The following is a 72,089-nucleotide window of genomic DNA, read 5'->3' on the forward strand; positions in this document are numbered from 1 at the left end:
TGTTTCTTAAATTGATATGAACGGAAAAACATCACTTCATACAGTTTACTTACTTAAGAGATATTCTAATATTAGGAAGGTGTTCTAGTGTTATATTTCAAAAAAATCTTCAGTCTATTTATCTGAAATCATCTGATGTTGTGTGAGTCTCTTACATTGACATTTTACATACTTACATTGACATTTTACAGTTTAGCAGGTGATCTTATCCAGAGTGATAATCATTTAAATGGTTTTAATACTGAGGGCCTCTTCTGAACACATTAGTCCAATTCTGTAACGGCTGTCTTCTGTTGAAATGGACCAAGGCGCAGCAGGTATGTGAATACTCATCTTTAATAAAATAAAGGAGTAGAGCATCCACTTAACAATTCAAACAATATATAAGACAGGAACAGTTTTGCAGGCACACAACACGCAGTGCAAAAACAACTACCCACAAAACCAAGTGACAAACATACTCCTACATATATGACTCCCAATCAGGAACAACGATCCCCAGCTGTTCCTGATCAGGAGTCACAAGACCAACACAGAACAATCACACACACAAGACTGCCACGTCCTGACCCCAAAACTACAACAACAGCTCCATCTGCTGGTCAGGACGTGACAGTACCCCCCCCTCAAGGTGCAGACCCCGGAATGCACCTAACAACGAAAAAACACCAACAAACAAAATCCCCAACAAAACCCATAAACAATAACCCCTAAACAATAAGGGAGGGAAGGGAGGGTGGCTGCCGTCAACGACGGCACTGTGCTACACCCTCCCTCCCCAACCCACCTATCCTGGAGGTGGCTCCGGTGCAGGACGTGGACCCTGCTCCACCCTCGGCGTCGCCCACTTCGGTGGAGCCGATAGCTGCGCCAGGCAGACGGACCCCTCGGGCTGGGCCGGGGGACAGGAGGGCCCCTCGGGCTGGGCCGGGGGACAGGAGGGCCCCTCGGGCTGGGCCGGGGGACAGGAGGGCCCCTCGGGCTGGGCCGGGGGACAGGAGGGCCCCTCGGGCTGGGCCGGGGGACAGGAGGGCCCCTCGGGCTGGGCCGGGGAGCAGGAGGGCCCCTCGGGCTGGACCGGAGGGCAGGAGGACCACTCGGGCTGGACCGGAGGGCAGGAGGACCACTCGGGCTGGACCGGAGGGCAGGAGGACCACTCGGGCTGGACCGGAGGGCAGGAGGACCACTCGGGCTGATCCTGACAGGCCGGGCACCCTGGCAGATCAGGGCAGGCGGGCACCTCTGGCAGAACCGGGCAGTCTGGCCACTCTGGCAGAACAGGGCAGTCCGGCCACTCTGGCAGAACAGGGCAGTCCGGCCACTCCGGCAGAACAGGGCAGTCCGGCCACTCCGGCAGAACAGGGCAGTCCGGCCACTCCGGCAGTTCAGGGCAGTCCGGCCACTCCGGCAGTTCAGGGCAGTCCGGCCACTCCGGCAGTTCAGGGCAGTCCGGCCACTCCGGCAGTTCAGGGCAGTCCGGCCACTCCGGCAGTTCAGCGCAGTCCGGCCACTCCGGCAGTTCAGCGCAGTCCGGCCACTCCGGCAGTTCAGGGCAGTCCGGCCACTCCGGCAGTTCAGCGCAGTCCGGCCACTCCGGCAGTTCAGCGCAGTCCGGCCACTCCGGCAGTTCAGCGCAGTCCGGCCACTCCGGCAGTTCAGCGCAGTCCGGCCACTCCGGCAGTTCAGCGCAGTCCGACCACTCCGGCAGTTCAGCGCAGTCCGGCCACTCCGGCGACTGTTGACTGGCGGACAGCTCCGACGACTGTTGACTGGCGGGCAGCTCCGACGACTGTTGACTGGCGGGCAGCTCCGACGACTGTTGACTGGCGGGCAGCTCCGACGACTGTTGACTGGCGGGCAGCTCCGACGACTGTTGACTGGCGGGCAGCTCCGACGACTGTTGACTGGCGGGCAACTCTGGTGACTGTTGACTGGCGGGCAGCTCTGGTGACTGTTGACTGGCGGGCAGCTCTGATGACGACTGTTGACTCCTGATGCGTGGGGCAGGTATTGGACGTACCAGCCTGGAGACACGCACCTCCATGCTAGTGTGTCTAGCGGGAAACACCGGACCGAAAGGGCGCACTGGCGGTCTTGAGTGCAGGGTTGGCATCACCCCTTCCGGCTCGATGCTCCCCTTGCCCTGGCACCTGCGGGGCGCTGGTACTGGGCGAAGTGGGCTGTGCGTCCGTATAGGCGAGATGGTGCGCACCTCAGCGTAACATGACGCCCTCCACCTCGTACGCACCTCCCTGTAGTCACGGGTAGCTGGCTTACGGCTCTTCCCTGGCCTGGCCAAACTACCCGTGTGCCCCCCCCAAAAAAAATCTTGGGGCTGCCTCTCGGGTTCCCTTAGCTCCCTTAACTTGTCCGCCCAGAATTTTCTTTCGTCCTGCCAGGTCCATTCTTCCATTTTCTTCTCCTGTGGCTTCCTCCTCTTCTGCTGCTTGGTCCTTTGGTGGTGGGTAGTTCTGTAACGGCTGTCTTCTGTTGAAATGGACCAAGGCGCAGCAGGTATGTGAATACTCATCTTTAATAAAATAAAGGAGTAGAGCATCCACTTAACAATTCAAACAATATATAAGACAGGAACAGTTTTGCAGGCACACAACACGCAGTGCAAAAACAACTACCCACAAAACCAAGTGACAAACATACTCCTACATATATGACTCCCAATCAGGAACAACGATCCCCAGCTGTTCCTGATCAGGAGTCACAAGACCAACACAGAACAATCACACACACAAGACTGCCACGTCCTGACCCCAAAACTACAACAACAGCTCCATCTGCTGGTCAGGACGTGACAAATTCAATAGGAAATACACCAGGCTGATAAGGTTCTCTGTCATCTCATATCATCTATTCAACCAATGAAAATTATGATAAATATAACAAAAAAGTGCACTGATTCATTAAACAAAAATGTAAAAACATTGGCATGTTCTTTCACAAATGTAATTTAAGTGTAAACAGAACATTGTTACAGGCCTACTACATTGGACACAAGATTGTCCAATGCAGGGCACTCCAGAGGGTGGTGCGGTCTGCCCAACGCATCACCGGGGGCACACTGCCTGCCCTCCAGTACAGCTACAGCACCTGGTGTCACAGGAAGGCCTAGAAGATCATCAAGGACAACAACCACCCGAGCCACTGCCTGTTCACCCCCTATCATCCAGAAGGCAAGGTCGGCACAGGTGCATCAAAGCTGGGACCGAGAGACTGAAAAACAGCTTCATTCTCAAGGTCATCAGACTGTTAAATAGCCATCAATATTCAGCCTCCACCTAGTACCCTACCCTGAATTTAGTCACTGTCACTAGCCTGCTACCACCCGGTTACTCAACCCTGCACCTTAGAAGCTCCTTCCCTATGTACATAGACATGAAACAGTGGTCACCTTAATAATGGAACACTGGTCACTTTAATAATGTTTACATACTGTTTTACCCATTTCATATGTACAGTTGAATTCGGAAGTTTACATACACCTTAGCCAAATACATTTAAACTCAGTTTTTCACAATTCCTGACATTTAATCATAGTAAAAATTCCCTGTCTTAGGTCAGTTAGGATCACCACTTTGTTTTAAGAATGTGAAATGTCAGAATAATAGTAGAGAGAATGATTTATTTCAGCTTTTATTTCTTTCATCACATTCCCAGTGGGTCAGAAGTTTACATACACTCAATTAGTATTTGGTAGCATTGCCTCTAAATTGTTGAACTTGGGTCAAACGTTTCGGGTAGCCTTCCACAAGCTTCCCACAATAAGTTGGGTGAATTGTGGCCCATTCCTCCTGACAGGGCTGGTGTAACTGAGTCAGGTTTGTAGGCCTCCTTGCTCGCACACACTTTTTCAGTTCTGCCCACAACTTTTCTATAGGATTGAGGTCAGGGCTTTGTGATTGTCACTCCAATACCTTGACTTTGTTGTCCTTAATTTTGCCACAACTTGGGAAGTATGCTTGTAGTTATTGTCCATTTGGAAGACCCATTTGCGACCAAGCATCAACTTCCTGACTGATGTCTTGAGATGCTGCTTCAATATATCCACATCATTTTCCATCCTCATGATGCCATCTATTTTGTGAAGTGCACCAGTCCCTCCTGCAGCAAAGCACCCCCACAACATGATGCTGCCACCCCTGTGCTTCACGGTTGGGATGGTGTTCTTCGGCTTGCAAGCCCCCCCCCCCCCCTCTTTCCTCCAAACATAATGATGGTCATTATGGCCAAACAGTTCTATTTTTGTTTCATCAGGCCAGAGGACATTTCTCCAAAAAGTACGATCTTTGTCCCCATGTGCAGTTGCAAACCGTAGTCTGCCTTTTTTTATGGCGGTTTTGGAGCAGTGGCTTCCTCTTCGACTGTTGCTGTATACAGTGCATTTGGAACGTATACAGACCCATTGACTTTTTCTACATTTTGTTACGTTACAGCCTTATTCTAAAATGTATTAAATTGTTGTCCTTCTGGAAGATTCTCCCATCTCCACAGAAACACTCTGGAGCTCTGTCAGAGTGACAATCGGGTTCTTGGTCAAGGCCAAGGCCCTTCTCCCCCGATTGCTCAGTTTGGCCAGGCAGCCAGTTCTAGTAAGAGTCTTGGTGGATCCAAACTTATTCTAATTAAGAATGATAGAGGCCACTGTGTTCTTGGGACCTTCAATGCTGCAGACATTTGTTGGTCCCCTTCCCTAGATCTGTGCCTCGACACAATCCTGTCTCGGAGCTCTACGGACAATCCTTTCGACCTCTTGGCTTGGTCTTTGTTCTGACATGCACTGTCAACTGTGGGACCTTATATAGACAGGTGTTTGCCTTTCCAAATGTCCAATCAATTGAATTTACCACAGGTGGACTCCAATAAAGTTGTAGAAACATCTCAAGGATGATCAATGGAAACAGGATGCACCTGAGCTCAATTTTGAATCTCATAGCAAAGGGTCTGAATACTTATGTAAATAACATAAAAACCTGTTTTCGCTTTGTCATTGTGTGTGTGTAGATTGATGAGGAAAAACATTTATTTAATCAATTTTAGAATAAGGCTGTAACGTAACAAAATGTGGAAAAAGTCAAGGGGTCAGTTAAGAACAAATTCTAATTTTCAATGACGGCCTAGGAACAGTGGGTTAACTGCCTTTTTCAGGGGCAGAATGAGCGATTTTTACCTTGTCAGCTCGGGGATTTGATCTTGCAAACTTTCAGTTACTAGCCCAACATTCTAACCACTAGGCTACCTGCTGCCCCACTATAGCAAGATACACAGGTCCTCTCTCATGTTTGTTTTGATAGAGGCCTCATGGCCAAAGTGCACATATCATTAATTTATTGCCACCGGGCCCCACCGGTGTAACTGCTAAACTGCTTTCTGACTGTACACTGTACTGCATGATTGTAGCATACTAGAACGTGTTAGTTCTAGTATGTTGACTATGACATGACAACGATGTAGGCTGTGTGTAGCGGTTAGCAGTCATGCTATGAAGGTTTGGCTTGGAAAGGTTTTTTCGCCTGTTCACTGACAGCTGATGTGTTGTGCACTGAAGTCCACAAGTGAAGGGAAAAGATGAGAGGAGGAGAGCGCATCAATAGTTGCAAGAATAAATTATATATACAATGAGCAAAGTCATCATGCTGTTTTTAAGTGGATGTTATGAAAGTGAACCGTGTTTGTTTGTCAGGGGTGTATTAAACATTTTAAAACATTTCTTAAAAGGAAGCAAACGGAACAAAATGGGGATAAACATACCTGAATTTGTCCAGTAGAAACTCTCATTTTCAACTGTTGGACTAATGACTACACCCTAGATCAGCTAGATGCAGGAAAGATTGTGCAAGGCAGTATTGAATGTGTCACTGTCTGTCACCTCAATTGATTAGTCATAATTATCTTGACCTGTGCACCTACATTGTAAACTAGGCTAGGTTGTAACATCCTCATGATGGCTACAGGGAAAATTTGAGTATCATGTAGCAACCTAAACCTATCGATGTTACATTGAGCTGGGTGAAATGATTGAATGATTGAATCCAATATGCTGTAATAGAAATAAGGCCATGATCATTAAAAATAATAATCATCCTCCCTCATCTTAAACAGGACCGACCACCACTGATGCGCACACACACACACCACACACACACACACACACACACACACAGAGTGAGAGAGAGAGAGAGAGACAGAGAGCATCCCTGTAGTTCTTAATGGACCAGGTTCCCTAGGATCTACAAGAAGCTGCACCTGTTATGTGTCTTTAGGATGAGACACTTCCACCCCATTGCTCTTTGTGATGTGCATGACAAATGCTGAACAGAGGAGATCACAAAACAAAAGCATATCAAATGCACCATATAACACCGACAACATTAGCAAACCTCCAAGGCATGTCTGATTGGTTCACATCTCGTTTCGTCGTCCCTTTTCCTCTGATTTCACGCTTCGTCGTACTTACGACAAATTATCGTAACAGCAAAGGCAATTTTCTTTTGTCAGGGTCAAAAGAGCAGGAAGAGAACAGTGTGTCTTAACAAAGTGCAGCATAAGAAAAAATGACTTTCATTCCCTGTCATATCAAGCGTTATTTTTTTTTGCTTCTTAAGTCATGGAGTCAATCCTGGAGTGAGTTGGAGAGGAAGATGAACCGGTTGCTATATAGATGCTTTCCAATATGCTTTCAGATAAAAACAACTATCTTATTCTTCACTTGTCTAAATTTATGCTAACGCTAAACCAAAATTTGCATGAATTAACCTGTTAAACTAGCCTCTCTGGTGAAATTTTCTAAACAATGCATTATATTGTATACTAATGTTATGCATGAAGTAAATTTCATTAAGTACATTTCCATTTCAAAACTATAAGTCTTACAAACACATGCTTAGTACCGTTAGAAAGGTAAGAACAGTGGGATTCAGATAAAGGTATCAGAAGCAATGTGACGACCACAGAGTCCGAGATGCAGCAGACCTATAAAAACTGAAAGGTACCCTTTTTTCTTTGGGGGGTGCAGGTGCCCCCAATTGTCCCCATGTTGGGGAGTGAGAGATTTGGAAGTCTAGGTTTGAGATAAAATATGCCACCAATTACTGTTCCAAAAGGAACTTTATAAAATGATCAGATCTTTTACCTAATGGTGGCACTGTAAACATGCGCAAATTTCCATTGGAACATGCCCATTTTAAAAGTGTAGGGCTTGAGCAACGTGTCATACCTTCATTTGATATACTGTACATATGAGGAGAAAGCTGAAGTCTCTATCTATCCATTGATGTAAATATATTCTCTGTCTGATTCCCAGTTCGTCCACTAGACAGCAGTAGGAGATCACATGATAAGCTTGAAACCAGTTGTGTCAAAATGGATGAACAGATTTTCAAGCCAGACATGTTAAAATGACCTTAGTAATCAGGGCTTTCAAGTTATGGAGTTAGCTTTTTGAAGATAAGACAGACAGGTGAAGAAACTTCAAACCTCTTTTCCTATTCACTTTTCCTATTGTAAAAGATAAGGTAGCTAAACAGCGCAAATGGAGGATGCATACAAGGTAATGTGGATGGAGAAGGAAATGCATTGCTTTACAATGACCATCAGGGTGTACCCTTTCAATGCATACTAAATGTTGGCACTTTTGGTGACTTGACCTACATTGCATACTCTACGATTATGTCCACAGCGCATGATTTATGGCTTTTATGGGGGGGAGAGATACTTATGACATTGCCAGCAATAAGATTTGTGTTCGAATTCCAGAAATGCAAATCCAGTAGCTTTCAAATGATCAAATCAAATCAACAAAAGAACATTTGTAAAATGCGCCAAATGCTTCAGTGAAATGCATACTTACAAGCCCTTAACTAACAGTGCTTTAAATATTTAAGTAAAAATAGATAGGTAAAAAATAGAAAATTAAAAGTAGCAAATAAATCAACAGCAGCAGTAAAATAACAATAGCGAGGCTATATACAGTACAGGGGGTACCGGTACAGAGTCAATATGCGGGGGCACTGGTTAGTCGAGGTAATTGAGGTAGGTAGAGTTAAAGTGACTATGCATAGATAATTAACAGAGAGTAGCAGCAGCGCAAAAGAGGGGTCTGGGTAACCCTTTGATTAGCTGTTCAGGAGTCTTATGGCTTGGGGGTAGAAGCTGTTAAGAAGCCTTTTGGAACTAGACTTGGCTCTCCGGTACCACTTGCCGTTCGGTAGCAAAGAGAACAGTCTATGACTACGGTGGCTGGAGTCTGACAATTTTTAGGGCCTTCCTCTGACACCGCCTGGTATAGAAGTCCTGGACGGTAGGAAGCTTGGCCCCAGTGATGTACTGGGCCGTACACACTACCCTCTGTAGTGCCTTGCGGTCAGAGGCCGAGCAGTTGCCATACCAGGCAGTGATGCAACAAGTCAGGATGCTCTTGATGGTGCAGCTGTAGAACATTTTGAGGCTCTGATGACCCATGCCAAATCTTTTCAGTCTCCTGAGGGGGAATAGGTTTTGTCGTGCCCTCTTCACAGCTGTCTTAGTGTGTTTGGATCATGATAGTTTGTTGGTGACGTGGACATCAAGGAACTTGAAATTCTCAACCTGCTCCACTGCAGCCGCCTCGAATGAGAATGGGGGCGTGCTCGGTCCTCCTTTTCCTGTAGTCCACAATCATCTCCTTTGTCTTGATCACGTTGTGGGAGAGGTTGTTGTCCTGGCACCACACGGCCAGGTCTCTGACCTCCTCATTGGGAAACTTGATGATGGTGTTGGAGTCGTGTCTGTAAGTCATGCAGTCATGAGTGAACAAGGAGTACAGGAGGGGACTGTGCACGCACCCCTGAGGGGCCCCCGTGTTGAGGATCAGCGTGGCGGATGTGTTGTTACCTACCTTTACCACCTGGGGGCGGCCCGTCAGGATCCAGTTGCAGAGGGTGGTGTTTAGTCCCAGGGTCCTTAGCTTAGTGATGAGCTTTGAGGGCACTATGGAGTTGAATGCTGAGCTGTAGTCAATGAATAGCATTCTCACATAGGTGTTCCTTTTGTCCAGGTGTGAAAGGGCAGTGTGGAGTACAATAGAGATTGCATTATCTGTGGATCTGTTGGGGCGGTATGCAAATTGGAGTGGGTCTATGGTTTCTGGGATAATGATATTGATGTGAGCCATGACCATCCTTTCAAAGCACTTCATGGCTACAGACGTGCGTGATACGGGTCGGTAGTCATTTAGGCAGGTTACCTTAGTGTTCTTTGGAACAGGGACTATGGTGGTCTGCTTGAAACATGTTGGTATTATAGACTCAGTCAGGGACAGGTTGAAAATGCCATTGAAGACACCAGTTGGCCAGCGCATGCTTGGCGTACACGTCCTGGTAATCTGTCTGGCCCTGCGGCCTTGTGAATGTTGACCTGTTCAAAGGTCTTACTCACATCGGCTACGGAGAGCGTGATCACACAGTCATCCGGAACAGCTGATGCTCTCATGCATGCGTCAGTGTTACTTGCCTCGAAGCGAGCATAGAAGTCATTTTGGCTCGTGTCACTGGGCAGCTCGCGGCTGTGCTTCCCTTTGAAGTCTGTAATAGTTTGCAAGCCCTGCCACATCCGACGAGCGTCGGAGCCGATGAAGTACGATTCAATCTTAGTCCTGTATTGATACTTTGCCTGTTTGATGGTTCGTCTGAGGGTATAGCGGGATTTCTTATAAGCTTCCGGGTTAGTGTCCCGCTCCTTGAAAGCAGCAGCGCTACACTTTAGCTCAGTGCGGGTGTTGCCTGTAATCCATGGCATCTGGTTGGGGTATGTCCGTACGGTCACTATGGGAATGATGTCATCAATGCACTTGTTGATGAAGCCAGTGACTGATGTGGTGTACTCCTTCCTCAATGCCATCGGAAGAATCCCGGAACATATTCCAGTCTGTGCTAGCAAAACAGTCCTGTAGCTTCTGCTTCATCTGACCACTTTCTTATTGACTGAGTCACTGGTGCTTCCTACTTTAGTTTTTGCTTTGAAGCAGGAACCAGGATAGATTGATGGTCAGATTTGCCAAATGGAGGGTGAGGGAGAGCTTTGTATGCGTCTCAGTGTGTGGACTAAAGGTGGTCTAGAGTTTTTTTTCCTCTGGTTGCACATTTAAAATGCTGGTAGAAATGAGGTAAAACGGATTTCAGTTTCCCTGCATTAAAGTTCCCGGCCACTATGAGCACCGCCTCCTGATGAGCGTTTTCCTGTTTGCTTATGGCCGTATACAGCTCATTGAGAGCGGTTTTAGTGCCAGCATCGGTTTGTGGTAGTATATAGACAGATGAAAACTCTCTTGGTAAATAGTGTGGTCTATAGCTTATGATGAGATACTCTACCTCAGGCGAGCAAAACCTCGAGACTTCCTTAGATTTTGTGCACCAGCTGTTGTTTACAGATATACATAGACCACCACCCTTCGTCTTACCAGAGGTCGCTGTTCTATCCTGCCGAAAAAGCTTAAAACCCGCCAGCTGTATGTTACCCATGTCGTCATTCAGCCACAACTCGGTGAAACATAAGATATTACAGTTTTTAATTTCCTGTTGGTAGGATATACGTGATCGTAGCTTGTCTATTTTATTATTGATTGATTGTACGTTGGCTAATAGGACCGATGGTAAAGGTAGATTACCCTCTCGGCAACAGATCCTTACAAGGCACCCGGACCTTCGTCCACGATACCTCCGTCTGTTTCTCCTGCGAATGACGGGATGAGGGCCTTGTAAATCCTTTCCTCCAGTATTCCTCCAGTACGGGGTGAGTAATCGCTGTCCTGATATCTAGAAGATCTTTTCGGTTATAAGACACGGTGGCAGAGACATTATGTACAAAATAAGTTACAAATAACGCAAAAAAACATACATAATAGCACAATTGGTTACAGGATCGTAAAATGGCAGCCATCTCCTTCTGTGCCATTCTCTTATGACATGTCACTTTCAGTTTTCTGAAGAATATTTTTTTGGGGGGTACCCCCCAAACTCACTGGGCCCAAAACTACCGCTCAGAGTTTAACTGGTATTAATGCATAACTTAATTCCTCAGTACTACCAAGAGGTTTTCCTGACCTCGGGACTTAACCTAGCCCTAGTTGTAGGAAAATATCTGAAAACCTGTCATCTGATATTTCACACAATGAGAATATGTTGTATGGATATCTAACATAACAGTATATGGTTGAATAATTTACGTATTTCCAACACGTGACAATCTTATACTGATTTGATGTATTACCAGTGGGGTGATGGCGTGCAGACATGGATACTGTTAAAGGAATTCGACACTCTAAACTATCTTTTAGTATTTTCTCAATTAGTAAATATAAACCCCCAAAAGTGTGCATCTCAGCAGTCAACTTTTTAAGATAAAACACTTTCAGGAGAGCAGAAACTTGCCCTGACGCATCATTTGATGCAAAAAGCATCACCTTGCAGTATTCAAAAAAGGGGAAAAGACTATTATGGTTCAATAAAGTACCTACCAAAAGGGACACTGCAATACAGTAATTATACAAAAAAATGTACAGATCTTCCAACCATTTCTAAACTTACAGCAATATGAAACATTAGCAATGCTCTTGCACCATCCAAAGGCTCAGATTGGAACTATCCTTGAGAAAAAAATACCCTACTCTTGTGACAAATACAAAATATGTGGCCATATTGTTTCAGTAGATAGGCCTATACATTTCTGACTACTGGGTATTCTGAGGGGAATGAACCAGCTACAGTGAGGGAAAAAAGTATTTGATCCCCTGCTGATTTTGTACGTTTGCCCACTTACAAAGAAATGATCAGTCTATAATTTTAATGGTAGGTTTATTTGAACAGTGAGAGACAGAATAACAACAAAAAAAATCCAGAAAAACGCATGTCAAAAATGTTATAAATTGATTTGCATTTTAACCGCTGTGCGGCCTCCGTCCCGTATGCAGGACGGACATCCAGCGAAAAATCATATCGCCACTAGCATAACAAAATGTAATAATTAAAAAAATAAAAAAAAAATCTTTTTTTAAATTATATCGTTTTATAGATACACCTCTCCTGAATCGAACCACGTTGTCCGATTTCAAAAAGGCTTTACAGCAAAAGCAAAACATTAGATTATGTTGGAGGAGTATATCGTAAAAGTAGCCACAGCCATTTTCCGACCAACCACATGCATCACAAATAACCAAAAAACAGCTAAATGCAGCACTAACCTTTGACAATCTTCATCAGATGACACACCTAGGACATCATGTTACACAATACATGCATTCTTTTGTTCGATAAAGTTCATATTTATATATAAAAACAGCATTTTACATCGGTGCGTAACGTTGACTAACTATTTTCCCTCAAATGCATCCGATGAAACAGAGCTACAATTTACTAAATTACTATTCGAAAACATTTTTAAAATGTAATAGTCATTCTAAGATTTATAGATGAATATCTCTTGAAAGCACCTGTAATGCCAGATTTAAAATTAACTTTACTGGGTAATCATACTTTGCGATGAAAGGGGATGCGATACTCTGAAAAATAGGCTAACGTTACAGGTCAGCGCCATCTTGGAACAATCGCATATCACATCTAGTATTGTATACTATTGTCAATAATCCCTTACCTTTGGTTGTCTTCATCAGAAAGCACTTCCAGGATTCCCAGGTCCACAACAAATGTATTTTCGTTCGAAAAAAATACTCCTTTATGTTCCAAGAGCTTGTTCTTGTTAGCGCGTCTGAAGGCTGCTCCAAAACTTCCGTCGGCCACGGGACAGCCATTTCGAGAAAATGCATTTTTTCCCCATTTAGGTTCGTTCAAACATGTCAAACGTTGTATAACATAAATCTTCAGGGCGTTTTTCAACAAGAGAGCCAATAAGATTCGAGGGGGACGATTGCATTGTGTTTCAAAACGTTTCGAAAGGGGAGGGTAACCAGGGGCGTTGGCGTCATAATGGTGATGGCCCTCTCCGTGTGACCACGTTCCACTGCGTCTCATTCATTCAGTTTTCACAGTAGGAGTCTCAAATCACTTTGTAAAGACTGGGGACATCTAGTGGAAGCAATAGGAAGTGCTCAATGAACCATAGCTCACGGTGTGATTAATAGGCAACGTGATGAAGTTGAGTTCGCAATTCAGAATTCCACTTCCTGTTTCGATCTGTCTCGGGGTTTTGACTGCCATATGAGTTCTGCTATACTCACAGACACCATTCAAACAGTTTTAGAAACTTTAGGGTGTTTTCTATCCACAAGTATTAATTATATGCATATCCTAGCTTCTGAGTTTGAGTAGGAGGCCGTTTAAAATGGGCACGAATTTTTTTCAAAAATCGCTTTAGCGCCCCCTATCCTAGGGGAACGCCAAGAGGTTAATGAGGGAAATAAGTATTTGACCCCTCTGCAAAACATGACTTAGTACTTGGTGGCAAAACCCTTGTTGGCAATCACAGAGGTCAGACGTTTCTTGTAGTTGGCCACCAGGTTTGCACACATCTCAGGAGGGATTTTGTCCCGCTCCTCTTTGCAGATCTTCTCCAAGTCATTAAGGTTTCGAGGCTGACGTTTGGCAACTCGAACCTTCAGCTCCCTCCACAGATTTTCTATGGGATTAAGGTCTGGAGACTAGCTAGGCCACTCCAGGACCTTAATGTGCTTCTTCTTGAGCCACTCCTTTGTTGCCTTGGCCGTGTGTTTTGGGTCATTGTCATGCTGGAATACCCATCCACGACCCATTTTCAATGCCCTGGCTGAGGGAAGGAGGTTCTCAGCCAAGATTTGACGGTACATGGCCCCGTCCATCGTCCCTTTGATACAGTGAAGTTGTCCTGTCCCCTTAGCAGAAAAACACCCTCAAAGCATAATGTTTCCACCTTGATGTTTGACGGTGGGGATGGTGTTCTTGGGGTCATAGGCAGCATTCCTCCTCCTCCAAACACGGCGAGCTGAGTTGATGCCAAAGAGCTCCATTTTGGTCTCATCTGACCACAACACTTTCACCCAGTTGTCCTCTGAATCATTCAGATGTTCATTGGCAAACTTCAGACGGGCATGTATATGTGCTTTCTTGAGCAGGGGGACCTTGCAGGCGCTGCAGGATTTCAGTCCTTCACGGCGTAGTGTGTTACCAATTGTTTACTTGGTGATAATGGTCCCAGCTGCCTTGAGATCATTGACAAGATCCTCCTGTGTAGTTCTGGGCTGATTCCTCACCGTTTTCATGATCATTGCAACTCCACGAGATGAGATCTTGCATGGAGCCCCAGGCCGAGGGATATTGACCGTTTTTTTGTGTTTCTTCCATTTGCGAATAATCGCACCAAATGTTGTCACCTTCTCACCAAGCTGCTTGGCGATGGTCTTGTAGCCCATTCCAGCCTTGTGTAGGTCTACAATCTTGTCCCTGACATCCTTGGAGAGCTCTTTGGTCTTGGCCATGCTGGAGAGTTTGGAATCTGATTGATTGATTGCTTCTGTGGACAGGTGTCTTTTATACAGGTAACAAGCTGAGATTAGGAGCACTCCCTTTAAGAGTGGGCTCCTAATCTCAGCTCGTTACCTGTATAAAAGACACCTGGGAGCCAGAAATCTTTCTGATTGAGAGGGGGTCAAATACTTATTTCCCTCATTAAAATGGAAATCAATTTATAACATTTTTGACATGCATTTTTCTGGATTTTTTTGTTGTTATTCTGTCTCTCACTGTTCAAATAAACCTACCATTAAAATTATAGACTGATCATTTCTTTGTTGGTGGGCATACGTACAAAATCAGCAGGGGATAAAATACTTTTTTCCCTCACTGTAGTGTGTTCATACCTCAGACAAAATCTCCAGCCGAATCAAAATTAACTATGTAAAGCAGAAAAACAGATCATGAGTCGGGCCTTTAATAAGTGCCTTGCAGGTGTACGGTGTCCATATTAGGACATCCTCAGCAGGTCACCAGACAACTGTGTAGTCACTGAAGCAGCCTTCATGGCACCTGTACATTAAATGACCATTAAGTGAAGGCACTAATAACACTGTTTTTACTAATTCAGATGCCAGTTGATCTTTCTTGTCAAATTATTTAACTTTATTCCCCAAGCATCCGTGTGAAATAAACCGACAACAAAAGGTAGCGGAGAAGAAGAAAATGTCCTAACGCAACACACAGCAGTGAGATAACACCTACATCTTCTAATTCCCACAGCTGTTCTCATCATTATTATCCATAGTAAATGTAATGCTATTATTAAATACATTAAATATCTTATGTTATATTATAAGTATGTCAACATGCATTAACATGGATATGAACGTGGCCGCTCTAATTCTAGTCTTGGCAACGGACGCACATGGCAACCTCAAATAATGTCAATACTAATATCCACAAGGTTTAGAGACTATTTTCCCCATTAAGTGCTTATTTGTTTAATATTTTTTAGTCATTATGCCTGCTAGAATTCCACCAAAAGAACAGAAAGAGAGAGAGAATGTGTGCATGTGTGCATGCATGTATGTATGTAAAAGAGGGACAGAGAGAGTGAGACAGAGGGAGGGATAGACAGAGTGGGGTTGAAGGGAAGAGAGAAGAGAGAGCGAGATATAGAATGGCATAGAGAGACAGAGAAAGAGAGTGCGTGTGAGAGAGAGAGAGAGAGAGAGAGAGAGGGAGGGAGAGAGGGAGGGTGCGATAGATCTCAAAACAGAGAGAGACGAGAGACAGAGAGTGCTCAGAACACACAAAGGCATTGTGTGTTCCCCATGATGAGTTAAAGGAGTGAGCAACTGCCCCCTGGTGGTCCTAGACAGTAATGCGAGAACAGGGCTCATTCATGAAGCATCTCATATGAGTGCTGATTTAGGAACAGTTTTGCCTTTTACATCACAATGAATAAGGTTACATCAGTTATTCTATTCTGATACGCTTGATACATACGACCCCAGGTATAATCTACGGTAGTAGCAGTGGCGGGATACAGAAGAGGAGAGGTATCAAATGGATAGCCATGCTGCTTCTTCTGCCGCTGGTGTTGCTAATTAGAGTTCTCTCCATGCTTTATTAGACAGCAGCTGTGGCAACCAATCATTCGGTGGAAGGTGCCCCACATGTTGCCTGTTGTCTTTTTTGCATGTTATTTTGGCATTAATACGTGTCACATATCAGTTTACAAACAATGTAAAAAATAAATAAATATTGAATAAATATATTAAATAATATTAAATATTTAATATTAAATAAAGCCGCGTCTCTTTTTTGCTCTCTTGAGTAAGGCAGCTCCAAAATGACGGTGTGTCATCATCAAATACTGTAAGAGCTTCATTGTCTGCTTATATGCACCCTTATCCTACGGTTCTGACTTTCAAAAGTGCTGAACAAATAGTTAAATTGACCAGGTCCGTCTTAGCTCGCTCATTAATGTCTTAATCAAAATTACGGATTGCGTCTTATCCGCTCATCGTTCCCTCAAGCCATAGTTTGTAGACCTCAATTTTCAGTAGAAACCACATGAACTCTTTTTTAAAGCAATAAATGAGGCTGAATGAACAGACAATGACGCTTACAATTGGCTCATTCATCCCCCTCCTCTCCCCTGAAACTATTCCCCAGGTCATTGCTGTAAATGAGAATGTGTTCTCAGTCAACTTACCTGGTAAAATTAAGGTAAAATAAAAAATTAAAAAATAAATAAATAAATGTGCGTCCAGACAAGGCTCCACTGATAGCCAGGTGTAGCAGTGGTAAGGAATCTCTCCATGGTGCTGAAAAGAAAGCTCTGCTGTTTATTTCACTTCGCAAGTCAGTTAAGAACAAATTCTTATTTACAATGACGGCCTACCCAGTCGACGCTGGGCCAATTTTGCGCAGCCCTACGGGACTCCCAATCATGGCCTGTTGTGATGCAGCCTGGAATCGAACCAGGGTCTGTAGTGACACCTCTAGCACTGAGATGCAGTGCTTTAGACCACTGTGCCACTCGGGGACAGCTTTATGTAGGCCCTAACAGTTTGTGGGCACCGTTTCGCACCATTATAGTGCAATTAATGTATTGTTTAGTGTTGTGTTGTGTAGTGGCTTTGCTGGCATGCATTAAAAAAAAGTTTGTTTCCCCACCAAGATTTACATGCAAAAATTGCCAACACTTATCAAAAGTAAGGGAAAGAGAATGTACACTTGGCTCCTTATTGAGTGGGCCACCCAAGGGGCCTAGTTACCCTCTCTGCCTTACATTGGAGTGCAGGATTGGCTTCTAATCTTTGAAATGTGTGTACCGGTAAGAGGTGACTCGTTTCTGTTAAATCCCCTATCTATCCTACAACTCTGCCTGGACTGTAAAAAAACAGACTGGTTTATGCTCTGAAATGCTTGTTTTAAAGCTGGAGAGAGATGCTATTAACATCTGATTAAGAGCACCAAGTCCATTGCTATTTTCTTGTGCGTTTGCCAAGGCAGAGCTGTGTTGCAATAGATTTCCACTAATATACTGCAGCACTGGCGTAACGCAGTTTCTCTGGGCCCTCGTAAGGTCGGCGTTTGCCTAACATTTCACAAAGCTATACAGTGCCGCAATGCTGCCATTTTTAGACTGCTGACTGGTGGCAATAATGTAATTACTTTTTGAGTAATTAAAGTTGGAAATTCAAACATTGCAGATTGTCAGATCAATTTTCGTTCCAACAGAATACTAATCAGCTATCAATTGATTTTTTTTATATACAGCTGTCCTGTATAGGCTACCTGAACCTGCATGACATGAGCTGTCCTCGCGCTCTCTCCCAGCTTGGATAGAAAGTTGTTGTGAGTAAAACCTATTAATGCCACAGTCAATCCAAACCAGCTTACTACAGATTGTTTCATTATGTAGTATACTATGTACACCTACAGTATATACTGTCTTTAGCTAAGATTTAGGTGCTAAAAATTACACAGCAAATAGCCTAACAATGAGGGAAAAATGAATCGGCTTGAGGATAAATTCAGCCACTATTTCTTGTTGAACTCAGCGGGTTTTTGTCACATCTGCTCCTGCCACACCCCCTAGTGGTCATCCAGTGTCTGCTTGACCTGAAGCCATTCCCCCAGTACACTCTCTCTCTCCCCCCCCCCTTTCTGTTTGTGTGGTTGGAGACAGGTGTGCTGGAGTCAGAGCAGATCCCTACCAGCTGCAACTCGTTCCATTATCAACACCTCTACAAATCCTCAGTTCTGCCACTTTCACTCAGCCAGATCGTAATCTCTGGTCAGTCAGTTTATGATTCTAGCCATTATTATTCAAGATCCTGTTACCCTGCTGTACCTGTTTCCCTGCTTGATGCTGTTTATCCTCTCACTGCAGTTTTGCCGCCCTGAATCTGTCTCCTGTTCCACATCTCACCACCCTGCTACCCTGTTCCGGACTCACCACACCACCAATCCCTTGGATTCCCCTCCGGACCTGTTTACCCTGTCCCAATCCAGCACACTCCAACCTCAGCCTCCACATCTGGTTTCCTACAACTCATCCAAGCTTCCCCGGATCTGCACTCCATATCTCCCTGTGTTACAATAAATACCTTGGTTCATTCATCTGTTTCCTCGTCTGAGTCTGCTCTTGGGTTCCCCTGTGCTGCTCCGCGTAACAGTTTTATCTGGCTAATAGCCTACACAAACGGGCTGCAATATTCAAGGTAAATCAAATTAAATCCAATTTGAGAGACTCTCCTGAAGTCCTCATTTTGTGTGTGCAAACTTTTTCACCAGTGCCTGTAGGTCCAGGTTGCTCGCCCAACTGTTTTCTATACTAAGTATTGCCAACCCAGACAGTCTTTCCTGAGACATTCATTGTGCATTATATATCCATTGTGCTGCACACAATTGAAACTTAGTCTTGAATGATGCATGCCAAGATGCAGTGCCGATGTGCCTTATTGTAAAAAGTATTAAATGTTTGATTAAATCTACACACAATAGCCCATAATGACAAAGCAAAAACAGATATTTTTTTAACATTTTTGCAAATTCATAAAGTATTCAGACCCTTTACTCAGTAAAGTTGAAGCACCTTTGGCAGTGATTACAGCATCGAGTCTTCTTGGGTATGACACAAGCTTGGCACACCTGTACTTGGGGAATTTCTCACATTCTCTGCAGATCCTCTCAAACTATGTCCGGTTGGATGGGGAGCGTTGCTGCACACCTATTTTCAGGTTTCTCCAGAGATGTTCGATCGGGCTCTGGCTGGGCCACTCAAGCACATTCAGACTTGTCCCGAAGCCACTCCTGTGTTGTCTTGGCTGTGTGCTTAGGGTCGTCGTCCTGTTGGAAGTGAAACCTTCGCCCCAGTCTGAGGTCCTTAGCGTTCTGGAGCAGGTTTTCATAAAGGATCTCTCTGTACTTTGCTCCATTCATCTTTCCCTAGACTGGGAGACTGACTAGTCTCCCAGTCCCTGGCTCTGAAAAACATCCCCACAGCATGATGTTGCCACCATACTTCACCGTAGGGATGGTGCCAGGTTTCCTCCGGACGTGACGTTTGGCATTCAGGCCAAAGTTCAGTCTTGGTTTCTTCAGAGCAGACAATCTTGTTTCTCATGGTCTGAGAGTCTTTAGGTGCCTTTTGGCTAACTCCAGGTGGGCTGTCATGTGCCTTTTACTGAGGAGGGGCTTCCGTCTGGCCACTCTACCATAAAGGCCTGATTGGTGGAGTGCTGCAGAGATGGTTGGAGTCTCATAGCAAAGGGTCTGGATGCTTATGTAAATATTTTTTCGCTTCATTATGAGGTAGTGTGTGTAGATTGTTGAATATGTATATTTTTTTAATCTACTTTAGAATAAGGCTGTAACGTAACAAAATGTGGAAAAAGTAAAGGGGTCTGAATATTTCAAGAAGGCACTGTATACCAGAGATAAGAGACAGTTGATATCGCAACCACACAACTCAAACACCGGTTCACCAGTATGAACAAAAAAACGCAAACCACTTTTTTTGTTCAAGCCCTCAAAAACTGTTGTCAGCTAAATATGATAATCTCTTTGCATCTGCCAATTTATTTGCTGTCCAGTATCCAGATATACCTTTCCCCAGAGCTTCCTATACAGTTAATCTCTTTACTTTGTCACGCCCTGACCATAGAGAGCCTTTTTATTCTCTATTTTGGTTAGGTCGGGGTGTGACTAGGGGGGGTGTTCTAGTCTAGGTTATTTATTTCTATGTTGGCCTGGTATGGTTCCCAATCAGAGGCAGCAGTTTAGCGTTGTCTCTGATTGGGGATCATATTTAGGCAGCCATTTCCCCATTGTGTTTTGTGGGATCTTGTTTCTGTGTAGTTGCCTGTGAGCACTCCATGACTTCACGTTTCGTTTGCTGTTTTGTGCGTTTCACTAATAAAGATGTGGAACCCAGATCACGCTGCACGTTGGTCCGAGTATGCTTTCAGTTCGTACGACAAGCGTGACATACATAACGAGTTGAGGCCGGCAATTAAGGAGAATGAGAGGCTCAATTAAAGATGTTGCAGAACTGCTGTATTTGAAGCACCCCTCTCTTTTGCCCAGTTTCCCTGATGTTGCTACGGCAATCAAGCTGTTTTTACCATCCCTGTAACTGTCGCTCCTACAGAGAGATTGTTTTGTAAACTAAAATTCAGAAAGAACTAGCCTACATAATAAACACTGGGCTCTCGGTCTGATATGAGCTTTCGCACACCTAAGTAAGCTCCACTCATTGTACTGGCGCCATCGTAGCCTTGACCATGGCATTTGTTCACCGATATCCCCTTATACTTTAAATCAGTTACATTTTTCCTTTTCAAGACCTGGGGCACTGCAGTACTTTGTGATTGTTGGGATGACTACATGTTCGCCCTAGCAACAGCTTCCTCTTAGTTACAGTTAAAGCCAGCTCAACAGCAACAGACAATCACACCTATCAATCTTAGTATGTATTACCATTCACTCACTCACTTTCTTTTTTCTTAATTTCTTTCTCTCTCTCTTTCTTCCTTTCATCCCTGCTTTTGCAGGCATACTCTTTTGAAAAGCATGAAATACCACAAGTAATTAATGTAATTCCAAGGTCTCATTCAAGGGCCATTGTGGAGATATGTTCATTGTTGTTGTCATATTCTTCATACAACAATGTGACAATTATGACAATTTCTTCCTCTACTAATTATAGTAGTAGTATCGTCAGCAGACTTGCATGGCAAATAGTAAATGCGATTATTTTTTACAATTTCACCCATCAGTGCTTTTCCAAGGACTTGGGTTATTACTTTTTAGGCGCCCACTGCGCAGTGATCTGTGTAAATTGAAAGCATGCTCTCACACTGAGAAGATAGTGTTGCCTGACGACTATAGCGAGATACACAGGTCCTCTCTAGCATACCCAACATGAGGCACATACTTGCATATATGAAGTGCAGATACCTGCATATACCAAGGTACTCCATGTACAGATACACACACACACACGGGTGGCATTGTCTGCCTCTGATAGCAGTTCAGGCCTGAGAGAGAGAGAGAGAAGAGAAGAGAGAGAGAGAGAGAGAGAGAGAGAGAGAGAGAGAGAGAAGAGAAGAGAAGAGAGAGAGAGAGAGAGAGAGAGAGAGAGAGAGAGAGAGAGAGAGAGAGAGGAGAGAGAGGAGAGAGAGAGAGGAGAGAGAGAGAAGAGAGAGAGAGGAGAGAGAGGTTTCCTGACTGCAGTTCAGGCCTCAGGGCCAAAGTGTACACATAGGTCTACAGTACCTACATACAAATGATGAACAGAGCACATCACAAAATAAAAGCATATCAAATGCACCAAATAACACTGGTAACCTTAGCAAACCTCCCAAGGCTTGTCTGATTCATTCACTTCTCATTTCGTCGTCCCTGGTTTTCTTTTTCCTCCGATTTCAGGCTTTGTCTTTCTAATGCCAAACTATCGTAACAGCAAAGCCAATTTTCTGTTGTCAGGGTCAAAAGAGCATAGGAAGAGAACAGTATGTCTTGAAAAAAATGAAGCACAATAAAATGACTTTCATACTGATTCATAATCAAGTGTTCCTTTTCTAGCTTCTTCAGTCATGAAGTCAATCATGGAGTGAGTTGGAGAGGAAGATAAACCGATTGTTATATGGATGCTTCCAATATGCTTTCAGATAAAAACAACTGTCTTATTCTTCACTTGTCTAAATCTATGCTAAAGCTAAACCTGAATTTGAATTAAAGCATCAGTTCATTCCTCAGTACTGCCCTGATATTTTCCTGACCACGTGACTTAACAAGGAAAACCCAAAATCAAATCAAATCAAATCGTATTTGTCACATGCGCCAAATACAAAGACTATTATGGTTAAATAAAGTACCTACCAAAAGGGACACTGCAATACAGTAATTATAAACATTTGTTTACAGATCTTCCAACCATTTCTACACTTACAGCAATATGAAACATTAGCAATGCTCTTGCACCATCCAAAGGCTCAGTTTGGAACTAGCCTTGTGAAAAGCATACAGCTACAACCAAGCTCCGTTGTGAAGTTTCTCCTAGGTACAGATCTAGGATCAGCTTCCCCTCACCCAATCCTGACCTTTACCATTTGTGAGGAAAATGCAAAGCCTACCCAAGATCAGCAATAGGGGCAACTTACTCCTACTCCTGTGACCAATACAGAATATGTGGCCATATCGTTACAGTACATAGGCCTATACATTTCTGGCTGCTGGGTATTCTGAGGGGAATGAACCAGGTAGTGCATTCGTAACTCAGACAAGATCTCCAGCCAAATCAAAATCAACTATGTCATGCAGAAAAAAAGATAATATCCAAGTTTGATTAGGGCCTTCAATGAGTGCCATGCAACTGTACTGTGTCCATATTAGGTCAGCCTGTCTCAACAGGACACTGAAGCAGCCTTTAGCACCTGTACAGCATATTAAATGACCCTTGTATTATTCAGAAGTCATCCTGAACGCATTTTGTAGGACATTTATGCTACACAGGGCCATCACTTTAAGTCAACCTGTGCTGTCATGTCCCATCACACACATCGTGCTCCAAAGAAGTGAAAGTAAAATGGCTGACATCAAACACATCATGCTCCAAAGAAGTGAACGCAGTGTCTGTCTATCTGTTGCATTAGTGTTGCATCACATTGCTGTGATGACAACACTCTGTCCCAAAAGGCACGCTTTTCCGTATATAGTGCACTTATTTTGACCAAGCCACCTTCTGTTTGGTGCCCAATGAATATGGGTCATATTCATTAGCGCACAACGTAGAGAAATGTTTTGCCAACGGAAAACTAAAAAATTGTGTTTCTTATTGGACAAATGCTGGTATAGTCCCTCTCCGTTTTAGTCTGTTTTCTTCCATTTGGTGCCTAGTGAATAAGACCCAGATGTCCCTGGCCTTTTACACTGTTCATTTGCCTGGGGCAGCTGGTGCAATTTCCTGTCTCGCTGATGTCACAACCCATGTCCCATGGTCGCCTGGTCGAGCAGAAGAACATTGAATCTGTCACACATGGCCAGTATCACTTCAGACATGGAGATGGCCCCTGAGTTCAACTAGTGTGAAGTTTATATGCGTCCCAAATGGCACCCTATTTCCTATGTTCCTATGGAACTTGGTCAAAAGTAGTGCACTAAATAGGAAATAGGGTGCCATTTCCAAGGCAGATGTTGACTCATACATCATTCTGTGCCCTAGAGTTCATTCACAGTGGTGAAGAAGACAACTGCTTCTCCTCAGTCTGAATACAAATATGCCTAAGGCAGTTTCTTCAACGACAGCACTGTACATCAGGATCTGATGTATGTTTTTCTATGTTTTAGAATGTGAGAAACGGGGGGATTTGATCGTGTGAGCCCCACTGTGGATTAAACTTTGAAGAGTGTCTGCGGAAACTGCTTGTTGTTATGTACTTGGCTAATACTGCTGTTTAGCCATCCAGCAAAGTGGATCAAACCTGTCGGCGTCTGCAGTAAGCTGTTTTGTATGACGGCCTGACAGGCGCTCCTGTTTATCTGCACTGCACTTGGTTTTAGATATATATTTTAATTCTATAAAATCTCAATATATTTTCAGAAAACCCTTTTTGGATGTTAGGGACCAAAATAGGTGACACACTTCCTCAAGGCAACCATCATGTATTTTTCATCTTGGCAAGAAAATGTACTGTTGTGCCTAAAAAAAATACATATTGAGCAATTCATATCATTTTCTTAAATCACATTCAACTCAGTGTAGGAAAAAACATACCTAACACAACAATATACATTTATTTCACATGTACAGTGTTCCCTCTTTTGTTACAAACTATTTCCCCTTGTGCATATTGATTGCTTGTAATTACTTGTTTTTCATGCACAATATTGTCATGTTCTTTCGTTTTGAATGCGAGTGGTGGGTAGTGGGAGAACGGGGGTGTCATGTCACAATCTGGGGACAATAAGACGCTGATAAGATGGCCGTGTATTACAAGTCATACACAACACGTCGAGCAGCACCCACCTCTCTCAAACCATGCCATTGCTTCGATATACAACCATTCAGTACAAACAATAGTTAATGCCATGCCTTGTAAATACCCGATCAGTTGATTATTTAAATCGGTGCAGTTGTTGGACATGAAAATACTTTCTACATCTAAGAAGTATGCATGCTAGGCAACACATTCCATGCACGCTTGAGATATTGCTGACGCAACGGTTTTACGACAGTTTAGATCGGAAGTTGATCCAGGATGCCGGCGTTCTTGTGCACTCGAGCATCAGCGTGGTCTTTCAGCTCGAAACTTCTTTGCAAGTTTGCGAATTTTCCTACTCTTCGCCCAAGCAGCAGTCAAAGGTTTTCACCCAGTCGACATTTATTTTTGCAGTCAAGCACAAGTCGGAACTGCGCTTATAGTTCTGTGCAGAGGAAAGGCCAAGCGTCGAAACGGACCGGGCTGAATATTTTTGTAGATAATATCTCCACTTACCGCAAGAAAATGTCATCTTCGCGGTCAGACCCTGGAATGAGGCAGAGGATGGTGTGGGTGGACTTGGAGGTAACGTTAACGTGCCTTGCTAGCTTGAAGCTAGCAATTGCAACGGGTTTGTCCATTACTGGTAGTTAACTAACAACTGTTAGCTGTTAGGTAGGCTATAGCTAAGTTAGCTAAACAAAAACATACTAGTTAGCTGTCCAGACAGAACTTGGCCTGAGAGTGACAACTGTAAATGAGGTAATTTTGCGGCTAACAACTTTTGATAGGTATCCATAGCTGGTTGGCTAGTGTTAGTATAATTAACACCATGGTGTTAGCTTTTTAGCTAGTCCACATCAAATGTCTGCTTCTCTCAGATAATCATTTTCGCAGACGTCATAGTTTGTTATTGTCTTTATTAGCTAGCAAATTACAAAATCTGTTATACATGCGTTTTGCCACAAATCCATCACTCCCACTGCAGTGAGCTGTCAACCTAGTCATTATTTTGTCAGTGTAATGTAACGGTTTTCTAAGGCTGAGATTCAAATGCTGTACTGTAACTATCTAACTAGCTAAACATACCTGCCATTTTAAGTGTCATGATTAACGTTAGTATCTAGCATTCTAAATGCCTCATGATTCTCTTGCATGTTATGGAAAGCAGGAAAAGGCCAGAGCAGAATGATGGTGCATTTTCGGTGATGTAGTTGTTTACTATAACATTGCATTTTGAATGGGAATGTCTTCTTTATGGATATTAGCTACAGTAGACCTACACCATTTTCTCTTATCATGTACATTATTTTTTTCAGATGACAGGACTGGACATAGAGAAGGACCAGATCATTGAGATGGCGTGCATCATAACAGATTCAGAATTAAATGTTTTATCTGAGGTAATTTGCATTCTGGCTGCCACCCAAATTCCTATTGCCTACTTAGTGGTCTACGTTTGACCAGAGCCTTAAGGGTCCTGGACAAAAGTAGTGCACTACACAGGGAATAGGGTGCCATTTGGGATGCTAGACTGTCATTCAATTGGTTGCATTTTCTTCCCCTGTACATTATGTGAAGAATGACATGAAAGTTGTTTTGACAGGGTCCCAATTTGATAATCAACACAACCAGCGAACTGCTGGACGGGATGGACGACTGGTGTAAAGAACATCATGGCAATGTAAGCATAACGTGTGGAACATTGTCTAGGTCCCGATTCCCTACCCTTTTCCTGAAATGTGAACTTTGGCATTGGTGTAAATATTGGCTGGAAGGAATTAACACCACTGTAAAAATCAATGTTAGAAAGTTTGCAAGTGAATGGAAAAAGATGGAGAATTGGGACTGCCTATGCCACCTCATTGCAAGTTGTCTCAGACAGACTAAAATGGTCAGATGCATTTTGCCTAATGAACAAGATGCTGCACCAGCACAAATAAGTCTCCTAATTCAAGTCATTAGTTTAATTACTCAATACATAAACCAAGCAAGCTGAATAGTTAATACATTCATATTGTACATACAGTTGAAGTTGGAAGTTTACATACACTTATGTTTGAGTCATTAACTCGTTTTTCAACCACTCCACAAATTTCTTGTTAACAAACGATAGTTTTGGCAAGTCGGTTAGGACATCTACTTTGTGCATGACACATGTAATTTTTCCAACAATTGTTTACAGACAGATTATTTCGCTTATAATTCACTGTATCACAATTCCAGTGGGTCAGAAGTTCACATACACTAAGTTGACTGTGCCTTTAATAAACAGCTTGGAAAATTCCAGAAAATGTTGTGATGGCTTTGGAAGCTTCTGATAGGCTAATTGACGTCAATTGGAGGTGTACATGTGGCTGTTTTTCAAGGCCTACCTTCAAACTCGGTGCCTCTTTGCTTGACATCATGGGAAAATCTAAATAAAATCATTGTAGACCTCAGAAAGAAAATTGTAGACCTCCACAAGTCTGGTTCATCCTTGGGAGCAATTTCCAAACGCCTGAAGGTACCACGTTCGTCTGTACAAACAATAGTACGCAAATATAAACACCATGGGACCACGCAGCCGTCATACCGCTCAGGAAGGAGATGCGTTCTCTCTCCTAGAGATGAACTTACTTTGGTGCGAAAAGTGCAAATCAATCCCAGAACAACAGCAAAGGACCTTGTGAAGATGCTGGAGGAAACAGGTACAAAGTATCTATATCCACAGTAAAACGAGTCCTATATCGACATACCCTGAAAGGCTGCTCAGCAAGGAAGAAGCCACTGCTCCAAAACTGCCATAAAAAAGCCAGACTACAGTTTGCAACTGCACATGGGGACAAAGATCTTACTTTTTGGAGAAATGTCCTCTGGTCTGATGAAACAGAAATAGAACTGTTTGGCCATGATGACCATCCTTATGTTTGGAGGAAAGAGGGGGAGGCTTGCAAGCCGAAGAACACCATCCCAACCGTGAAGCATGGGGGTGGCAGCATCATGTTGTGGGTGTGCTTTGCTGCAGGAGGGACTGGTGCACTTCACAAAATAGATGAGGATCATGAGGATGAAAAATGATGTATTGATGTTGCTTCAACATATCCACATCAATCAAGAACTTAAAGCTTGGTCGCAAATGGGTCTTCCAAATGGACAATGACTCCAAGCATACTTCCAAAGTTGTGGCAAAATGGCTAAAGGACAACAGTCAAGGTATTGGAGTGGCCATCATAAAGCCCTGACCTCAATCCCATAGAACATTTGTGGGCAGAACTGAAAAAGCATGTGCGAGCAAGGAGGCCTACAAACCTGACTCAGTTACACCACCTCTGTCAGGAGGAATGGGTCAAAATTCACCCAACTTATTGTGGGAAGCTTGTGGAAGGATACCCAAAACGTTTGACCCAAGTTCAATAATTTCAAGGCAATGCTACCAAATACTAATTGAGTGTATGTAAACTTCTTACCCACTGGGAATGGAATGAAATAAATAAAAGCTGAAATAAATCATTCTCTCTACTATTATTCTGACACTTCACATTCTTAAAATAAAGTAGTGATCCTAACTGACCTAAGACAGGCAATTTTTACTTGGAATAAATGTCAGGAATTGTGAAAAACTGAGTTTAAATGTATTTGGCTAAGGTGTATGTATACTTCTGACTTCAACTGTAAATTATGTTCCATAATTCTTCAATCGGTGACACACTTAGTGACATTATCTTAGTGCCAACAACCACAATACCTGTATTGTGTGTAGATGAGTAAAACATTTAATCAATTTGAAAAAGTCAAGGGGTGTGAATACATTCCGAATGCGTATATACAGTGCATTCGGAAAGAATTCAGACCCCTTGACTTTTCTCCACAGATGTTCGAGTACGGCCTCTGGCTGGGCCACTCAAGCACATTCAGACATGTCCCGAAGCCACTCCTGTGTTGTCTTGGCTGTGTGCTTCGGGTTGTTGTCCTGTTGGAAGGTGAACCGTCATCCCAGTCTGAGGTCCCAAGTGCTCTGGAGCAGGTTTTCATCAAGGATCTCCCTGTACTTTGCTTCATTCATCTTTCCCTCGATCCTGACTAGTCTCCCAGTACCTACCGCTGAAAAACATCCCCACAGCATGATACTGCCACCACCATGCTTCACCGTAGGGGTGGTGCCATGATTCCTCCAGAAGTGATGCTTGTCATTCAGACCAAAGAGTTCAATCTTGGTTTCATCAGACCAGAGAATCTTGTTTCTCATGGTCTGAGAGACTTTAGATGCCATTTGGCAAACTCCAAGCGGGCTGTCATGTGCCTTTTTTACTGAGGAGTGGCTTCCGTCTGGCCACTCTACCATAAATGCTTGATTTAGTGGAGTGCTGCAAAGATTGTTGTCCTTCTGGAAGTTTCTCCCATCTCCACAGAGGAACTCTGTTGCTCTGTCAGATTGACTATCGGGTTCTTGGTCAGCTCCCGGACCAATGTCTTTCTCCCCCGATTGCTCAGTTTGGCTGGGCGGCCAGCTAGGAAGTGCCTTGGTGGTTCCAAACTTCTTCCATTTAAGAATGATGGAGGCCACTGTGTTCTTGTGGGCCTTCAATGCTGCAGATTTTTTTTTTACCCTTCCCCAGATCTGTCCTCGACACAATCCTGTCTCGGAGCTCCACGGACAATTCCTTCAACATCATGGCTTGGTTTTTGCTCTGACATGCGCTGTCAACTTTGGGACCTTATATAGACAGGTGTGTGTGCCCTTCCAAATAGCCACTCAGATTTTTTTACAAGCCAAAATATTTTTTTTGCCTCTAACAAAACGGGGTGGGAGGTTACCGTGATAATGTGACTGGCACAAACCCGACTCCAATGTGATTGAGTCTGACTAGTAGAAGCGTTGTCGTCTTTTCCCTAATAGTTGATACTCAAACATAGAAAAACAACCTAGCTTGTGAACAAAACAATGTAAATCGCCAAGAAACACAAGGACAGAGTCTCAGACTTTCGTTTCAAGTAAATTAAACCAATTTCATGCCTGTGCGCAGCGCTTCTAAAAATGATTATTTCACTCCGCTCTTCACGTGCGCACAGCCCCCAGCCAGGCAGTGTTGCAGCGCGAGTTGGAATAGGCTACAGGATTCGTAGTTATTTGACTTTGTGCGATTAATTTACCAGCTATGAAACAAAACGGCAGAAATACTTTGAGAACAGCTACTGCAGCATTTATTTTACTATACATTTGATCATACTTGACTCTTTTTATTCTGAAATGCATGTGGAGCCCTGACACCCTCCGACGTGGCTGGTGAAATTAACATTTTACCTACCAATGTCAATCTACCCGCAGGTGTTAATTTTAAGCCCTGGTCTAGATTATGTTGTCACTATGCTCAGCACTTATGACCAATTGTCTACTCTTAGATGCTTTGTGGATACGGCTCAGCTCTGACTCTCATGGAAGAGAATATTTCAGAACCCTTCCATTGAGAACAGCTCATCCATATTTCACGCTGTCATCTAGCCAGCTACATTGTGTATTAAATTGCCTAGTAAATATTCAGTCTTTGTTTCCTTGCTCTCTCAATTTGCTTTGAGCAATGATCAGTAGGATTATCAGCTGGGATCTTATCAATAAATAAAATGCACAACTTTGTAGGGTTCACAAGGAGAGCATGTGTTAAGCTATTTTATAATGTTCTAGAGTAATGTTGCTTAATCACCTTCCGGTGTAAAAACCATGAAAAAAAAAATGAGAATAGGCATTGGTCTGAAGCTGAAAAATAAAGCAAATTCACATGAGCACCGCAATGCCTATTCCATTTTTTCGGATTCAGATTTTTTTTTTTTTGTTGATTTTAATAGTGTATACTTACCCCTGTGCATGCTGTTTCCCAGTCTGGGTTGACACAGGCAGTGAGGGACAGTAAGATCTCGCTGCAGCAGGCTGAGTACGAGTTCCTCTCTTTCATCAGACAGCACACCCCACCGGGCCACTGTCCCCTTGCAGGTGAGTTGCCTTCTTTCTTCACTGGACTATAAATGTAGAGAATACCGTCATTAAAACACTGTCACACCTGCGTAGTATTCAGTAGAAAACACTCTGAAAACAGGGGGAAACGGGGAGTTTCCCTGGGTGCCAGATCTGTTTGGGCTATCATGCCAACTCCTTGCCACTCGTTGTCATGCCAAACATGTTTGACTTGACAATAAGCAATGCAGTTGGCAGCAGCACGAACAGTTCTAGGACAAGGCTAGTTGTTTTTGGTACCACCTTGTTTAGAATGTTTTAAACCTCTCTGGGCCAGTGGAATCCCGTGGCGCGATATTCAAATACCTTAGAAATGCTATTACTTCAATTTCTCAAACATATGACTATTTTACACCATTTTAAAGACAAGACTCTCGTTAATCTAACCACACTGTCCGATTTCAAAAAGGCTTTACAACGAAAGCAAAACATTAGATTATGTCAGCAGAGTACCCAGCCAGAAATAATCAGACACCCATTTATCAAGCTAGCATATAATGTCACATAAACCCAAACCACAGCTAAATGCAGCACTAACCTTTGATCTTCATCAGATGACAACCCTAGGACATTATGTTATACAATACATGCATGTTTTGTTCAATCAAGTTCATATTTATATCAAAAAACAGCTTTTTACATTAGCATGTGACTAGCATTCCCACCGAACACTTCCGGTGAATTTACTAAATTACTCACGATAAACGTTCACAAAAAACATTAATTATTTTAAGAATTATAGATACAGAACTCCTCTATGCACTCGCTATGTCCGATTTTAAAATAGCTTTTCGGTGAAAGCACATTTTGCAATATTCTCAGTAGATAGCCCGGCATCACAGGGCTAGCTATTTAGACACCCAGCAAGTTTAGCACTCAACAAAGTCAGATTTACTATAAGAAAAATGTTATTACCTTTGGTGTTCTTCGTCAGAATGCACTCCCAGGACTTCTACTTCAATAACAAATGTTGGTTTGGTCCCAAATAATCCATTGTTATATCCAAATAGCGGCGTTTTGTTCGTGCGTTCAAGACACTATCCGAAAGGGTAAATAAGGGTGACGAGCACGACGCATTTCGTGACAAAAAAATTCTAAATATTCCATTACCGTACTTCGAAGCATGTCAACCGCTGTTTAAAATCAATTTTTATGCCATTTTTCTCGTAAAAAAGCGGTAATATTCCGACCGGGAAAGCGTGTTTTCGTTCAAAGATGAAAAAATAAAAACATGGTGTCGGCTCGTGCACGCGCCCAGGTCTCATTGTTCTCAGATCGACCACTATCCAAATGCGCTACTGTTTTTCAGCCATGGCCTGCAAAGTCACCATTCAACGTTCTGGCGCCTTCTGAGAGCCTATGGGAGCGTTAGAAAATGTCACGTTATGCCAGAGATCCCCCGTTTTGGATAGAGATGATCAAGAAGGCCAAGAAATAGTCAGAGAGAGCGCTTCCTGTTTGGAATCTTCTCAGGTTTTGGCCTGCCAAATGAGTTCTGTTATACTCACAGACACCATTCAAACAGTTTTAGAAACTTTAGGGTGTTTTCTATCCAAATCAAACAATTATATGAATATTCTAGTTACTGGGCAGGAGTAGTAACCAGATTAAATCGGGTACGTTTTTTTATCCGGCCGTGCAAATACTGCCCCCTATCCCCAACAGGTTAACACTGTTACCATTTATTTTGTCAATTTGCAAAATTTCACTTATCCTTTGCCATGCAAAGGTCCTCCTATGCCACTGAGTGGAAAATATATATTTTTCTTGCTGAGGAAGCATCGTAGCACTTTCGACACATCCAAAACTGAATGACTGGTGCTTTCTTTTTCCCAACAGGGAACTCTGTGCACGCTGACAAGAAGTTCCTGGACAAGTACATGCCCCAGTTCATGCACCACCTCCACTACAGGATCATCGACGTGAGCACGATCAAGGAGCTTTGCAGGTGTGTGTGTGTGTGTGTCGCTAAGGCATAGGTACTTCACCTGTTTACCCAAGTCAGTCAGTATGTCCTCAGAGAGAGTGGTCAGTCCAATGTGTCTCTGGCTCAGTCAACTCAGATGGATAGAGAACAGGCGCAGGGCAGTTGCAGGTGTGTGTGGCTGTCGGTAGAGCATGGCACTTCCAACCCAAAGGCTGTGGCTTCGATTCCCGCTGGGGCCACTCATGCATAAAGTATATGTATGCATGACTAAGTTGCTATGGATAAGAGATTCTGCTAAATGACATATACTGTATATTATTATTTTTATTGTGTGTGTGACGCTGTCTAGCCGAAGTGATGCAACTAACTGGCCAACCCTCTAGCCCTAATCGGACAGCTGAGAACTCTCACCCTCCTACGAAGTGCATTTTCCCACGCTTTTGAAATGCAATTTTTAACCAAATGCTGTATCACGTCCAGGTGTAATGGTATCTGTCAGTTAGGATTAGTTGGAACAGGGAATTACAGACCCACAAAGTACTGTGTGGAGCTTTCTTAGCCTATTTTAGCACACTTAAAGGAGTTGTTCATTATTTTTACAACTTGATGTTAGGTTCCTCACCCTGAAAGTAGTCTATGGGCCTGGAGAAACTATCGTCCATGGTTCAGTTTTCTTTTAACAGCCATTACAAACTTAAGTTAACTTTAGCCACTAGCTAAAAAATATATGGAAGTGATGGCCTGTGAGCATGTTTGTTTTTGTTCGATTTTTTTTAAATCACCTTTTTTAAGTAACATAAACATATGTGGAGTAGACTTAAGTTAGCTAGCAGTGGCTAAAGTTAGCTGAAGTTTGTAATGGCTGTTTAAAGAGAACTGAACCATGGACTACAGTTTCTCCCGGCCCATAGACTACTTTCAGGGTGAGAAACCATCTAACATCAAGTTGTAAAATAGTGAACTACTCCTTTAAAGGCTATTTATCAATTTTCAAGTGCCTTGGTGTGAACTGTGGTATTCATGCACTTTCATGCATTTTGTTAATTTAGCAGATTCTCTTCTGCTTAGCAACTTGCTTGAACGAGGTTACATTTAGCTTTCTAAAGGCAATGACCTGTTCAATGCCTTACTTCATAAATATATGAAACAACAGTGTCTTCAAACAGACAAATATTGCTGCTATGTGATGTCATTTCTGAGAAGGAGCAGAGTTTAATTTGTGTATGTGTCCCGCTACTCAAGACGGTGGTTTCCAGAAGAATACAAGCTCGCACCACAGAAGAAAGCATCTCACAGGCAAGTCTGACAGAAGTGTTTTAAGAGTCAAGCTCAAAGTACCATGGTCATGTTAGAAATGTCTGGCCTTTGACAGATGTCTATGGGCTGTGCCATGTTATACATAAAGTGAACAGTCCAGTAAGAGCATTGGATCAAGTAGATATTGATGCATAGAAGTGTTACTGTTGTGTAGTAACACTCCCCTCACATGTATGAATCTCCCAAATGGAGACTGGGGTTCAATACCCATGCCCACCCTTTCCATTGTTTTTCCCACCTGCCTGTATCCCGCTCTTTTTTTTCAGAACTGTCAATACATTTATAAAATGCCCTTAAATACAGTGCCTTCAGGAAAGTATTCACACCCCTGGACTTTTTTCACATGTTGTCTTATAGCCTGAATTGAAAATGGATGACATTGAGATGTGTTGTCACTGCCTACACACACTACCTCATAATGTCAGAGGAATTATGCTTTTAGACTTTTTTATTTATTAAAAATGAAAAGCTGAAATGTCTTGAGTCAATAAGTATTGAACCCCTTTGTTATGGCAGGACTAAATAAGTTCAGGAGTAAACATTTGCTTAACAAGTTGAATGGTGAAGTTATTACACTTTGGATAGTGTATCAATACACCCAGTCACTACAAAGATACAGGCATCCTTCCTAATGGAGAGGAAGGAAATTGAGGCTTGATCACCATGAGGCTAATTGTGATTTTAAGACCGTTACGGACTAATGCCTGTGATAAGAAACTGCGGATGGATCAATAACATTGTAGTTACTCCACACTAGTAACCTAAATGACAGTACCTGCAAAACACCAGCGTCAACAGTGAAGAGGCGACTCCGGGATGCTGGCGTTCTAGGCAGAGTTTCAAAGAAAAAGCCATATCTCAGACTGGCCAATACAAAGAAAAGATTAAGATGGGCAAAAGAACACAGACACTGGACAGAGGAACTCTGCCTCGAAGGCCAGCATCCCGGAGTTGCCTCTTCACTGTTGACGTTGAGACTGGTGTTTTGCGGGTGCTGTCATTTAGGTTACGAGTGTAGAGTAACTACAATGTCGTTGATCCATCCTTGAGGAACAGACTTGAGGCGTCTGTTTCTCAAACTAGACACTCTAATGTACTTGTCCTCTTGCTCAGTTGTGCACCTGGGCCTCTCACTCTTTCTATTCTGGTTAGAGCCAGTTTGCTCTGTTCTGTGAAGGGAGAAGTACACAGCACAGCGTTGTACGAGATCTTCAGTTTCTTGGCAATTTCACGCATGGGGAATAGCCTTCATTTCTCAGACCAAGAATAGACTGACGAGTTTCAGAAGAAAGTTATTTGTTTCTGGCTGTTTTGAGCCTGTAATCGAACCCACAAATGCTGATGCTCCAGATACTCAACTAGTCTAAAGGCCTTTTTTTTGAAAATTATTATTATAAAAAAGAAAATTGCCTCTTAAATCAGCACAACTGTTTTCAGCTGAGCTAACATAATTGCAAAAGGGTTTTCTAATGATCAATTAGCCTTTTAAAATGATAAACTTGGATTAGCTATCACAACGTGCCATTGGAACACAGGAGTGATGGTTGCTGATAATGGGCCTCTACACCAATGTAGATATTCCATACAAAATCAGCTGTTTCCAGCAACAATAGTTTGTTACAAAATTAACAATGTCGACACTTTATTTCTGATAATTATATTCTAATGGACACTTTTAAAAAAAACTTTTCTTTCAAAACATGGACACTTCAAAGTGACCCAAAACTTTTAAATGTGTGTTTATTTATTTTTATTTAACCAGGAAGGCCAGGATGACCTGTGACCTGGCCAAGATAAAGCACAGCAGTGCAACACAAACAAAATAGTTACACATGGGATAACCAAACACAGTCAATAACACAATAGAAAGATCTATGTACAGTGTGTGCAAATGTACTAAGATTAGGGAGGTAAGGCAATAAATAGGCCATAGTGGCGAAATAATTACAATTTAGCAATTAACACGAGTGATAGATGTGCAAGTAGAGATACTGGGGTGCAAAGGAGCAAAAATAATAATAATATGGGGATGAGGTAGTTGGGTGGGCTATTTACGGATGGGCTGTGGACAGGTGCAATGATGGGTAAGCTGCTCTGACAGCTGATGCTTAAAGTTAGTGAGGGAGATATGAGTCTCCAGCTTCAGTGATTTTTTATTTTTTTTTATTATTATTTTTATTTTTTTATATATATGTTGTTTTTTTTTTGCAATTCGTTCTAGTCATTGGCAGCAGAGAACTGGAAGGAAAGGCGGCCAAAAGAAGGGTTGGCTTTGGGGATGACCAGTGAAATATACCTGCTGGAGGGCTTGCTACGTGTGGGTGCTGCTATGGTGACCAGTGAGCTGAGATAAGGCGGGACTTTACCTAGCAAAGACTTATAGATGACCTGAAGCCAGTGGGTTTGGTGATGAATATGAAGACAGCCAACGAGAGCATACAGGTCGCAGTGGTGGGTAGTATATGGGGCTTTGTGGACAAAACAGATGGCACTGTGATAGACGGCATCCAATTTACTGAGTTGAGTGTTGGAGGCTGTTTTGTAGATGACATCACCAAAGTCAAGTATCGGTAGGATGGTCAGTTTTACGAGGGTATGTTTGGCAGCATGAGTGAAGGATGCTTTGTTGCGAAATAGGAAGCGGATTCTAGATTTAATTTTGGATTGGAGATGCTTAATCTCTCTAGGGAAGGTGGGATGAAATCGTCCCACCTACTCAACAGCCAGTAGAATCCCGTGGCGCGTTATTCAAATACCTTAGAAATGCTATTACTTCAATTTCTCAAACATTACTATTTTACACCATTTTAAAGACAAGACTCTCGTTAATCTAACCACACTGTCCGATTTCAAAAAGGCTTTACAACGAAAGCAAAACATTAGATTATGTCAGCAGAGTACCCAGCCAGAAATAATCAGACACCCATTTATCAAGCTAGCATATAATGTCACATAAACCCAAACCACAGCTAAATGCAGCACTAACCTTTGATCTTCATCAGATGACAACCCTAGGACATTATGTTATACAATACATGCATGTTTTGTTCAATCAAGTTCATATGTATATCAAAAACCAGCTTTTTACATTAGCATGTGACGTTCAGAACTAGCATACCCCCCGCAAACTTCCGGGGAATTTACTAAATTACTCACGATAAACGTTCACAAAAAACATAATTATTTTAAGAATTATAGATACAGAACTCCTCTATGCACTCGCTATGTCCGATTTTAAAATAGCTTTTCGGTGAAAGCACATTTTGCAATATTCTCAGTAGATAGCCCGGCATCACAGGGCTAGCTATTTAGACACCCACCAAGTTTAGCACTCACCAAAATCAGATTTACTATAAGAAAAATGTTATTACTTTTGCTGTCTTCGTCAGAATGCACTCCCAGGACTTCTACTTCAATAACAAATGTTGGTTTGGTTCAAAATAATCCATAGTTATGTTCAAATATCCTCTGTTTTGTTCGTGCGTTCAAGACACTATCCGAATGGTAAAGAAGGGTGACGCGCACGACGCATTTCGTGACAAAAAAATTCTAAATATTCCATTACCGTACTTCGAAGCATGTCAAACGCTGTTTAAAATCAATTTTTATGCCATTTTTCTCGTAAAAAAGCGATAATATTACGACCGGGAATCTGTGTTTAGGTTCAAAGACGAAAGAAAATAAAAACATGGGGTCGACTCGTGCACGCGCCTCAGCCCATTGTCCTCTGATAGAGCACTTGCCAAAAGCGCTAATGTGTTTCAGCCAGTGGCTGGAATTACATCATTCAGCTTTTTCCCGCCTTCTGAGAGCCTATGGGAGCCGTAGGAAGTGTCACGTTACAGCAAAGATCCTCAGTCTTCAATAAAGAGTCAAGAAGCTCAAGGAATGGTCAGAGAGGGCACTTCCTATACAGAATCTTCTCAGGTTTTTGCCTGCCATATGAGTTCTGTTATACTCACAGACACCATTCAAACAGTTTTAGAAACTTTAGGGTGTGTTCTATCCAAAGCCAATAATTATATGCATATTCTAGTTACTGGGCAGGAGTAGTAACCAGATTAAATCGGTACGTTTTTTATCCGGCCGTGTAAATACTGCCCCCTACCCCCAACAGGTTAATGTGAGTCTGGAAGGAGAGTTTAGTCTAACCCGACACCTAGGTATTTGTAGTTGTCCACATATTCTAAGTCAGAACCGTCCAGAGTAGTGATGCTAGACGGGCGGGCAGGTGTGGGCAGTGATCGGTTGAAGAGCATGCATTTAGTTTTACTTGCATTTAAGAGCAGTCGGAGGCCACGGAAGGAGTGTTTGGCATTGAAGCTCATCTGGAGGTTCGTTAACACAGTGTCCAAAGAAGGGCCAGAAGTATACAGAATGGTGTCGTCTGCGTAGGGGTGGATCAGAGAATCACCAGCAGCAAGAACGACATCATACAGAGAAAAGAGTCAGCCCAAGAATTGAACCCTGTGGCACCCCCAGAGACTGCCAGAGATCCGGACAACAGGCCCTCCGATTTGACACACTGAACTCTGTCTGAGAAGTAGTTGGTGAACCAGCCGAGGCAGTCATTTGAGAAACCAAGGCAGCTGAGTTTGCCGATAAGAATGTGGTGGTTGACAGAGTCGAAAGCCTTGGCCATGTCAATGAAGACGGCTGCACAGTACTGTCTTTTATCGATGGCAGTTAACCTGTTAGGGCTAGGGGGCAGTATTGACACGGCCGGATAAAAAACGTACCCGATTTAATCTGGTTACTACTCCTGCCCAGTAACTAGAATATGCATATAATTATTGGCTTTGGATAGAAAACACCCTAAAGTTTCTAAAACTGTTTGAATGGTGTCTGTGAGTATAACAGAACTCATATGGCAGGCAAAAACCTGAGAAGATTCTGAACAGGAAGTGGCCTGTCTGACAAGTTGTTGTTCATCTTGGCTCTTTTTATTGATGACTGAGGATCTCTGCTGTAACGTGACACTTCCTACGGCTCCCATAGGCTCTCAGAGCCCGGGAAAAAGCTGAATGATATCGAGGCACCCCCAGGCTGAAACACATTATCGCGTTTGGATAGTGGCTGGTCAGAGTACTCTGAGACTCACGAGGGCACGAGATGTTTTTATTTTCTCTCTCTTTGTACGTATACACGCTTTCCCGGTCGGAATATTATCACTTTTTTATGAGAAAAATGGCATAAAAATTTATTTTAAACAGCGGTTGACATGCTTCGAAGTACGGTAATGAAATATTTACACATTTCTTTGTCGCGAAATGCGCCATGCTCGTCACCCTTATTTACCCTTTCGGATAGTGTCTTGAACGCACGAACAAAACGCCGCTATTTGGATATAACAATGGATTATTTGGGACCAAACCAACATTTCTTATTGAAGTAGATGTCCTGGGAGTGCATTCTGACAAAGAACAGCAAAGGTAATAACATTTTTCTTATAGTAAATCTGACTTTGGTGAGTGCTAAACTTGCTGGGTGTCTAAATAGCTAGCCCTGTGATGCCGGGCTATCTACTTAGAATATTGCAAAATGTGCTTTCACCGAAAGCTATTTTAAAATCGGACATATCGAGTGCATAGAGGAGTTCTGTATCTATAATTCTTAAAATAATTTATGTTTTTTGTGAACGTTTATCGTGAGTAATTTAGTAAATTCACCGGCAGTGTTCGGTCGGAATGCTAGTCACATGCTAATGTAAAAAGCTGGTTTTTGATATAAATATGAACTTGATTGAACAAAACATGCATGTATTGTATAACATAATGTCCTAGGGTTGTCATCTGATGAAGATCATCAAAGGTTAGTGCTGCATTTAGCTGTGGTTTGAGTTTATGTGACATTATATGCTAGCTTGAAAAATGGGTGTCAGATTTTTTTCTGGTTGGGTACTCTGCTGACATAATCTAATGTTTTGCTTTCGTTGTAAAGCCTTTTTGAAATCGGACAGTGTGGTTAGATTAACGAGAGTCTTGTCTTTAAAATGGTGTAAAATAGTCATATGTTTGAAAAATTGAAGTTTTTGCATTTTTGAGGTATTTGAATATCGCGCCACGGGATTACACTGGCTGTTGAGTAGGTGTGACGCAAGCGTCCCACCTAGCCCAGAGAGGTTAAGATACCGTTTAGGACCTTCAGCGTGGCTGAGGTGCACCCATGACGAGATTGCATAGCGGAGAAGGTACAGTGGGATTCGAAACGGTCAGTGATCTGTTTATCTTGGCTTTCGCAGACTTTAGAAAGTCGGGGTAGGATATATATACAGTTGAAGTCGGAAGTTAACATACACCATAGCCAAATACATTTAAACTCAGTTTTCCACAATTCCTGACATTTTAATCCTAGTAAAAATTCACTGTCTTAGGTCAGTTAGGATCACCACTTTATTTTAATCATGCGAAATGTCAGAATAATAGTGTAGAGAATGATTTATTTCAGCGTTCATTTCTTTCACCACATTCCCAGTGGGTCAGAAGTTTACATGCACTCAATTTGTATTTGGCAGCATTGCCTTTACACTGTTTAACTTGGGTGAAATGTTTCAGGTAGCCTTCCACGAGCTTCCCACAATAAGTTAGGTGAGTTTTGGTCCATTCCTCCTGACAGAGCTGGTGTAACTGTGTCAGGTTTGTAGGCCTCTTTGCTCGCACACGCTTTTTCAGTTCTGCCCACAATTTTTCTATAGGATTGAGGTCAGGGCTCTGTGATGGCCACTCCAATACCTTGACCTTGTTGCCCTTCAGCCATTTTGCCACAACTTTGGAAGTATGCTTGGGGTCATTGTCCATTTGGAAGACTCATTTGCGACCAAGCTTTACCTTCCTGACTGATGTCTTGAGATGTTGCTTCAATGTATCCACATCATTTTCTCTCCTCATGGTGCCATCTCTTTTGAAGTGCACCAGTCTCTCCTGCAGCAAAGCACCCCCACAACATGATGCTGCCACCGCCGTGCTTCACGGTTGGGATGGTGTTCTTTGGTTTGCAAGCCTCCTCCTTTTTCCTCCAAACATAACAATGATCATTATTGCCAAACAGTTCTATTTTTGTTTTGTCAGACGAGGACATTTCTCCAAAAGTAAGATCTTTTTCCCCCCCATGTGCAATTGCAAACCGTAGTCTGGCTTTTTTTATGGCGGTTTTGGAGCAGTGGCTTCTTCCTTGCTGAGCGGCCTTTCAGGTTATGTCGATATAGTACTCATTTTACTGTGGATATAGATACTTTTGTACCTGTTTCTTCCAGCATCTTGATAAGGTCCTTTGCTGTTCTGGGATTGATTTGCACTTTTCGCACCAAAGTAGTTCATCTCTAGGAGACAGAACGTGTCTTCTTCCTGAGCATTATGACTGCTGCGTGGTCCCACTGTGTTTATACTTGCGTACTATTGTTTGTACAGATGAACGTGGTACCTTCAGGCTTTTGGAAATTGCTCCCAAGGGTGAACCAGACTTGTGGAGGTCTACAATTTTCTTTCTGAGGTCTTGGCTGATTTTTAAATTTTCCAATGATGTCAAGCAAAGAGGCACTGAGTTTGAAAGTAGGCCTTGAAATACATCAACAGATACACCTCCAATTGACCCATGATGTCAATTAGCCAATCAGAAGCTTCTAAAGCCATTACATCATTTTCTGGAATTTTCCAAGCTCTTAAAAGGCACAGTCAACTTAGTGTATGTAAACTTCTGACCCACTGGAATTGTGATACAGTGAAATAATCTCTGTTAACAATTGTTGTTAAAATGACTTGTGTCATGCACAAAGTAGATGTCCTAACCGACTTGCCAAAACTATAGTTTGTTAACAAGAAATGTGTGGAGTGGTTGAAAAGCGAGGTTTAATGACTCCAACCTAAGTGTATGTAAACTTCCGACTTCAACTGTATACACATTCATGCTACACACACATCACAACTGCTGTTACAAGACTTATTATACAGCTGGGGGCTGAGGGGGGTCTATAACAAGTGGCAACAGTGAGAGACTTATTTCTGGAAAGGTGGAGTTTTAAAAGTAGAAGTTTGAATTGTTTGGGCACAGACCTGGATAGCATGACAGAACTCTGCACACTATTTCTGCAGTAGATTGCAACTCCACCCCCTTTGGCAGTTCCATCTTGGTGGAAAATGTTGTAGTTGTGGATGGAAAGTTCTGGATTTTTGGTGGCCTTCCTAAGCCAGGATTCAGACACGGCTAGGACATCATGGTTGGCAGAGTGTGCTAAAGCAGTGAATAAAACAAACTTAGGGAGGCGGCTTCTGATGTTAACATGCATGAAACCAAGGCTTTTACGGTTACAGAAGTCAACAAATGATAGCGCCTGGGGAATGGGAATGGAGCTGGGGGGCTACAGGTAGCGGTTAACCCAGGCCATCACCAGAGGAGTAGGATAAGGGTACGGCTAAAGGCTATAAGAACTGGTCTTCTAGTGCGTTGGGGACAGAGAATAAAAGGAGCAGATTTCTGGGCGTGGTAGAATAGATTCAGGGCATAATGTACAGACAATGTTATGGTAGGATGTTAGTTCAGTGGAGGTAAACCTTGGCGTTGAGTGACGATGAGAGAGGTTGTGTCTCTGGAGGTACCAGTTAAGCTAGGTCAGGTATCCGCATTTGTGTGGGGTGGGACAAAAGAGCTATCTAAGGCATGTTGAGTGGGACTGAGGGCTCTACAGTGAAATAACAATAAGAACTAGCCAAGACCGTAGTAGACAAGGCATATTGACATTCAAGAGAGGCATCAAGCAATCACAGGTGTTGATCAGGAGAGCTAAGACAACAACGGGTAAATGGCGAAGAATGGGGAGAGCGGGTCAGTTAGGTACATACAGGACCTGAGTTCGAGGCTGGGGCCGACAAGTAAACAAAATGAGTTACCTTGTTATTGAAACAGTCCAGGGGGCATCCGCTGTGTAGCCGAGTAATCATAGGGTCAAAAGAGCAGCAATCGGTGAGTCAGGGTGTATAGGTGAGTCGGATATTATATATACGCACACACATATATATATATATATATATGTGTGTGTGTATATATATGTGTGTGTGTGTGTGTGTGTGTGTGTGTGTGCATATATGTGTGCATGCATGCGCGCGCACACACAAACAGAGCTCTGGAAAAAATTGAGACCACTGCAAAATTATCAGTTTCTCTGGTTTTACAATTTATAGGTATGTGTTTTAGTAAAATTAACATTTGTGTTTTATTCTATGAACTACTGACAATATTTCTTCCAAATTCCAAATAAAAATATCCTCCACCAAATGTAATTGGGTGTGAGACACTGGCTTGTAGCCTCTCCAGGTCTCGCACCCACTGTGAAATTTGGTGGAGGATCGGTAATGATCTGGGGGTGCTTCAGCAAGGCTGGATTCGTGCAGATTTGTTTTTGAAGGATGCATGAATCAAGCCACGTACAAGGTTGTCCTGGAAGAACACTTGCTTCCTTCTGCTCTGACAATGTTCCCCAACTCTGAGGATTGGTTTTTCCAGCAGGACAATGCTCCATGCCACACAGCCAGGTCAATCAAGGTGTGGATGGAGGACCACCAGATCAAGACCCTGTCATGTCCAGCCTAATCTCCAGACCTGAACCCCATTGAAAACCTCTGGAATGTGATCAAGAGGAAGATGGATGGGTCACAAGCCATCAAACAAATGCACCAGGAGTGGCATAAAGTCACCCAACATCAATGTGAAAGACTGGTGGAGAGCATGCCAAGACGCATGAAAGCTGTGATTGAAAGTCAGGAAGAGTTCAGAAATCAATATTTGGTGGAATAACCCTAAGTTAAAACATTAGGTATGTGTTAAAAAATATTAGGGTTAGTAGTCAGTAGTTTATAGAATAAAACAAAAATGTTCATTTTACCCAAACACATACCTATAAATAATAAAACAAGAGAAACTGATCATTTTGCAGTGTCTCTTAATTTATATACATATACACTTTTATTTTTACCTTTCATTTAACTAGGCAAGTTGGTTAAGAATAAATTCTTATTTACAATGGCGCCCTACTCCGGCCAAACTCGGACAACGCAGGGGCCAATTGTTCTCCGTCCTATGGGACTCCCAATCACAGCCAGATGTGATACAGTACCAGTCAAACGTTTGAGTTCTTTATTTTTACTATTTTCTACATTGTAGAAAAATAGGGAAAACATCAAAACTATGAAATAATCATGTAATAACCAGAAAAGGTGTTAAACAAATCAAAATATATTTTAGGTTCTTCAAAGTAGCCACCCTTTGCCTTGATGACAGCTTGATGCACACCCTTGGTATTCTCTCAACCAGCTTCACCTGAAATTATTTTTGGCTGCTTTTACTTTACTCTGCGGTCCAACTCATCCCAAACCATCTCAATTGGGTTGAGGTCGGGTGATTGTGGAGGACAGTTCATCTGATGCAGCACTCGTCACTCTCCTTAATCAAATTGCCCTTCCACAGCCTGGAGGTGGGTTGTTTCATTGTCCTGTTGGAAAAACAAATGATTGTCCCACTAAGCGCAAACCAGATGGGATGGCGTATCGCTGCAGAACGTTGTGGTAGCCATGCTGGTTAAGTGTGCCTTGAATTCTAAATAAATCACCCACAATGTCACCAATAAGGCACCATCACACATCTTCCTCCATGCTTCATGGTGGGAACTACACATGCGGAGATCATCCATTCACCTACTCTGCGTCTCACAAAGACACGGCAGTTGGAACCAAAAATCTCAAATTTGGACTCAGACCAAAGGACAGATTTCCACCAGTCTAATGTCCATTGCTCGTGTTTCTTGGCCCATGCAAGTCTCTTCTTATTATTGGTGTCCTTTTAGTAGTGGTTTCTTTGCAGAAATTCGACCATGAAGGCCTGATTCACGCAGTCTCCTCTCAACAGTTGATGCTGAGATGTCTGTTACTTGAACTCTGATGCATTTATTTTGGCTTCAATTTCTGAGGCTGGTAACTTGAATGAAATCCTCTACAGCAGAGGTGACTGTGTCTTCCTTTCCTGTGGTAGTCCTCATGAGAGCCAGTTTCATCATAGCACTTGATGGTTTTTGCGACTGCACTTGAAGAAACTTTAAAAGTTCTTGAAGTTTTCCCATATTGACTGACCTTCATGTCTTAAAGTAATGATGGACTGTTGTTTCTTTTTGCTTATTTGAGCTGTTCTTGCCATAATATGGACTTGGTCTTTTACCAAATATGGCTATCTTCTGTATACCACCCCTACCATTTCACAACACAACTGATTGGCTCAATTGCATTAAGAAGGAAAGAAATTCCACAAATTAACTTTTAACAAAGCACACCTGTTAATTGAAATGCATTCCAGGTGACAACCTCATGAAGCTGGTTGAGAGAATGCCAAGAGTACAAAGCTGTCTTTTTTAAAATGTTTTATTTCACTTTTGTTTAACTAAGCATCAAGGCAAAGGGTGGCTACTTGGAAGAATCGCAAACAAATTAAATATTTCATTTAACACCTTTTGGTTACTACATGATTCCATATGTGTATTTCATAGTTTTGATGTCTTCACTATTATTCTACAATGTAGAAAATAGTAAAAAATAATGAAAAACTCTTGAATGTGTAGGTGTCAACTTTTGACTGGCACTGAATATTCTCTATGTATACATCTGTGTGTACATACAGTGTAGAGTTAGAAGTCATGGAGAATATACCCAAAATAGAACAGCTTAAAATGATTATACAGATTGTGTATGAGTTATAAAGTGCCATCTTGTAATCGTCTTTCACTTTCCCTTTCTAGAGCACTGGATGACATTCAGGAGAGCATCAAGGAACTGCACTTCTACAGAGCACACGTTTTCAAATCGCAAACAGAGGAAAAGAAGCGCAAGATATTGCAAAATTGTGACAGCAACAAAAGTGTTTGAGGGGGTTCCAAGGTGGGTGTTGAGGTTAAGAGTTGGAGTAAGAGGTATTGTTTGTGTCTCAAATGGCACCCTAATTCCTTGTCAAAAGTAGTGCACTACATGGGGCATAGGGTGCCATTTGTGCGCAACTAAGGTTTTAGAATCGGAAAATAAATACAATTTGCACAGCTGAATTTGAACTTTAATCTCCAGTCTGCCAAGAAAACTGTGATCAGTTTTCTGATTCACACCTTTTTTTTCCCCCTCAATCAGTATTTGCATTCGGCTACAAAAGCATCTTGGTTTCCAGTTTCAACGTGGACATTTACTTGTTTGGAAAAAAGCTGCTTTGCACTTGTTTTGGCTTTTTAGGGGATTTTAGCCATTGTTATTTTGTCAGTCTAAAATGTGTCCTTTCAGTTAGTTCTGTTGCCAATATTATCTGGGATTGATTCATAATTTTCATATTTTATCAGATTATACCAGAAACAATAAACTCAATTTTCTTTGAAACATCTTGTGCAAATTCCTGGCATGTCTAAATTTAATGTACTGATTCTAACACTAGATGGCAGTTTATGCTTGTATAAGGGATACCAATATTAAGAAATCAGATACCAAAATAGACAGTAGTGTGTGCTGTCTATCCACTCAGTCACCGTCTGACTATGCCAGTTGGTGTAGGGTGACGTTTCCTCTAGACACTGATCTTGGGTTGTGTAAGTTTAGAATTGGGCAAGGGAAGCTAATCCAAGATCTGAACCTAGGGGAAATGTCACCCTGGTGACTGGAAAAACTGCTTAGACTGACCACAAAACACACAACTGATGGTTAACCTATGCCCCTGAGGTGACAACGAGGTCTTGTTTAGAAGGGTGCAACGTATAACATTGCAGATATAAATGCCATGAATAGAGTTGAACCGATTCCTTACTTGTCAGAGCAGAGCCGCTCATTCTTTACACAATGTATTTCTATCTGAGCGTAACCCTTGTTTTAGCCAGGTCATCTCGGTTCAATTGAAGAGCAAAGTGTTGTCTACTACTTTTCGTATCTGAAGGTTTTCAAAGGTCATTTGATCTTCGTGCATTTTAGCTTGCAATTGTTGAATGGTGGGTGGGTGTGTTTGTAAAATACTACTTGAGACAGGGTTTCCATGCTCTTTACTTTATGAAAAACAACACATAAAAAATGTCAAGACTTCAGTAAAAACTGTATCATCGAGCGAAAGACCTTGGCCAGTAACGCAGTTGTGCAGAGGATCAGAGTGATGGCATATGATTGTCAACTCCCAATCTCCACCGTGTTATTTTCTGCATGTGTCTCAAAGGGCTTTTATTAGGATTACGATAACAATACTTTATTAGGATTAAGATAACTCTGCTTTAAGGCAAGACTTACAGCACTCTGTACAGCGACGTGACACCTCTTAAGCTACACCGTAGGTTACACACCAACCAACTCTTAACATCCAGCTGCTTCCTCTTTGGGCTAGATAATTATTCAGGAACTGTTAGTAGGCATATTAAAAGTATGATCATCATAGCAATATTTGAAACACAACTTGTTTTGAACAAATTCTGTGCGAATATGAAATGTAACCAAATGCATTTCCCAATGGCCGATCTGTGTGTGTGTGTTTTGCTGTCTTATTTAGTGTCCCTCTAACCTTACCTCCCTCCTCTGGGACTGCCAGCCAGGTGGACAACTCCAAGCTTTTTTTTACACCCCCTGCTTGACCTCTGCGACAGGTCAACTCTGGGGGAGCGGTGGAGTATCTAGACAGAGCAAGTGAAATCACGCCTTGTTTTTCTTTTTTTTTTTAATCCACTGTAAGACCTTGTGAAAATAGTTTTTTAAAACACGGGCCATGACCCAAATCTGTCTAGCCTACCACTTACTAAAACTACAGAAATCTAATGTGATTTGTCACATGCTTCTTAAACAATCGGTGTAGCATAGTAACAGTGAAATCCCTACTTACTGGCTCTTCCCAGCAATGTAGAAAAAGAAATATAGAACAAATAACACAAGTAATAAATGCTGTGTACAGTGCGGCAGGTAGGCTAGCGGTTAAGAGCATTGGGCCAGTAACCAAAGGGTTGCTGGTTCGAATCCCTATGCCAAGTAGATGAGAAATGTCTGTGCCCTTGAGCAAGGCACTTAACCCTAATTGCTCCTGTAAGTCACTCTGCATAAAAGCGTCTGCTAAATGACTAATACTTTTTATGTATTTAGTGTACTCTACTTATAGTACTATATACTATTTAACCTACTGTTTAGAAAAAAAACATGCCGTAAGAACCAAATGTCAACCTACTACTCATCCTTACTGAGAAGGCGTCATCTAATGTGCAATCACTCTTGTTCCCCGCCATTCTTTCATTTTTGTAGAGCCCTATTCTGATTTATCAGCTGTTGTCAAACACACGTGAGTGTTCAAAAAATATCTTAAATTGTGTGCAGCGAATTCTACTAGACGATAAGCCGAAATGAGGATGACATCCAGGTATTTTAAGCATACTAAACTCAGCAAAAAAAGAAACGTCCTCTCACTGTCAACTGCGGGTTTTTTTCAGCAATCTTAACGTGTAAATATTTGTATGAACATAACATTCAATAACTGAGACACACTGAACAAGTTCCACAGTCATGTAACTAACATAAATGGAATAATGTGTCCCTGAACAAAGGGGAGGTCAAAATCAAAAGTAACAGTATCTGGTATGGCCACCAGCTGCATTAGTACTGCAGTGCATCTCCTCATGGACTTCACTGGCCATGGCAGAGCACTGACATTCCTGTCTTGCAGGAAATCACGCAGAGAATGAGCAGTATGGCTGGTGGCATTGTCATGCTGGAGGGTCATGTCAGGATGAGCCTGCAGGAAGGATACCACATGCGGGAGGAGGATGTCTTCCCTGTAATGCACAGCGTTGAGATTGCCTGCAATGACAGTCTGATGATGCTGTGACACACTGCCCCAGACCATGACGGACCCTCCACCTCCAAATTGATCCCACTTCAGAGTACAGGCCTCGGTGTAACGCTCATTCCTTCGACGATAAACGCGAATCCGACCATCTCCCCTTGTGAGACAAAACCGTGAAGACAGGACTGGCAAAAAGTTGTCTGGTCCAGCGACAGTGGGTTTGTGCCCATAGGCGACGTTGCCGGTGATGTCTGGTGAGGACCTGCCTTACAACAGGCCTACAAGCCCTCAGTCCAGCCTCTCTCAGCCTATTGCGGACAGTCTGAACACTGATGGAGGAATTGTTCGTTCCTGGTGTAAGTCGGGCAGTTGTTGTTGCTATCCTGTACCTGTCCCGCAGGTGTAATGTTCGGATGTACCGATCCTGTGCAGGTGTTGTTACACGTGGTCTGCCACTGCGAGGACGATCAGCTGTCCGTCCTGTCTCCCTGTAGGGCTATCTTAGGCGTCTCACAGTACGGACATTGCAATTTATTGCCCTGGCCTCATCTGCAGTCCTCATGCCTCCTTGCAGCATGCCTAAGGCATGTTCACGCAGATGAGCATGGACCCTGGGCATCTTTCTTTTGGTGTTTTTCAGAGTCAGTAGAAAGGCCTCTTTTAGTGTCCTTAGTTTTCATAACTGAACTTAATTGCCTACTGTCTATAAGCTGTTAGTGTCTTAACGACCATTCCACAGGTGGATGTTCTTTAATTATGGTTCATTGAACAAGCATGGGAAACAGTGTTTAAACCCTTTACTATGAAGATATGTGAAATTATTTTGATTTTTATTAATTTTCTTTGAAAGACAGGGTCCTGAAAAAGGGATTATTCTTTTTTTTGCTGAGTTTACATGATCGGCATTCACACTATAAAATGTTCTAGTTTTGCGTAGTCAAAAAGTCTACTATTTAGAACGGGTATGGGTATTCGGACACGGCCATGCTTTGAGAAGGAGACGAGGAATGACGTGAGAGTTACTTTGAGACCTGGCAAGGTATCTGGCTGCCCCACTAACCCTAACCCCACTTTGATTCAAGTGTCCTCGTTCCTGTACAGAGGCTTCTTATACGGGACAGACAAACAATCAGCAGATGAACACTACATCCCAAAGGCACCCTATTCCCTTTGGTCTCCCGAGTGGCGCAGCAGTCTAAGGCAATGCATCTCAGTGCTAGAGGCGTCACTACAGACACACTGGTTCGATTCAAGGCTGTATCACAACCCGCCGTGATTGGAAGTCCCATAGGGCTGTGCACAATTGGCCCAGCGTCATCCGGGTTAGAGTTTGCCCTGGGGTAGGCCGTCATTGTAAATAAGAATTTGTTCTTAACTGACTTGCCTAGTTAAATAAAAATAAATTAGTGGGAATGCACTCATTTTGACCAGGGCACTATGACAGGAATAGGGTGCCACTGTACAGTAAGCATGTCCTGCAGGTATACTGGCGCAGACCAGTGGGAGGTTGGGTTGGTTGGAGGCATATGATAGGCTGTATACTGGGGGGACTGTTTATGTGAGTCTCTAGCTTTGAATAATCCTTTCTTGATTTCACACAGCCTGTCTGTTTGAGAAGCAGCAGTAGCCTAAGTGCGAGCTTTTGAGGGAGGGTGTGTGCATATGAGGGATTGTGTATGCCAGTGAGTGTGTGTGTCTCTTGTGTACCAGTGTGGGTTTACAGTTTGTGCGTGCACTCTTGAGTCTTACTCTTCCTGAGTAAGTGTGTGTCTTGCCACTTCGGCGCTGATTCATCCCCTCACTTCCTTCTCTCACCCGTCCGTGCCCCCGGAGAGGTAACACCTGTGCACTCTTCTCCTCAAGTACAAATCGATGAAGGGGCAAACTCACCGCCTTGGAGGACATGCGGTGTGAGTGTGACAGGCTTCAGCTCTCTGAGATTCAAACTAATCTGACCGGGCAGGTCAGAGAGAGGAGGAGAAGAAAAATAAACATCTGACCTGGCTTCAAGGAGAAGGGTGCGTCTGCAATAGCCTCCTTTTATATTGTACTACTTTTGACCAGATCCCATAGGGCTCCTGTCAAAAATAGTGCACTATAATATATATACGAGCGTATGTGTACACCCCTTCAAATTAGTGAATTCAGCAATTTCAGCCACACCCAATGCTGACAGGTGTATAAAATCGAGCACACAGCCATGAAATCTCCATAGACAAACATTGGCAGTAGAATGTCCTTACTGAAGAGCTCAGTGTCTTTTAACATGGACCATCATAGGATGCCACCTTTCCAACAAGTCAGTTCGTCAAATTTCTGCACTGCTAGCGTTGCCCCGGTCAACTGGAAGTGCTGTTATTTTGAAATGGAAACGTCTAGGAGCATCAACGGCTCAGCTGCGGAGTGGTAGGCTATACAAGTTCACTGAACGGGACTGCCGAATGCTGAAGCACACAATGCATAAAAAGTGTCTGTCCTCGGTTGCAAGACTCGCTATCGAGTTCCAAAATTACTCTTGAAGCAATGTCGGCACAACTGTTAATCGAGAGCTTCATGAAAAGGGTTTCCATGGCCGAGCAGCTGATCACAAGCCTAAGATCACCATACGCAATGCCAAGTGTGGGCTGGAGTGGTGTAAAGCTTGCCGCCATTAGACTCTGGAGCAGTGGAAACGCGATTTCTGGAGTGATGAATCCCGCTTCACCATCTGGCAGTCTGACGAACGAATCTGGGTTTGGCGGATGCCAGGAAAATGCTAAAGTGCTAACTGTAAAGTTTGGTGAAGGAGGAATAATGGTCTCGGGCTGTTTTTCTTGGTTTGGGCTAGGCCCCTTAGTTCCAGTGAAGGGACATCTAAACGCTTCAGCATACAGTAACATTCTATGCTGTTCTGTGCTTCCAACTTTGTGGCATTAGTTTGGGGAAGGCCCTTTCCTGTTTTCAGCATGACAGTGCCCAACCTCACTAATGCTCTTGTGGCTGAATGAAAGCAATTTCCCGCAGCAATGTTCCTCACAGAAGAGTGGAGGCTATTTATAGCAGCAAAGTGGGGCCCAACTCTATATTAATGCCCATGATTTTGGAATGAGATGTTCGACGAGCAGGTGTCCACATACTTTTGGTCATGTAGTGTATATAGGGAATAGGGTACCATTTCTGACGCTGACAGAGACGTGCCTTAGCCTGTCTTCCCGATAACTTCCTTTTTGTTCCTTCCAGACAAGCATGAGGCATTTTACCCTGCACCTATTCCGGACCATGTGAGCTGTCAATTTTACTGAAATGGCACACAGCTAAGAGGGATGGACAAAAAAAATGTGCTTACTAGGAGCACTCTTTGGGTCATACATTGTCATATTTACATCCTTATGCTGCATACTGTATCTCTTAGCGTATAGAGGAAAGCAGACCATTATATTGTCACTTGCTCTGAGAATGTATGTTGTAACGTTTTTTCTTGCATCTGTCAGAATTAAACTCCACTCAAGAAAGTCGGCATCCATGTGCGACCTCCCCTCCCATACAGGCCCAATGCCAAATCGACCCCTAAGCCCTAGACATTATGCACTTGTAGAGATCCCATTGACTTTTCCCAGATTTTGTTGTTAAAGCCTGAATTTAAAATGTATTACATTTAGATTGTGTCTCACTGGCCTACACACAATACCCGATAATGTGAAAATAGAATTATGTTTACAAATGTAATAAAAAATTAAAAGCTGAAATGTTTTGAGTCAATAAGCATTGAACCCCTTTGTTATAAAAGTAAAAATGTGCTTAAAAGTCACATTAGTTGCATGGAATAATAGTGTTTAACATGATATTTAAATGACTACCTCATCTCTGTACCCCCACATACAGTTTATCTGTAAGGTCCCTCAGTCGAGCAGAGAATTTCTAACACAGATTCAACCACAAAGACCAGGGATGTTTTCCAATGCCTCGCAAAGAAGGGTACCTATTGGTAGATGGGTCAAAATAAAAAAAGCAGATGTTGAATATCCCTTTGAGCATGGTGAATTTATTAATTATGCTTTGAATGGTGTATCAATACACCAAGCCACTACAAGATACAGGCTTCCAACTCAGCTGCTGGAGAGGAAGGAAACCACTCGGGGATTTCACCATGAGGCCAATGGTGACTTTTTAAAGCAGTTAGAGTTTAATGACTGTGATAAGAGAACTGTGGATGGATCAACAACATTGTAGTTACTCCACATTACTAACCTAAATGGCAGCGTGAAAAGAAGGAAACCTGTACAGAATAAAAAATATTCCAAAACATGCAACCTGTTTGCAATGAGACACCAAAGTAAAACTGCAAAAAATGTGGCCAAGAAATTCACTTTATGTAATGAATGCAAAGCGTTATGTTTGGGGCAGATCTAACACAACGCATTACTGAGTTCCACTCTTCATATTTTCAAGCTTGATGGTGGCTTCATCATGTTATGGGTATGCTTGTCATCGGCAAGGACTAGGGAGTTTTTAGGATACAAAATAAAAGGAATAGAGCTAAGCACAGTCAAAAACCTTCCAACTGACACAGAGACAAATTCACCTTTCAGCAGGACAATAACCTAAAACACAAGGCCAGATACAGTATACGCTGGAGTTGCTTACCAAGACGACATTGAATGTTCCTGAGTGGCCTAGTTGCAGTGTTGACTTAAATCAGCTTGTAAACTTATGGCCAGACTTGAAAATGGCTGTATAGCAATGATCAACAACCAACTTGACAGAGCTTGAAGAATTTAAAGAATAATGTTCAAATATTTTACAATCCAGGTGTGTGAAGCTTTTTAGAGACTTACCCAGAAAGACTAACAGCTGTAATCGCTGAGGTGATTCTAAGGTACTGACACAGGGGTGTGAATATTTATGTAAATGAGATATTTCTGTATTTCATTTTCAATACATTTGCAAACACTTTCTAAAAACCTGTTTTCACTTTGTCATTATGGGATATTGTTTGTAGATGAGTAAGATTAAAAAAAATATTTAATACATTTTGAATTGCGGCTGTAACACAATGTGTAATAAGTCAAGGGGTATGAATACTTTCTAAAGCCACTGTAGCTCCACCTTACCCTATGAATAGGTTAGGTGGAAGTTTCACCATGTTGCTTCTACCAATCAAATCCCCTGATCTTCAAGTGCGTAGGCCTTAGTTATCGATTTGGGATTGGTGAATCGGCACCTCTGAGGCACACTCAAAACCCACATCCGTCTTATCGATAAACCCCCGAACACCCTCTGGCACCCGATTTAGGTCCCTCTCTTAATGCTCTTCTGTTCGTACTTCGCCTCCACAGCAACCATACAGCGACTTCTACTCTGCACTAGCAGCCTACGCTCCAATGCCACTGATTGTCCTCAGAACCCCATTAGAAGGGCTGTTTGATTACACAGATTAAGAGGTGTGATTAGGGGGATTGATAGGATAGGGACACAGGCGGCGCAATAGAGGGAATCAGGAGAGGCAACTTCCCATATGCCCCTGACTGCGTGTCGCATCCCAAATGGCACCCTAGTCTCTATGTAGTGCACTACTTTTGACCAGGGTCCATATGGGTCCCCGTAGGGCTCTGGTCAACAGTAGTGCCCTACATATGGAATAGGGTACCATTTGGGACACTGCCTGCCTGGAAGGAGGCAGTGTTCATGTCGTCAGCAGCTTTCTCATCCTCAGCTAAATCTGTGTTCCCCTCACTGGTTCATTCTATGTGACTGCCCAGGGAGAATTAACGATCCACTAGCACCGGTATGGCACGAGGCCCCCTGGGGTGATGATGCAGATGTCATTGCTGAGATGTGATTTTTGCACTGATTAATTAAGGAATGCTATTTCATTACATCTGCGGCAATTGATATAGATTGCCCTATGATATAGATTTCCCCTATGTTGTGTTAATCTCATCCCTGCATTGGGTTTCCAACATATGCTGACAGCAATGGGCAAATCCAACCTTGAATGTTAATCGCGTATTTTTTTTAGGTTTTGGTCTTGAGTGACTGATAATATCTGATGGTGAACAGGCAGGAACCACATGAATAATGTTCATGTACTTTGGCCTAAACCGTTACAATTGGCCATGTAATCCTTTGGGCGTTGTTACTGTAGTTCTGTCAGAGTGGTCATTGGGTTCTTGGTCACCTCATTGACTAAGATCCTTCTTGTCCGGTTGCTGAGTTTGATCGGATCACCAGCTCTAGGAAGGGTAGTTTCATATTTTTTCATTTTCCCCAATGATGGAGACAACTTTGCTCTTGGAAACTTTCAACACTGGAAATAGTTGTATACCCTTCCCCAGATATATGCCTCATCACAATTCTATCTTGGATATCTAGTTCTTTGGACTTAATAGTGTAGTTTCTGCTCTGACATGCACTGTCAACTGTGGAACATTATATAGACAGATGTGTTTATTTCTAAATCATGTGTAAACAATTGAATTGGCCACAGGTAGGGGTGGGGAGCTCACAGAATTTCATCAGCAAGTAATTGTCAAGCAAATAACTGTCATGCAAATAACTGTCGGTCTCACGTTAATTGATCGTTTATTAACATTAACACACTTAACATCTCCTGGCTTCCACATTTAGCCTACAAGCCACTGATGCAGACCTTTGGAACATCTACATTTTAAAAAGCCTAATAAATCCATGTAATATAGCCTACACCTTTACAATAAATCCATTATTTATTTTAGACCGGTCTGAAGAAGCATGATATGAAGAAAATGTAGTGTATTTCAGAAGAACAGAATAGCATACTCTGAGTTGTCCTTATGTTAGGCCCTGATCTGGCTATGCCATATGGCTGGGCTACACTAGTTTATTTAGCAGACCAAGAACAAAGCTGAACAAAGCTGAATAAAATAGAAAGGATATTTTCTCCTATTGATTTGAGGGAGTGTGCACATGTGGCTATTCTGTGAGCATTTAACTATGAAATAGGTTCTTAATTTAGAGTTATTAATGTAACTTTAGTTGTTCTACAAACATTGGGCTACATACAGTGCCATTCGGAAAGTATTCATATGCCTTGGCTTTTTCCACATTTTGCTACATTACAGCCTTATTTAAAAATGTATTAAATTACTAAAATTCCTTAGCAATCTACACACAATACCCCATAATGACAAAGCGAAAGCAGATTTTTTTTTTTTTAATGCAAATATATAAACTAAGAAACAAAATGTATTAACATTCGCATTCAGACCGTTTGCTATGAGACTCGAAATTGAGCTCATCCTTGATGTTTCTACAATTTGATTGGATTCCACCTGTGGTAAATTCAATTGATTGGACATGATTTGGAAAAACATACACCTGTCTATATAAAGTCCCACAGTTGACAGTGCATGTCAGAGGTCGAAGGAATTGTCCGTAGAGCTCCGTGTTGCTATTCCCTCCACAAGGCAATCAAACAAGCAAAGCGTCAGTATAGAGACAAAGTAGAGTCGCAATTCAACAGTTCAAACATGAGAAGTATGTGGCAGGGTCTACAATCAATCACAGATTACAAAAAGAAAACCAGCCCCGTCGCGGACATTGACGTCTTGCTCCCAGACAAATTAAACAACTTCTTTGCTCGCTTTGAGGACAATGCAGTGCCACTAACACGGCCCGCTACCAAAGCCTGTGGGCTCTCATTCACAGTGGCCAAAGTGAGTAAAACATTTAGCTGTGTTAAACTTCGCAAGGCTGTCGGCCCAGATGACATCCCTTGCCGCGTCCTCAGAGCATGCACATACCAGTTGGCTGGTGTGTTTACGGGCATATTCAATCAATCCCTATTCCAGTCTGCTGTGCCCACATGCTTCAAGATGCCCACCATTGTTCCTGTTCCCAAGAAAGCTAATGTAACTGAACTAAATGACTATCGCCCCGTAGCACTTACTTCTGTCATCATGAAAGTGCTTTGAGAGACTAGTCAAGGATCATATCACCTACCTGATACCCTAGACCCACTCCAATTTGCTTACCGCCCCAATAGGTCCACAGACGACGCAATCGCCATCACACTGCCCTATCCCATCTGGACAAGAGGAATACCTATGTAAGAATGCTGTTCATTGACTACAGCTCAGCATTTAGCACCATAGTATCCTCCAAACTCGTGATTAAGCTTGAGACCCTGGGTCTCGACCCCGCCCTGTGCAACTGGGTCTTGGACTTTCTGACAGGCTGCCCCAGGTGATGAGGTTAGGAAACAACATCTCCACCCCGCCTCAACACTGGGGCCCCACAAGGGTGCGTTCTCAGCCCTCTCCTGTACTCCCTGTTCACCCATGACTGGGTGGCCACGCACGCCTCCAACTCAATCATCAAGTTTGCAAACGACACTACAGTGGTAGGCTTGATTACCAACAACGACGAGACGGCCTACAGGGAGGAGGTGAGGGCCCTCGGAGTGTGGTGTCAGGAAAATAACCTCTCACTCAACGTCAACAAAACAAAGGAGATGATCGTGAACTTCAGGAAACAGTAGAGGGAGCATTTCCACATCGACGGGACAGTAGTGGAGAAGGTGGAAAGTTTTAAGTTCCTCGACGTACTCATCACGGACAAACTGAAATGGTCCACCCACACAGACAGCGTGGTGAAGAAGGTGCAACAGCGCCTCTTCAACCTCAAGAGGCTGAAGAAATTTGGTTTGTCACCTAAAACCCTCAGACTTTTACAGATGCACAATCGAGAACATCCTTTCGAGCTCTATCACCGCCTGGTACGGCTATTGCTCCGCCCACAACTGCACGGCTCTCCAGAGGGTAGTGCGGTCTGCCCCATGAATCACCGGGGGCAAACTACAATGAGGGGGAAAAGTATTTGATCCCCTGCTGATTTTGTACGTTTACCCACTGACAAAGAAATGATCGGTCTATAATTTTAATGGTAGGTTTATTTGAACAGTGAGAGACAGAATAACAACAAAACAATCCAGAAAAATGCATGTAAAAAATGTTATAAATTGATTTGCATTTTAATGAGGGAAATAAGTATTTGACCCCCTCTCAGAAAGATTTCTGGCCTATTTCTGGTCTACAATCTTGTCCCTGACATCCTTGGAGAGCTCTTTGGTCTTGGCCATGGTGGAGAGTTTGGAATCTAATTGATTGATTGCTTCTGTGGACAGGTGTCTTTTATACAGGTAACGAGCTGAGATTTGGAGCACACTCTTAAAGGGAGTCGTTGCAGGCATTTCTGACACACTGTCCCATTTATTTTCTCGTGACCCAATTCTCATGGATGGGCCATTCCACTAAACTATTTTGGGGCCGTGTCTGTGAATTTGGACAGCAGCCAATTAGCCAAATTATGATTATTCCGCACAAAAAGTTTGCTAATGATGGACTATCCCACCAGGCATTAGCCAGAACTGCCCCATGGCTAGTCTGTTTCTGGTGGCGGTCATATGAGGATCTGTTGCCGGTAATGTTTTCAGAGATAAACCAAAGGTATGCGCACCTGAAAAGGTCAAATTCGATAACAGTTATTATGAGCAACAAACTCACTGTTCAAATTCAAGTTAAAACATAGCCATACATTTTTTTACGAGCAAATTTCTCTTTGAACAGCTTCAGTAGCTAGTTTCCATGAACTTGTCCAGTGATTTTTTTTTTTTTTTTTACATTTAAAAAGTTTTTGTAGAATATAGATAATTGCCTGCTAGGGTGCATTTCCATTGAACTGTCTTGTCAATAAAAAAAATTTGCTGAATGTAATGACGTCACACCTCATTTAAAAAAAATGTTTTAGCAAAAACATAGTGTCAAATAAAATTGAAGTGGTTGAAGTGTTATCCATTTAAGCATATTACAGATTAATAAATTACTGACAGCCTGTATGTCCTCCCACCTATCTGTTTCATGTCTCAGGTGGCCTGCATATGTACTTTGGTGTCCGTATTGATCGTGTCCCTGCTTACAAATATCTGGATAAATGAAAAGCTGTCTTATAAAAAGCATATTAATGAGTTAAGAAGCTGAGAATAAAAATAGGCTTCTTCTATAGAAATAGGTCATGCCACTCGCTAAATAGTAGAAAGCAGATTATTCATTCAACGTTCCTATCGGTCCTAGACTATGGCGACATCATCTATATGAACACAGCTGCAACTTCATTAAAGCTGTCAGATCAGTTGATCATAGCACACTGCGCTTTATTACAGGCGCCACTTTTAGTACTCATCACTGCATTCTCTAACAGAAAGTTGTTTGGCCCTCTTTGATGTCACGTAGGTTGGTACATTTTCATTTATAAATCCCTTTCAAAAAAGTCCCACTGTACCTAACATTTTTACTGAACTAGACCTACAAGTTTCCACACCTGGCCTCAGGGATGGTTAACTCTGGAAATGCTTTTGGTGTCTACTGAGTTAGGTAAATCAGCTTTTAGTTTTCTTGCACCTTATTTGTAGAACATTCTTCAAAATGTTCTTACATTTGAAGTTCTTATGCCTCTAGGGCAATTCAGAAAGCTGATTGAGAACATTATTACTGATGAATATGTTTGTTTTTTATGACCATGTTTTTCTTTCTGCTTACATTTTTGTATTTATTTGTATGTGTGTATTTCTGTAATTTCTGTAATTCAAGGCTCATCTGTAAAATATACCCTGGTCTCAGTATGACTCCCTGATAAAATAAAGGTAAAAAAAATAAATACAAGCCAGCATGGATAGAATGCAATCATTTAATCATTTTGACATATTCTAATAATTCTCATGTGCCAGTGTATCACCAGGGTTCGTGCTGTGGTGAAACTTGGCCTGTAGATCTGAAATAAATTGTTATTATTTTATACACCTGTCAGCATCCTGGTGTCGCTGAAATAGCCGAATCCACTAATTTTGAAGTGGTGTCCACTTACTTTTAATAAAGTGCTCTGGGGACCTTTAACAGAATGTGACTGGCAGAACGGGTGTTGTATGTGGAGGATGAGGGCTGCAGTAAATATCTCAGATGGGGGGACAAGCAAGACCCAACTGATGGAGCTGTCATGAATTTCAGGCTGCTGCGAACCTGAAGCTAAATTCAGCTAGACATATTGGACAGTTTTCCATGTAAATGGACATGTGAAAGACGGAAAGCTTGAGGCTTACACACATGTATCTAGAAGACTCGTGTCTACAGTGTATTTGATCAAACACCTGCATATAGTAATTCCCCATCATGTTGAAAATGTCATAAGACTGACTTCAGATTTCAGCTAGGGAAAGCACTGTCAGGTCGCCCTGGACAGGAACATAGACTGTCGCTCAAATGGCACCCTATTCCCTATATAGTGCACTACTTTTGACCAGTGCCGATATGGCTCTGATCAAAAGTAGTTCACTATGTAGGAGATAGGGTTTAGGACGCACACCCTCTCACACATCCTGCAGCATCAACAGTCATCCTGTCAATCAACCGGGGAGGGGGAGGGCCCTTTGTCAGCTTGTCAATCACCTGTCTGACCTTGTCAGTTAAGGGACAGACCTGGGAACTCAGCTCTTTTGAAGGCTGAGCAGCAACATGTACCACAACTGGACATGGCAGACCAGACAGCACTGGGCACAGGAAAAAGATAGGCTGACAAATGTCTGGTCCAGTGGTAGTACTGCCGAGTGTCGACTCTTGCCCCTTTGGACATGTTCAAAACCCGCCCTGCAACCTTTCATTCTGTCTCTCCCCATATCTGTTTCCCCATCTCATTCTATACCTAAACAACAAAGAAAAGATATGAAAGGATAGTGCATGTTCACTATTCTTTAAAAGAAAAAAGAACTGGAAAAGACAAGCCGGAAAAAAAGTAGTGTTTTCTTTCGGAGTGGTTAGGGTATAGGAAGGATGCATTTTAGTATCCAAACATGACCCCTTAGGTGAAGGGCCCTGATTGAATACTCCTAAAATGCATCCTTGTATTTGTCTTCCTTGAAGTAATCACTGATCAAGCATGATTGGATTGTTGAGAGCAAGTGTTCCCATGCGTTGATTCCACCAATCATGTCATGCTCAATAATTCTCTCAACCGTGACCATTTTCATGATGATCTGTTGAAACTGTTGCCGCCTCATTGCGTGTTCGGGTGACGGAATCTTTACTCGTTGTTACTCTGACTTTTTGTTTGGTATTTGTCTGCTTTCATCTTTGATTTGTTGTTGTGGGCTCTCATCATGTGCCAACAGCCACCATCTTGGTTTTTTATCCTCGCTAAGTATCAATCATTCAAATGTATTTATAAAGCCCTGTATACATCAGCAGATGTCACAAAGTACTATACAGAAACCCAACCTAAAACCCCAAACAGCAAGCAATGCAGATGTAGAAGCGCGGTGACTAGGAAAAACTCCCTAGATAGGCAGGAACCTAGGAAGAAACCTAGAGAGGAACCAGGCTCTGAGGAGTGGCCCGTTCTCTTCTGGCTGTGCTGGGTGGAGATTATAAGAGTACATGGCCATTAAGGCCAGATTTTTCTTTAAGATTTTCAAACGTTCATAGATGACCAGCAGGGTCAAATAATAATCACAGTGGTTGTAGAGGGTACAAGAGTTCAGTACCTCAGGAGTAAATGTCAGTTGACTTTTCATAGCTGAGCATTCAGAGGTCGAGACAGCAGGTGCGGTAGAGAGAGTCGAAAACAGCAGGTCCAGGACAAGGTAGCACATCTGGTGAAACAGGTCAGGGTTCCATAGCCGCAGGCAGAACAGTTGAAACTGGAGCAGCAGCATGACCAGGTGGAATGGGGTCAGCCAGGAGTCATCAGGCCAGGTAGTCCTGAGGCATGGTCCTAGGGCTAAGGTCCACCGGGAGAGAGAGAGAATTATAAGGAACATACTTACATTCACACAGGACACCAGATAAGACAGGAGAATTACACCAGATATAACAGACTGACCTTAGCCCCCTGGCACATAGACTATTGCAGCATAGATACTGGAGGCTGAGATGGGTGAGTCGGGGGACACTGTGGCCCCGTCCGACGATACCCCCGGACAGGGCCAACCAGGCAGGATATAACCCCACCCACTTTGCCAAAGCACAGCCCCAACACCACTATAGGGATATTAACGGTACAGTACTACATAGAGCCATGACTACATGGAACTCTGTTCCACATCAGGTAACTGATGAAAGCAGTAGAATCAGATTTAAAATGCAGGTAAGAATACACCTTATGGAACAGCGGGGAATGTGAAGTAACACATATAGGCACAGACACATGCATACACACATGATAACATATGCGCTATACACACATGTGCACATGGATTTTGCGTTGTAGATATGTGGTAGTGAAGTATGGGCTTGAGGGCACACACTTAATGTGTTGTGACTGTAATGTATGTATTGTAATGTTTTTTAAATTATATAACTTAATTTTTTAGTGTACGTGTAGGTATGTACGGCAGGACCAAATCGGAGAGATAGGTAGGAGCAAGCCCGTGTATTGCTTTGTAGGTTAGCAGTAAAACCTTGAAATCAGCCGTTGCCTTAACAGGAAGCCAGTGTAGAGAGGCTAGCACTGGAGGAATGTGATAACATTTTTGGGTTCTTGTCAAGATTCTAGTAGCCGTGTTAAGCACTAACTGAAGTTTATTTAGTGCTTTATCCGGGTAGCCGAAGAGTAGAGCATTACAGTAGTCTAATCTAGTGACAAAAGCATGGATTATCTTTTCTGCCTAATTTTTTTACAAAAAGTTAATGATTTTTGCAACGCAATGAGGATGGAAAAAAGCTGTCCTTGAAATATTCTTGATATGTTTGTCAAAAGAGAGATCAGTGTCCAGAGTAATGCTAAGGGCCGTGTGGCTCAGTTGGTAGAGCATGGTGTTTGCAATGCCAGGGTTGTGGGTTCGATTCCCAGGGGGACCAGTACGGGGAAGAAAAAAAAAATGTATGAAATGTATGCATTCACTACTGTAAGTTGCTCTGGATAAGAGCGTCTGCTAAATGACTAAAATGTAAATGTAAAGTTTTATTTGAGATGATTGTACAACCATCAAGATGAATTGGGACCTAGAACTAGCATCTTTGTTTTGTCCGAGTTTAAAAGTAAAACATTTGCCGCCATCCACTTACTTACAGTTGAAGTCGGAAGTTTACATACACCTTAGCCAAATACATTTAAACTCAGTTTTTCACAATTCCTGACATTTAATCCTAGTAAAAATGCCCTGTTTTAGGTCAGTTAGGATCTCCACTTTATTTTAAGAATGTGAAATGTCAGAATAATAGTAGAGAGAATTATTTATTTCAGCTTTTATTTCTTTCATCACATTCCCAGTGGGTCAGAAGTTTACATACACTCAATTAGTATTTGTTAGCATTGACTTTAAATTGTTTAACTTGGGTCAAACGTTTCGGGTAGCCTTCCACAAGCTTCCCACAATAAGTTGGGTGAATTTTGGCCCATTCCTCCTGACAGGGCTGGTGTAACTGAGTCAGGTTTGTAGGCCTCCTTGCTCACACAAGCATTTTCAGTTCTGCCCATAGCTTTTCTATAGGATTTAGGTCAGGGCTTTGTGATGGCAATTCCAATACCTTGACTTTGTTGTCCTGAAGCCATTTTGCTACAACTTTGGAAGTATGCTTGGGGTCATTGTCCATTTGGAAGACCCATTTGCGACCAAGCTTTAACTTCCTGACTGACGTCTGGAGATGTTGCTTCAATATATCCACATCATTTTCTCTCCTCACGATGCCATCTATTTTGTGAAGTGCGCCAGTGCCTGTCCCTCCTACAGCAAAGCACCCGCACAACATGATGCTGCCACACCCGTGCTTCACGGTTGGAAAGGTGTTCTTCGGCTTGCAAGCCTCCCCGTTTTTCCTCCAAACATAACGATGGTCTGTTCTATTTTTGTTTCATCAGACCAGAGGACATTTCTCCAAAAAGTACAATCTTTGTCCCCATGTGCAGATATTAACCGTAGTCTGGCTTTTTTATGGAGGTTTTGGAGCAGTGGCTTCTTCCTTGCTGAGCGGCCTTTCAGGTTATGTTGATATAGGACTCGTTTTACTGTGGATATAGATACTTTTGTACCTGTTTTCTCCAGCATCTTTCCACGGTCCTTTGCTGTTGTTCTGGGATTTATTTGCACTTTTCGCACAAAATAACGTTCATCTCTAGGAGACAGAATGCGTCTCCTTCCTGAACAGTATGACGGCTACATGGTCCCATGGTGTTTATACTTGCATACTATTGTTTGTACAGATGAACGTGGTACCTTCAGGCATTTGGAAATTGCTACCAAGGATGAACCAGACTTGTGGAGGTCTACAATTTTTTTTTCTGAGGTCTCGGCTGATTTATTTTGATTTTCCCATGATGTCAAGCAAAGTGGCACTGAGTTTGAAGGTAGGCCTTGAAATATATCCACAGGTACACCACCAATTGACTCAATTAGCCTATCAGAAGCTTCTAAAGCCATGACATCATTTTCTGGAATTTTCCAAGCTGTTTAAAGGCACAGTCAACTTAGTATATGTAAACTTCTGGCCCACTGGAATTGTGATACAGTGAATTATAAGTGAAATAATCTGTCTGTAAACAAATTACTTGTGTCATGACCAAACCTAACCGACTTGCCAAAACTATAGTTTGTTAACAAGAAATTTGTGGAGTGGTTGAAAAACGAGTTTTAATGTTTCCAACCTAAGTGTATGTAAACTTCCGACTTCAACTGTATGTCTGAAACACAGGCTTCCAAGGTAGGCAATTTTGGGGATTCACCATGTTTCATCAAAATGTACAGCTGTGTGTCGTCCCCATAGCAGTGAAAGTTGACATTGTGTTTCCGAATGACAGCACCAAGAGGTAGAATATATAGTGAAACAATAAGGGTCCTAAAATGGAACCTTGAGGAACGCCGACACGTACAATTGATTTGTCAGAGGCAAACTGATATCTTTCCGACAGATAAGATCTAAACCAGGCAAGAACTTATACGTGTAGACCAATTTGGGTTTCTAATGTGATGATCGATGGTGTCAAAAGCAGGACTAAGTTTTAGGAGCACGAGGACAGATGCAGAGCCTTGGTCTGACGCCATTAAAAGGTAATATACCACTTTCACGAGTGCAGTCTCAGTGCTATGATGGGGTCTAAAACCAGACTGAAGCATTTCGTATACATTATTTGTCTTCAGTAAGGCAGTGACAGCTTTTTCTAAAATGTTTGAGAGGAATGGGAGATTTCATATAGGCCAATCTTTTTTTAAACATGTTCTGGTTCAAGATTTGGCTTATTCAGGAGAGGCTTTACTACTGCCACTTTTAGTGAGTTTGGTACATATCTGGTGGATATGGAGCCATTTATTATGTTCAACATAGGAGGGCCAAGCACAGGAAGTAGCTCTTTCAGTAGTTTAGTTGCAATAGGGTCCAGTATGCAGCTTGAAGGTTTAGAGGCCGTGACTATTTTCATGAATGTGTCAAGAAATACAGGATTCAAAAACGTGATCTTAGGTCCTGGCAGTTCTGTGCAGACTCAGGACAACTAAGCGTTGGAGAAATACGCAGGTTCAAAGAGGAGTCTGTAATTTGCTTTATAATGATCATGATCTTTCCATCATTGAAGTTCATGTATTCATCACTGCTGAAGTGAAAGCCATCCTCTCTTGTTGAATGTTGCTTTTAAGTTAGCTTTGCGACAGTATCAAAAATAAATTAGGTTGGAAAAATATGATAATCGAGCAGCAGTGAGGGCTCTTCGATATTGCACGGTACTGTCTTTCGAAGCTAGTCGGAAGACTTCCAGTTTGGTGGAGCGCCATTTCCGTTCCAATTCTCTTCAAGCTTGCTTCAGGGCTCGGGTATTTTCCTTATACCAGGGAGCATATTTCTTGTTACCATTTTTGTTTTGTTTTTAGGGATGTGACTGTGTCTAGGGTATTATGCAAGGTCAAATTTAGATCCTCAGTTAGGTGGTTAACCGATTTTTGGACTCTGACATCCTTGGGTAGGTGGAGGGAGTCTGGAAGGGCATCTAGGAATCTTTGGGTAGTCCAAGAATTTAAAGTATGGCTTTTGATGATCTTTGGTTGGGGTCTGAGCAGATTATTTGTTGCGACTGCAAACCTAATAAGATGGTGGTCCGATAGTCCAGGATTATGAGGAAAAACATTTAGATCCACTATATTTATTCCACGGGAAAAAACTAGATCCAGCGTATGACTGGCAATGAGTAGGTCCGGAGACATGTTGGACAAAACCCACTCAATCAGTGATGGCTTCAAAAGTATTTTTGAGTGGATCTTTCGACTTTTCCATCTGAATATTAAATTCACCAAAAATGTGAATATTATCTGCCATGACTATAAGGTTCGATAGGAATTCAGAGAACTAAGTGAGGAACGCTGTTTACGGCCCAAGAGTCCTGTAAACAGTAGCTATAAAAAGTGATTGAGTAGGCTGCATAGATTTCATGACTAGAAGTTCTAACCAAAAGCTCTTACGAAGGCCTTGAGGCCGATACATTAAGCTTATTAAAGAGCAGTGATACGGGGTCACTAGTGTACCCACAAAAACAGTGATACTATCAAGTGCAGTGTGCAGGTTTTTTTCTTAATTTTTTCTCATCTTATTCAACTATTACCATGCACCTGCAAAAAAGATAGCTCAGATGTGTGAGTTCCTTTTGAATTTTGAATGACTAGAAGCTCAAAAGACGGAAATGCAGTTTTAATTTTTTTTTCATTTGCTGTCGTAAATGTTAGCAACACCTCTGCCTTTGCGGTATGCACGGGGTCACTAGTGTACCCACGAGGAGAGGCCTCATTTAACACAGTAAATTCATCAGCCTTGAGCCATGTTTCAGTCAGGCCAATCACGTGAAGATTATGATCAGTGATTAGTTAATTGACTATGACTGCCTTGGGAGTGAGGGATCTAGCATTAAGTAGCCCTATTTTGAGATGTGAGATATGACAGTCTCTTTCAATAATGACAGGAATGGAGGAGGTCTTTATTCCAGCAAACACCGCCATGTTTTGTTTTGCTCAACCTAGATCGAGGCACAGACATGATCTCAATGGAGATAGCTGAGCTGACTTCACTGACTGTGCTAGTGGCAGACTCCAATAAGCTGGCAGTCTGGCTATCTCATTGTGGAGCTTGGGGAGTTAGAGCCCTGTCTAAGTTCGTAGATGAGAGCACACCTCCAGCTAGGATGGAGTCCGTCACTCCTCAGCATACCAGGCTTGGCCCTTGTTGTGGGTGAGTCCCAGAAAGAGTGCCAATTATCAACAAATTCTATCTTTTGGGAGGAGCAGAAAACAGTTTTCAACCAGCGATTGAGTTGTGAGACTGCTGTAGAGCTCATCACTACCCCTAACTGGGAGGGGGCCAGAGACAATTACTCGATACCGACACATCTTTCTAGCTAATTTACACACTGAAGCTATGTTGCTCTTGGTGATCTCTGACTGTTTCATTCTAACATCGTTGGTGCCGACATGGATAACAACATCCCTATACTCTCTACACTCGCCAGTTTTAGCCTTAGCCAGCACCATCTTCAAATTAGCCTTTACGTCGGTAGCCCTGCCACCTGGTAAACAGTGTATGATCGCTGGATGATTCGTTTTAAGTCTAATGCTGCGGGTAATGGTGTCGCCAATGACTAGGGTTTTCAATTTGTCAGAGCTAATGGTGGGAGGCTTCGTCGGCTTAGACCTCGTAACAGGTGAAGGTGAGACCTGAGAAAACTCGGCCTCTGACTCCGACTTGTTACTTAATGGGGAGAACCGGTTGAAAGTTTTTGTCGGCTGAATGAACAACACCGGTTGAGCATGCCGACAGCATTTCTTTCCAGAAGCCTTGAGAAAATTGTCCAGCTGCAGGGACTGTGCGAGGGGGTTTATACTACTATCTGTACTTACTGGTGTCACAGATGCTGTTTCATCCTTTCCTACACTTAAATTGCCCTTGCCTAACGATTGCACCTGAAGCTGTGCTTGCAACACAGCTAACCTTACCAGGCTAAGGAGCGGGAGCGTGTGCCACTGTTTTATTTACCTATCGTAACTAAGTGCACTTATACAGTGTCCATATTAGGACAGCCTCTGCACGACTTCTCTGCTGAGACTGAAGCTGTCCTAACATGGATATTGTACAGTTCTGAAAAATGTGGTCACATAATGACCATCAATTTGAATAATTGCAATGCATGTAAACATGGTCAGCGTTCATAGAATATTCAAACGGATACTGTGCTCTACTGCATACTGTGATCAAAGCTATGTCACTAGCAGTGCAACATACCAGTCTGTCCAATATATACTACTCAGAGAAGATAGTCTTCTGCCACCGTTTCGTGAGGAGTGGGATATATTTCAGTTACACACACACACACACACACACACACACACACACACACACACACACACACACACACACACACACACGCAAGCACACACCCACACACAGATTTACCTTACAATTCACAAGCAAAGATACATCATCAGCTGTGGGGGTCCCTCCCATTGAATTACATCTAGATTTAATAGGATCTCTATGGTCCCTCCTACCCAAACCTACCTCATAAACACAGTTGTACAATAGAGAACCTCACTCTCCCTGTCTGCTCAAAGAGGAAATACAGTGTGTACTGAGAACTAGTGGGTGGAGTGAGTTTCAGCCCCTTGCATACATAACCTACTGTGAAACCGCCAAGAGTACATTTACATCTGGCCTGACCTTGCCCTGACCTCCCGGCCATGTATTTTCTCCCTTGAACCGTAGGATATATGAAAACACCACGGGCCTGGAAAAAAAAAATGCACATCAGGTCTTCAGCACATGAAGGATATGAATTAATCCACTTCATTATGCAAGCACTTGGAATTAAGTATTGATCAATCGGACTCTGGGGGACAGAGGAATTACAATGAAAATAAATAATAGGGCGGCTGAGAAAAATAGCTCTCGATAAAGATTGAATGAAAACCAGTGGCGGCTTCCCCCATAAATTGACCCAAAACAATATACATATATATATATGTTTCGTCTCTGTGTTTTCATAATTGGCTGGATGTATCTCACCGGATTAAGCGTCCGAGCAAGCGAAACAGCGCCCCTCTGTATGCATAGGCCATCTATCTGATGCTGTCTGTTTATAGAGTATGACATTGTTTTTGCCTGTAGCATTGAATTCAAGGGAAGCCAGCAAGCATTTAGCCTCCCTTGATTTCAAAAAAGTATACAACAATAGCCAATCAGCGTTGAGCTCAACTGTGAATGGTCCTGGCGCACCAAAAAAAAGTGTCAAGGGAAGCCAGTTTGGATTTGGCTTCACTCCTATCACATCTCATCAAGAGAAATAAGTAATTGACAGAAACAACTTGAATTGTTGCATCTCATTGTGTGGTTGGCCTCCTTGGCTAGCGAGCAAGCATTTAAGCCAGGTAGCCTAGGACAGCAACAACAACAAAAATGTGTTCTGTTTGATAGTCATAGACCATTTAATCCACATTAATGATAGGAGGATGGCATTGGCATTTCTCTGCATGTAGGGTGAGTCAACATGTTTTTCTACTTGCACGAATGCACGCACACACAAACACACACAAAACGGAAACGTGGACAGCCACATCATATTTAGCTTACTTTGATTGGACTAAATTGTTCTTTGTATCTTTTAGTCACTGTATTAGACAAAGCAATGGTAATTTGATGATGAAATGTTGAAGTTGAAATGGTGCTTGAATAGTAGAGGCAGCTCCTGTTTTCTTTGCAACTTGCGGTAAATAGCCATGGTTCTGAATTAACAGTTGTTTAGTAGTCAGAAAATGTTGGAAACATTAACCTGCTTGACCATGCTGTAGGTCATGTAACTGTTTGTTACATGCAACATGCTTTCTGGACTTCACCAGACAGAGGATGCTCTCCGGGTTTTGTGATGAGACAAAGGTGTGGTTGAATGTATTCTACTACTGTGTCTTCTTATTGTCTAGGCCTTTAGGCCTATATAACATGGTCGCAAGGCATATGAACTGTTGGGTTCTGAGAATATGAAATATACTTATTCATGTCACTGAGGGAGTGCTTAAGTTTAGAGGGTCTACACCAGAAGTTCATGGTTATCTATAGGAGGAAAGTATATGTTGGGGGAAATTAAGCTTGGAATGTACTGAATGTAGAGAAAGCGATCACATATGGCAGGCATTGATAAGGGGAGAGAGCCATGGATTAGTGATGAAGGGGGGTCGAGAACAGGTCACGTTAAGGGAGAAATAAAAGTTTATGGCCCATATTACTTAGTTTCCTGCTTAAGCAATAAAGATACTATGTTTGTTCAGATGTGTAGGAGGAGACTCAGCAGAGAGAGGGTTAAATATCAGTGTTTGTGTGAACAATGTCTTTGTCTAAATGCAGCTGTATTGACCCTCTGGGAAGAATAAACTTGGTTTAAGCTTTCATAGTGTCCGTTGAGTTTTTACTTTGAGAGTTAGAACCTAACAGAACTAACAGGTTGTACTGCAAACAACACAACTATCACAACACGTTGGTTGTAATATAGATTTTTTTCTATGGCTTGGCTTCCCCAGTGATTTTACCCACGCACTGCTACTGATCAAAGCAAATTCACTTAATCCACTCCTACAAGGTATGGAATGAGCAGCAGCTGCTGCGGAGATCCTCAAGTTTATCTCAGACAGAACTCTCAATCTCCATTCATCTTTAATTATCTACAGCGTTTTGACAGATTATCTGGTCTAGTGTGAAAAGCTCAGTTTCAAAGGAGAGATGATCTCTTTGACAACATCGCAGGATAAGCCAAAGAAGCGTTCAACCATTGTTGTACCGATACCCAGGAATTGATATTGATCTGATGTATGTTGTAGGCCTATATTGTCTTGGTATTCTCTTTTTTTGCATAGGATAGAGCTGACAGATAGAAGAGAGAGAGTGTGCTGAAATAGCAGTGGGCTAGATTCAAACCCATGCTGCAGCGATATACACTGAGTGTACAAAACATTATGAACACTGCTCTTTCCATGACAAAGACTGACCAGGTGAATCCAGGTGAAAGCTATGATCCCTTATCGATGTCACTTGTTAAATCCACTACAATTAGTGTAGATGAAGGGGAGGTGACACGTTACAGAATGATTTTTAAGCCTTGAGACAGATTAGGCCTAGAGGAGAGGGTGTGCCTCTCTACAGCTAATGAACTAAACAAGTTCTTCACCTGCTTTGAAACAGGGGTTGCCCCCACTCCCCTGGCCTGTCTGGAGGAGGATGTCATGGCAACCAAGTGCGCGCTTGTCATCGATGAGGAAGTCGTACAACAAGTGTTCAAAAGCACTGGAGCAAGAAAGAGCCCGGGGCCTAATAACATAAGTGTAACGTCTGCTTCCAACTCACACCCTAAAACACGTTGATCCCCTGAACGTAGCTCACTTGCCAGCCCACTTTCCAGCTCACACTCTCAAACACCTAGATCCCCTGAACACAGCTCACTCTCCAGATCCCAATCACCTGAATTCTAATCACCTGTTCACACACCTGTATGTCATTATCACACACTATTTAGTTCAGTTCTTTGCACCCCATCCCAAGATTTGACGGTACATGGCCCCGTCCATCGTCCCTTTGATGCAGTGAAGTTGTCCTGTCCCCTTAGCAGAAAAACACCCCCAAAGCATAATGTTTCCACCTCCATGTTTGATGGTGGGGATGGTGTTCTTGGGGTCATAGGCAGCATTCCTCCTCCCCCAAACACAGCGAGTTGAGTTGATGCCAAAGAGCTCCATTTTGGTCTCATCTGACCACAACACTTTCACCCAGTTGTCCTCTGAATCATTCAGATGTTCATTGGCAAACTTCAGATGGGCATGCATATGTGCTTTCTTGAGCAGGGGGACCTTGCGGGCGCTGCAGGTTTTCAGTCCTTCACGGCGTAGTGTGTTACCAATTGTTTTCTTGGTGACTATGGTCCCAGCTGCCTTGAGATCATTGACAAGATCCTCCCGTGTAGTTCTGGGCTGATTCCTCACCGTTCTCATGATTATTGCACCTCCACGAGGTGAGATCTTGCATGGAGCGCCAGGCCGAGGGAGATTGACAGTTCTTTTGTGTTTCTTTCATTTGTGAATAATCGCTCCAACTGTTGTCACCTTCTCACCAAGCTGCTTGGCGATGGTCTTGTAGCCCATTCCAGCCTTGTGTAGGTCTACAATCTTGTCCCTGACACCCTTGGAGAGCTCTTTGGTCTTGGCCATGGTGGAGAGTTTGGAATCTGATTGATTGATTGCTTCTGTGGACAGGTGTCTTTTATACAGGTAACAAGCTGAGATTAGGAGCACTCCCTTTAAGAGGGAAACCAGCTCTCTGTCTCCCCTCGTGTTCATTACAAAAAGTGGTCGTGTCTTGAAACACTGTTCCACTCAGCTGAGCGGTGTCTTCTGCTCTCTCTTTCAGCGGTCCCTGGATACATTGGAAATACCATCTTTATGGAAAAAAATCTGTTGTACCTGTCCCAAAAACCTCTCATCTGTCTGCATCAAATGATTACAGACCTGTCACTTTGACCTCTCTCTTGATTAAATCTCTTGAAAAGATCATCAAGACATACATCATCAACACCACCAGTCACCTTCTTGACCCCCTCTAATTTGCATA

General features: G+C 42.7%; 1 protein-coding gene across 1 annotated transcript; it reads left to right on the forward strand.

Moving 5' to 3' along the window:
• Positions 1-24,652: 24,652 nt before the first annotated feature.
• rexo2 (RNA exonuclease 2) lies at positions 24,653-46,055 on the forward strand. The gene is made up of 7 exons (XM_014197818.3): positions 24,653-25,015; positions 25,750-25,833; positions 26,037-26,114; positions 30,287-30,398; positions 32,259-32,367; positions 33,589-33,642; positions 45,437-46,055. Exons 1-7 carry the CDS (start codon positions 24,710-24,712, stop codon positions 45,561-45,563), a joined length of 870 nt encoding a protein of 289 aa, XP_014053293.1. The 5' UTR covers positions 24,653-24,709; the 3' UTR covers positions 45,564-46,055.
• Positions 46,056-72,089: the final 26,034 nt, after the last annotated feature.

The sequence above is a fragment of the Salmo salar genome, chromosome 04 (assembly GCF_965601325.2).
Source record: "Salmo salar chromosome 04, fSalSal1, whole genome shotgun sequence".
Taxonomy (NCBI): domain Eukaryota; kingdom Metazoa; phylum Chordata; class Actinopteri; order Salmoniformes; family Salmonidae; genus Salmo; species Salmo salar.

What these genes read in the sequence shown, in the direction of transcription:
- rexo2 (XM_014197818.3), top strand. Translation starts at nt 24,710, where the DNA reads ATGCCGGCGTTCTTGTGCACTCGAGCATCAGCGTGGTCTTTCAGCTCG. An exon ending in TGGTGTGGGTGGACTTGGAG is followed by an intron (nt 25,016 to 25,749) that starts GTAACGTTAACG and finishes TATTTTTTTCAG; the next exon opens with ATGACAGGACTGGACATAGA. An exon ending in GTAAAGAACATCATGGCAAT is followed by an intron (nt 26,115 to 30,286) that starts GTAAGCATAACG and finishes GCTGTTTCCCAG; the next exon opens with TCTGGGTTGACACAGGCAGT.